Raw genomic sequence first — 72,089 nt, 5'->3', positions numbered from 1 at the left:
GAGGCTTGGAAAGCAGCTCCACAAGTCCCTCTCTTTTAGGTGTGCTATGAGAGGGCTTGTTGATTTTCTGACTCCACCTTCCCCCAGGCCAAGTTTCCCAGGGAATTTAGGTGAATCTGGCTTTCTCAGCAGATTTGCCACTCCTTTCTTCCCAGACTCTCCCCAAGCCAGCCGGTATGCTTCTCCAAACTCAAGAAAAGAGAAAAAGAAAAGGAAAAAAGCGGGGGGCGGGGGGGGGCACCAGAAAACTGAACCCACACTAGCCAGGCCCCCATACTGCACCCCCCACCAAATCCCTCCCACCCACAGAGTCAGTCCAAAACCAGAGGGCTAAGGCAATCCCAGAACTCTGGGAGCGCTGAACTTGGGAAAGAGAAGTCCAGGCCAGGAACACCACCACACAACTGACAGTTCTCAGGAAACACCACGGTCACCAGCCCCAAGGGGGAAGGCTCCCACCAACCCACAGCTTCCGACCTCTGTACTTGTAAGCTGCAATTCTACCTTTAGCAAGCACCACCTCCTCCACTCTCTCTCCAAATCAATGTCCACAAGCCCCCAAGAGAGCCCACTCCAGCAAGCCCCCAAGAGAGCCCACTCCAGCAAGACTCCAACCCCATTTGGCCACGTCTTCACAGGAGAGACCGTAAGGTGCACTCACTCAGACATCATCTTGCCCCCTACTCCTTTACTCTTCCAGCCTATATGTTTTGATTGGGGGGGTTAATCTATTCACATTTTTATATTACTGTAAATGCATTGTTTACTTCCACCCTTTTATTCTTTAGTTTTCAGGTGTCATATCAGATTTTCATCTGTCTTTTTACTCTTTTGGTTATCCTTTATGCTATTCTTTCTTCTATATTCCCCTCCAAAGCCTCTCTCTCCCCTGTCTTTTTCTTTCAGACTGTAAGGCATTTTTTACTATTTCCTGCAAAGGTGCATTCTTTTTGATGAGTACTTTTAGTTTCTGTTTGTTTGTGAATATTTTATACTCCCCTTCATAATTGAAGGACAATTTTGCTGGATAAAGAACTCTCAGCTGGCAGTTTATCTCTTCAAGTCTCCTAAATTGTATCATACCACTGTCTTCTCACCTCCATGGTTTCTGATGAGAAATCTATGCTAAGTCTTACTGGCTGTCCATTGTATGTAATGGTTTGCTTCTCCCTTGCTGCTCTCAGAATTTTCTCTTTATTTTTGACATTTACAATCTGGGCAGTATGTTCCTTGGAGTAGGTCTGTTTGGATTCTGATTGGAGTATGGTGCACTTCTTGGACATGTAAGTTCATTTCTTTCATGAAAGTTGGGAAATTTTCAGCTGTTATATCCTCAAATACTATTTCTGCCCCTTTTCCTTTCTCTTCTCCTTCAGGAACTCCCATGACACATCGTTTCTTGTTGTATGATGTTGGCTATTGAATGACAGCACAACAACATTGTGTTGTCATTCAACTCCCTGAGCCCCTGCATGATTTTTTCCATTCTTTCTTTAATTTCAGCGTTCTGTCTTCAGTATCACTTATTCTTTCTTCTATCACTTCAATTCTACTGTTGTATGCCTCTGATGTGTTTTTATCTCATCTATTGTTCTTTCATTCCCATGAGCTCTTTTATTTTTCTATTCAGAATTTCAAATTCTTTGTGCTTGCTCAATGTCTTCTTTTTATTTTAAAGATTTATTTTTTATTTTATTTCTCTCCCCTCCCCCTACCCCCACTGTCTGCTCTCCTGTGTCCATTCACTGTGTGGTCTTCTGTGTCTGCTTGCATTCTCAGTGGCACTAGGAATCTGTGTCTCTTTTCATTGCATTATCTTGCTGTGTCAGCCCTCCGTGTGTGTGGCGCCACTCTTGGGCAGGCTGCAATTTTTTCACATGGGGCAGCTCTCCTTGTAGGGTGCACTCCTTGTGTGTGGGGCTCCCCTACATGGGGGACACCCTGCATGGCATGGTATTCCTTATGCATGTCAGCTCCGTACATGGGTCAGCTCACCACACAGGCCAGGAGGCCCTGGATTTGAACCCTGTGCCTCCTGTATGGTAGGTGGATGCTCTATCAGGTGAGCCACAGCCACTTTGCAGTGTCTTCTTGATATCATTTATCTCTTTAGCCATATTGTCTCTCAAGTCATTAATTTGATTTTGGAAATTTGGACAAATCTCATTAACTAGTTCTCTCAAATCCCACGTCTCTTCTGAGACTTTGATATATTCCTTTTCTTGGGTCATTTCTTCCATTTTTTGATGTGGTTCACAATTTTTTGCTTATGTCTAGGCATCTGATTAGGATGTAGTTTACTCTAGATGCTCAATTACTCTTTCATAGGGATTCAGGGATGGGAGGTTGAGTGCTACCACTGCTCTTTTTTTTCTATCTGGTTTTGTCACTGTCTTTTTGGAGTGTCACTTTTCCACATGGGGGCCCGTGCCTCTCCATGCCATGTGTGGATGACTTTTTACTTTTTTTAACCACCATATGGTAAATGGGAGCTAAATTGCTTGAGCCACAGCTGCTTCCCATCACTGCTCTTTGATTCTTTGTTCAACTTGGATCATTAGGATTGCCTCTGTTAGTTGCTCAAACTGGGCTTTGGATCCAGTAATGGGTTACAGTCCTGCTTTCTAAGGCCTTTGGGAAAGAGGCTATAAAAGTCAGAAAAAATTCTCTCATTTATTTTTAATTTTCTCACTACCTTGTTCAGCCAGCAAATGGCACTCCTTGGCAGCCCTTGCAGTTCAATACCTGGTCAGAATGTGTTTGCTATAACACTTACTAGATCAATATGATCAAGTTCCTGTCTGGAGGCTACAAGCCTATAATTCAAACTTTCTCAGACCTCCAGTCATCTCTGGCAGTCCCCTCCCTTTTCCTGATAGGAAATAATTGCATTCCCCTCTGTGTCCTCAGCAATCAGTCCCAATTAATAGAGAAGGAGGTTGGGAGGATTGAATTTCTTTAGTCCTTTGCAGGTTCCCAAGACAAAAATGGCCCTACCCCACCCAACCTGGAAGGGCTAGTGGAACACAGCAGACCAATTTGTGGGTCAAAAGATGAGTCAACCTTAGACTGTGCCCCCCTCTTTCCCCCTGGGGAGGTACGTCCTCAACAATTTGTCTCAGCTAGGAGAGAGAGAGAGATTGAGAAGTTTGGTTTCTTCAGTCCTGTGCCATCTCCCAGGTCAAACAACTGCGCGCTTCCACCTAGCCTGGAAGGGCTGGTGGGACACAGCAGACCAAATTTATGTGTCAGAACCTGAGTCAGCCTTAGGCTGTGTCCCTCTCTCTCCCCTTTCCTGGGGCAGGGGATCCCTGGAGCCCCTTTTGTCTATAGCAGGCCCAGAAGCCTGAGAATTCTAAATTGTCTTTAGTGTGGGAGAGGGTGTTGGCAATAGCAGCCGCTGGTTTCAACTCACAGGTTTGCCTCAGCAATTTCCCTTCTTTGTCCCTTTCCTTCTGGGTGGTGTTCAGGCTTTGCCTGGTGCCCTAAACCCTAAAAGATCTTTTTCTAGGCCATTTCAGACTGTTCTCTAGCTATTTTTCTGGAGGATAAGAGAGTCCCATGTCTTTCTAGCACACCATCTTCCTAGAAGTTATTAATTTTTTTAATTCATAAAAATAAATAAGTCTCACACCTTCATCTTTATTTTTTTAATCTTTATTTTTTTTAATCTTTATAAAAAATAAAGGATCACAGAGATCTACTTGATATGAACACCAGTGTCCACTTTTTCACTTGTAAATATGACGTAAATTGCTTCCAATACTACCATTGTTTTTTAAGTTTTTTTAATAATGATAAATTAACTTTTCTGGCCTTAGTGTTTGGCACCTCCAGGATAGTATATTGTAATGTAAAACAGGCCCACTTTCTATAAATACTCCTGCATCATATCTGAGTGTTCTATCTCCTCCAGTAAGAGAAAGTAGCTGACTCTTTAACACCTTTCTCTTAAGAGAGGAAGTCAGGAAAAAATTACAGTATTCACCTTACAGAGTCAAACACATACTCTCGGCTCAAAAACTAAAAACCTAAAATTTAACAGGCATATTCTTCACCTTGATTCTCAATCTAAATAATCAGCAGTGCCATCCCACAGAGGCTCACCAAATGATCCAGTTTTGGTCATCTGAAGCCAAACAGAAGATGCATTTGGGGCTGGGTCTTAGAAGTGGAGCTACTGGTAGAGGAATTGTTTTGTACATGCTTACTTGAAGATAAAGGTATGATCTGATCCAAAAAACAATTCAGTGAGGCTAGAAAATAGGATGTAGGAGGAGAGATGGAGAGATAGTTTAGGTAATGGAGGCCTTGGAATTCAATGCCAAGGTATCTGGGCTTTAACCAATAGGCAAAATAAATAGGGAAACACTGAAGATTTTTGAAGAGTGTGTAATAGCATAAAAGAAATTATAATTTGTATTTTGTCATCCTGCCTAGCCTAGTCATAAGTTTCCCTTTTGAGCAACTACCCCAGTTGGTGCTGCCCTGGGCATAATCACAATTGCAAGGCAGGTACCTCTTCATGGTTTGGGATAAGAATCATCCCAAGCTACTTTGAACATCCTCCGCTACTGCTTCTATGAACAGACCCTTGCTGTTTGTGCCCTTTTGCACCACTTATTTACCAGCAGGACAGGTACTTCCATATGGCATGTATGGTGTAATAAGAACTGCCCTCAGCTTCTCCAAATGGCCCTTGCCACTTCTGCTTTTTGCGTCACATAGTTTGTTATTTCCATTCACCAGTATCCATGGGAAAGCCCTATCTCTTCCCACTGAGTCATAATAAAGGCAAGAGCCCTGTACCCATATAAGTTCTTTCTGTCTCTCCTTTTCCATGGACCCTCACAGGAGCCTAGGTTAGGTCAGCCCAGCAGGCTCTTTCACTGCCCTAGTTCTCCTCTGGGTCTTTGATCTAACAAAGCTGTACTTTGTTATATCAGAGAGAGATGACAGGCTATCCAGGTTTGCACCTCATCACGCAAAGAACTTTCACATAACATCCAAAACAGACAGTGGTTTTAAGAGAGGTATATGTTAAAAAGAGAATTAGCTTCATCATGAAAGATGACTTTGAGAAAGAGACTAGGGATAGGAAGATAAGCTAGAAGATTACTGCTACCACCTAAGGGAAGTATAGTGAACTAAGACAGAATCATAGGAAGTGGAGGGCAGGTGCAAGCATCCTTCCAGGTAGAATGGCCAACATTACTATCGTTAATGTTAGCGGCTACCAGGGACAACTGCTTTATGTGAAAACACATTTCCAAGTGCAAAAATGTTGGAACATACTGAACTCCAGGATTTTTGATCAAGGATGAATTGCTGCATGCATAAAATGGCAATCCAGAGATGCTTCCTGGGAGCAAGGAATGAAAAAAAACCTTTGCAGACAACTAAGAATAAAATCACTTCTTTTAGGGAAATTCCTCACATAGAAGACTATATTCTCTGTGTAATACAAGTAAAGAATACCAGAAAGAAGAGGCTGTGAAGAGATAAGATGAAAGATATAAGAGAAGTAGCTTGAAGGAATTAAGAGGTGTACCTGTTGAATGTTGGTCCCCCCCCCCAACATCTAGTTTTTGCTAGAATTCACTAACTCAACTTTACAATCAGGGTAATTGAAAACTGGGTCTCATGCTTTCCATGCCAAAATCTTTGCAACACCTGTTTGTGCTATTAAACACCTGAGAAGCTCTAAACAAGCAGCAAATGAACTCAGACAAAGATGGGCAGTCTAAATATAAACTCCCCTGAAAAGTAGCCATGCCTTTCATGAAGTTATGGACATCCTCTCAAAAAGCCCAAGTGTTGAACCCCTAGTGTTGAACACATTTGTTTGATTGCAGTGTTCTAGATTGATAGTTCTTAGACTTTAGCATGTCATGTATTAGGACAGTGTTCTTAAATTAATAGATTTTTTTAAAGGAAGTACTGATGACTGTAGGATGACCAAATACCTGAAAATAACTTGTTTCTCTCCCTGTTGGTAGGCTACAAAGGAAAGAATTGTATGTAAATTAGAAGGTAATGAAATGCAACCCTCTCTTTCTGCCAAATTCTGCTTTTGGTGGTCAAGAATATCCTGTTGAAGCAATGAAGTATGAAAACCAGCTTTAACCAGTTGGCCAGACATGCGCAAAAGAAACCCCACGCTGTCCTCACTTCAACTTGCTTAATTAACACAGTAAAATTCCCACCTAGGGGTGGAGTTATCCACCCCTTTTTTGATCATGCAATGTATGTGCAAGCGTGATTTCCTGAACATACTAATCATACAATTATATAACCAGCTATGTGTATTCATCCATATGCATAAAAGCTAATGCATAATCAAAGCAAATGCTAAGTAGTAACTTAGGTATTTAAGCAAGAATAAAACCGCAGCATCGGGAGATGGGTCTGAGGCACTTTGAACTGACCTTGGCTCCTTACCTCTGCAGAGGTAAAAAATGTGAGTTTGCCTAACTCTCGTGTTGGAGTTTTCTTCATGTCATCTCTGGTTATCCATAAAGGCCGTGCATTGAAGCCTAACAGTACAGTGGATTAAACTCAGGACCAAGTACATGGAAAGCAGGTGCTCAGCCACCGAACCACATCTGCTCCCTAATGGAAGAGTTGGTTTCTTCATTTGTTTCTTTGTTTGCTTTGTTTTTAAGAGGTATAGGGGATCAAACCCAGGACTCAAACATGTGAAGCAAGTAATCAACCATTTGAGTTACATCAATTCCCCTAAATTAAAAGATTTTTAAGTAAGTACACTTTTAAAAGATTTTCACCATCAATTCATTTTTTAAAAATCTTTAACAATAAAAATTAGAAATTCAAAAATTCTTTAATTTCAGAATGAAGAATAAATCTTTCAGTTGACTCAATTTACATTTACATAAATATTTTACTATATTATTTTTACTTTTCTCGATTCTCCATGGACTCTTTTCTTCATGGATCATAAGAACACTCAGAATTCAAAAACTTTATCAAATCACTATGTAAATCACTATGCAACTTAAGACACATGTTCAAAATCTCATTATAGTTCTGTTTCTCCATTAGTTAAAATGAATAAAATGGATTACATTTTCATTACACAGGGAGGTATATAAATGTGTTTTCTTGGAGAGAAAAATGAATTAGTATAAAAATGTGCCAAATTGAATCAGATGCATTTATTATTCATGAGGACAACCAAGAGTAAATAAACACGCTAATCAAAGGCTCCACGATTATCTAATAGTGGTAATTCATTATTTTAGAGCACACACTATTTTTACATGTATTGTCTCATTTATTTTTAAAATGGCCCAGTGAGATGGATAACATTGTCCCCATTTTATAGTGAGGAAACTCAGGAGAAATAATTTGTCTAATATCATTTATAAGTGACAACTCTAAATCTCAAATTCAGATATTTTGACCTAAAGACCAAAATATCTTCTCACTATTAAAACCTCCCCAGTAATTCAACATGACTGAAAAGATAAACCGAACTTAGTACAAAAGCATTTATAAAATATTTTTTAAATAAATGAAGTTTTTATTAGTTTTGTTTATGTACAATAACACAATCTAATTATTAAAATGCATTGTCAGAATGCACTAGCAAGTAATAAAGATAGAAAGATAAAAATTATTTTGAAAAGTAAAAAGGATAATTGTTTATATATAAATATATTCTTCAAAAGATAAAGTAGGAAAGAGAGGAGGAAACTAATATTTACTATCTACCATGCAAGAGGCACTTTTAGATGCAGTCTTCATGAAAACTCTATGAGAGAGATATGTCTATACCTTTTTACAGATGAGAAATCTAAGTCTCTGTTAGAGGCTTGCAATAATCAACAAGCTGTAGCTCAGTTTCCCCTGATATGCACTGGGGAAAGGCTAACCACATCCCCCATAAGCCTACGTGTCTAAGGGCATGGCACTTCCCCACAAGTTAAACAAAGAAACCACATAGAAATGGGAGTAAAGGGAAATGGAGACCTTCCCTATCTGCATATCAGAGGGAGATAAAGAAACCCTTTAATCCCTACAGATCAAAGAAACATCTGTTCCTGCAGCATTCCAAGAAAACATAACTCCCTAACCCACTATCCTATAGTCATTATCAGGGAAAATTTTCACCTCTAGGGCTTCCTATTGGTCCCTGCACCTCACTCAGACACTCAAACCCTCCCACAAACTATCATTTCCCAGCCTAGGAAATTTCTGTATAAATTCAAATCCCCCCCTTCCATGAGTGGGCTGAAGTCTCTCCTCAGACCACCACCATGCTGGGGGGGAGGGGGAGCTGAAGTCTGTTCTTCAGACCCCCTCCACTGGGAGAGCTTCTCAATAATTTTTTTCTCTGCCTGTAGTCATTTCAGTCTCCATGTCCTAGTAAGCACCATTTATCTCCAACAGCCTCCTAAGAAGACAGAGCAGAGAGCCATATCCAAAGATTTCATGGTTGGTAAGAGGGAGAAGAGTTAACACCCATGCCTTTTCTACATCACACTGCCCCCAGAGAGTTTAAAAAAAAATCCAAAACACAAAAACAAAAATTAAAAAACACACAAAAAAAATCCAAAACACAAAAACAAAACAAAACAAAACAAAACTCCCCTGAAGTGTTGAATAGCATGTCGCACCTTACGTGATTTACTTTGTGTGAATTTTTTCTTGCAGTCATTTTTTAGAAATGTTACACAGATGTACTCTAAAAGTTATTACAAGTCTCCATTTTTCAAAGGACATGACTTTGTTTTTCCTTAAAGCCTTGCTACTCAAAGCTTGTTAGAAATGCAGAATATTAAGCCCTCACCTAAGAATGGTTCGAAAATTCTTAGCCAAGGAAACTAGAAAGAGAAGAACAAAATTGAGCATTTAAAAAGACATGAAAACTTCTGGTGGAAAACATTCTAAAATATCTTGCTCATCATGGTTTACTCTAATCCACCCACAAACCTCCCCTTTCTCTCCCCTCCTCCCCCACCCATCAGACCTACCAGCTATAAAAGGCAGAAATATTGTGAACAATAGCCCAAAAACTGGAGCAATCTTCCAGACAGAGTTCTTTCTATTTTTTCCTATCTTTGCCTCTGTGTTTTATTCTACCATACCATAAGACTAGCTGTGTCTTGCAAAATCTCCTGCTCTCCACCCTAAGCACTGATGAGAAGTCCCCCACTCTACTGGGTCACTGTATTTCTGGCTCGAGAGCTGTTTAAGAAGAAGCATGTCTTATTTGAAGAATTGAGGTGATAACTTAATTTCCTAGTTCATGCTTTCTATCGCTGTTTATCTCTAGGGAAGCATGTATGCACTTGACCTGTGATTCAGATTCAGTTGTAATTTATTGATCTATGTCCCAGATAATGTTAAAATAACTTTTATAGAGCTTGCCTCATTGTGTCCATTTTTATACATAAGGAACTAGAGAGAAGGGTTAAGTAACAAATCTGGGTCAGTTAATGGTAGAGCCCTAGAACCAGGATAGAAACCAAGATTTTTATCAGGGTTAGTTTTCCTTCCCTTGCATTTTATTGTGTGTGTGTGTATACATAGATATTTTGGGTAATTTCTTGGTTAGTTTATGAGAGAAGTTATACACGATCACTCCCTTCTAGGAGTATGCACTTTAAAACACAAAATTTTGAGACAGCAAATATGTGAAAGTAAACACACTCCTCCAAGGCAGACGGAGACGTCCCACCACCCCTCTGCTCAGACAAGTCCCTGGGCCTCCCGTCCCTCAGTCCCTCAGCCCATCGCCAAGGCGCCCTCGCCGCGCTGCCTCGGGGGCGAGCAGGAAGGGCAGGGAGAGCCTTGAGGATCTTCTTCAGTCAGGAGGAGCAGGGCAGCTGCAGAGCGAGTCATGCATGACCACCGGAACACAGACCTGCCCAACACTCCCTTCCCCCATCATACCCCACCCCCAGAAAAGACCACAATACAAATAATCCCCCATCTGCCCTCTGGGTTTGTTAGCCACCACTGTCCCCGCTCCGAAAAGGTCAGCACTGGTTTCAGTTTGGCTCGCCAGAATAAATGGTTAATGACCAGATCTTGTGAAAAAATGTGGAAATTGTGTAAATTTAACTTTACAGATACTTATCACCATGTCTTATCACCAAGTAGACAATTGCTCAACACATTTGAAGGCGAAAATTGGGATTTTTAGTGAAAGAACAAATGCACCCTCCATTTCTCCTCCAGCCCCTGGGCATGGGTTGTGACTGAAAGTTATATTTGTACCCAAGCAATATTCAGAGTGATCATCTCTTTAAGTAAAAGGGGATCTGGGGTGGTAAATTTTGGATGGCAGAAAAGTGTCAGCTGCTACAATAGATAAGTGACAATAAAAATGCAGTGACTCTTCACATAGGAAAGCCCCTAACCCGTCTGTATTTAGAGTAACGGTAGTACGATGAGAATAGTTCCACTCTCTACTTTGCACCTTTGCAGAAGCCCGGGTGTTGACCTGCCCCCGCCCACACATGCAGACCCCTGGGTCTGCCCAGCATTCAGGGAAAACTGATGTTAATAAAAACCAAACCGCCTACTGATATTAATTAATTTGTCTTTCACCTATAAGATGAATGGGTTCCTGAGCATAATGATAGCAGTTAAAACGTACTGAGCACTAGTATTTAACATTTTAACTTATCTAATCCTCAAATATGTGATGTGAATATTATCAAGTATACTGTGATTATCATATTCTCCAAGTCACCCAGTTAATAAATGGCAAAGCCAAGAATCAAATACAAATAGTCTGGCTCTAAAGTCTATTCTTTAAGCTACCACGTTCTGCTTTCTCTCACCAGATATTGAAGGAGAAATAATACCATGAAATAAAAACACCAAGTAATAATAGGAGCAACTGTTCCCTCCAAAAATAGAGCTAATGTAGGAAACAGAAAAAAGACAAAAAAACTCTATGAGTTCCATTTCTAGAAACAGCGTTAATTATATAATCTGAAAAAAAATCTTTTTATGAAATTAAAACATGAAAAAATGATTTTAAAGAAACTCAATGGAACATATAGATTTAAATGTAATATTCATAGTTAAAACTCAATGAATACATCAAACAGTAGATTAGAAAGAGCTGAAGAAAAACTGATGGGACATCTAAAGAAATCCCGGAAACTGCTACATAGAGACAGAAAAAGAAAATGTGAAAAAGAGGTTGACAATGGGATCTAAGCCCCCCCTCTCAATTTAGAGGTGGAGTGGACATCACCATCCCAGGGTCCACAGGATAGAGGAATAATATATGGATTAGAGTGGACTTACTGGTATTCTACTATAGAACTATTGAGACTCTAGCAATGGAAGAAATTGTATTATTAATGTGAAGACAGTGGCCATGGGAGTTGCTGAGGGCTGGGAGAGGGAAGAAAAGGTATGCTATGGGGGCATTTTTGGGACTTGGAATTGTCCTGAATGATATCACAGGGACAGATGCAGGACATCATATATCCTGCCATAACCCACTGAATAGACTGGGGGAGAGTGTAAACTACAATGTAAACTATAATCCATGCAGTGTAGCAGTGCTCTAAAATGTATCCACCAAATGCAATGAAGTGCCACATTGATGAAATAGTTTGTTGATATGGGAGGAATGGGGGGCGGGGTGGGGAACCTTTTATATTTGTTAATGTAACATTTTTTGTGATCTATGTATCTTTAAAAAAAGACAATAAAAAATTTGCTTAAAAAAAAAGAGGCTGAGTCATGGAAAATAGAATGAGAATACTTAATGGTATTTTCAGAAAAGAATGGATGAAGTGTTGAATCCTAAAATTCAAAGTAGTTATGACCAAAAATTTTCCAATATTGAATTAAAAAAAAAATACTGAATCATCTGACTCAGGATACATAACAAATCTTAAGCATAAAAAGTGAAAGCAAATCCATATTTAGATACGCCATGTGAAATTGCAAAACACTAATGTCAAAGACAAGATCTTTTAAAAACAGTCATAGAGGGAAGTGGATGTAGCTCAAGTGGTTGAGTACCTGCTTCCCATATATGAGGTCCTGGGTTTGTACTGCCAAAAAAAAAAAAGCAGTCATAGAGAAAAGACAGATTACCTACAGGGAATAACATCTGGAATGATAGCAGAATTCTTAACAGCAATGATGGAAGCCAAAATAAATGGAATATCTTTAAAATGCAAATGGAAAACTGTCAGCTTAGATATATTTATCCAGAAAAAAAATGTTTTCACAAATGAGAAAATAGACTTTTTTTGCACAAACAAAAACTGAGAACTTTTTACTAACAAATCCAGACCTTCAGTAAACTTTTATTTTATAGTGATACCAGGGAATTAACCTAGGACCTTGTATAGAGGATGCTGGTACTCAACCACTGAGTCACATCCACTCCCCTCAATAAACTTTTGAACAATATACTTGAGAAAAGTGAAAAAGGAAAGTCACCCCAAACGGAAGTTCTAAGATTCAGGAAGAAATTGTTAACAACAACAAAAACAAATTGGTAAACATGCAGGTAAACTTTTATAAACAGTTATTTGTAATATCTTATTTGGAGAATGGTTTTAAAAGGTGATAAAATTTCATGCAATTGCTCTCATTTGGAAGCAAGAGTGATAGGAGTTAAAATTTTCTAAGGTCCTATAATTGTTTAGGCAGACTAATATTAATTAACTTTAGACTTTAAGCATGAATATTAAAATTTGAGTGGTAATCTCTAAAATATAGAAGTGGGATGTATAATTTCCAGTAAAAAAGAGATTTTAAAAAATAATCTAGAAATCTTTGTAAATCCAAAAGAAAATATAAGAACAAAAAATCATAAAAATGTAAATTTATATAATAAGATTGTAATATATCACATACATAAGCATACCATTAAATATTAAAATTTTCATTTTTAAGTCCAGTTATATGATATTTAATAAAATTCCTACCTAAAACCTAGGAAATCTGAAAAGTAGACATTAAAAGGATGAAATAGATATACCAGATGAACACTACCTAAGAGAAAGAAGACCCTAAAAGCAATGTTACTCCAGTAATAATGAGCATACCTAGGATCCAAATTGTGGGCCTTTATACCATTCCCCACCAAAAGGAGTGAGGGCTTTTGCAGGAATGGTTGATTCCAGATCTGAGGCAATGAAGGAACACAAGGAATCTAGGACATCTTATTGTTCCAAAAAAAGAGGAAGCAAAGATTAATGGGGACTTCTGGGACCATCCATGATTGCGTAGCCTTTATCAGACTTATCCTTCCACTATAAACAATCATTAAAGTTGGGCAGAGTAGATAAAAATAACTATTTGCAGACTTTGGACAAAAACAACACAGGAATATGATTTTTGAGAGAAAGGAAACACACAACCAAATTGCCATATTCCAAAGGCTGTCTCCCTGTAGTCATTTTTCCAAAGACAGGGAAATGGAGCTCAAGTAGAGAAAAACAGTCTCATTGGTCAGAGGAAACAGATATCAGAATGTGAGGCTGCTAAAGAGTCTGGGATTTATGGTCAAGTTATACCAGAGAGGAAGGTGCTGCAGAGAAGTTCCAAAAATCTGTGTAAAAATTACCCTCAGGTCCTTTGGCTAATGCTAAGCTGGTCAAGGGTAGGACAAGATTCTGAAGGGCCTAGCAGAGAACAGCCTCTGGAAAGCTGAGAGCTAAGCAGTAATATCAGAAGCTGCCCCGTGTTAGTGAGACATTGGAATTCAGACACAGACTGAATGGTAAGATTTTGGTGAACACTGAACATTGACGGTCCACTGGTAGTCCAGAAAAGCCATACCCTAGGACAGTTTCTCAGAAAGTTAATGCCCTAGTTGTAAAGGCAAAGTGGAAATAAATCCTCCCTAATAAGCCTAAAACCAAGACTCAAGAGGAATAAGGCAATCTGCTGGTAATTTAACTGTCTGACAAAACAAAAAGCACTAATTTTTAGATGAGTTCAGAGTCTCTATGATGTATCATCCACAATGTATATATAAGCAAAAATTTCTGGATATGCAAAGCAGAAAAAAGGGACCAAAAATCAAGAATAGTTAATAAAATCAGAACTAAAAATGATCTAGATATTGGAGGTAGCAGACAAGAACTCAAAATAATTAAAGTTAATGTGTTGAAAACAATAGAGTAAGAGAAGGAAATAAGAAAAGATAGATTATTTAAACAGAGTTTTAAAATTTATACACAATCTAGTGGTTATAAAAACTAATGGACATTGTCCTTCCAAGTGTGATAGAGTTGGACTCAGATGTGACTCCTCTACACATGCCTCTTCTGTCACTTTTATTTGAACCTATAGTTGGTGCAGGAGTTGGTAGGTGTACATCGCAGATACTTGGATCTCTGGGCTGTCCGTGTGCCAGCTGGGCCCTGAAGCTGAGCAGAGTTGCAACACCTACTCTCCATTTCACTGGACTCACCCAGGACATCTATCAAGGTGGTAAGGATGAACAGCCACCACACCAAGGAACCAAGAGAGTCTACAACTGCAAGCAAGAGAGATCCATCCACCAGCCATATGGGATCAAAGCCCCCTCCAAAGTAGAGGTGCAGTGGGCATCACCATGCCAGAATCCTCAGGACTGGAGAATAAAATATGGGCTAGAGTGGACTTACTGGCATTCTACTATAGACTTATTGTGATTCTATCAATGGAAGAAATCATATCACTGATATGGGGACAGGGCCTGTGGAGGTGCTGAAGGCAGGGAGAGGAAAAAGAGGTGTAGCATGGGGTACTTTCAGGACTTGGAATTGTCCTGAATAACATTGCAATGGCAGATACAGGACATTATATATCCTACCAAAATCTACAGGATTGATGGGAGAGAGTGTAAACTGCAATGTAAACTATAATCCATGCTGTGTGGCAATGCCCCAAAATGTGTTCATCAATTGCAAAGAATGTACCACACTAATGAAAAAAGTTGTTAATGTGGGGAAAAGGGGGAGGTGTGGGAAGTGGGGCACATGGAAATCCCTTATATTTTTTCACATTACATTTTATGTAATCTAAATATAATTTAAAAATAAATTAAAAATTTTAGGAAGAAACTAACCAACACAGGATACATAAAAAAAAAAAAACAGATCTTATGACAATGGAAGTCGCAATGCAAAAAAAATTTTTTGGCTTTGTTTTTGGGGAGGTTTTGGATTACAGAAAAGTTACAACTATGGCAGGGGAGGACCACTGGTGCAGGGTATCAATGCAGGGGGGATGTGTGAGGAAGGATGCACCTAGGGTATGCCTCTATGGAATATGAATGTGTTCATGTGGCCATGTTATCTCAGTGGGTGGAGACCCATGCAAAAATGAAAATATTAATTTCCCATCCTGGGGAGTCCTGCTACATTCTCTAATAGAGTGGCAAAAATCTCTAGAATACATAGACAGTGACTATCAAAAGAGGACAGACCAACAAGGTTAATGTTTATACTTGTGAAGCTTGTTCTTGCAAAATTGAAACAGCCTAGTAATATATATTGCCTAAGAATTACCTTCCGAAAACCTCCTTATTACTCAAATATGGGCTCTGTCTAAGCCAAACTCAGTATAAAAGCTCACTACCTCTCCCTCCCCCTCCCTGGTGTGAGACCTTACTTTCAGGCATGAGCCTCCCTGGCTCTGAGGAATTACCAAATGCCAACTAGTGATGCATTTGGGAAAAAGACCTTGCCTCCCTGTGTGGGAAATGATTCCCAGGGATGGGCCTCCCTGGCACCAAGGGATTGTTACCAAGTGCCAATTTGGAAAAAGACCTAGACCAAAAGGGGGAAATATTAGATGCAAATGAGTTTTTACAGCTTAGAGATTCCAAAGTGAGTTAGGAGGTCACTCCAGAAGTTACGTTTATGCATATCTCAGGGGGATCCCACTGACTGCCTCAGTAAATGATGCCTCAATCTGGGGTGCTTCTGAGGACTCTAGAGACATCTGGACAATATAGGCAGGGCAAACAACCCCAGGAAATCGGCACCCCATCAGTAGACCTTACCTTGGAATATATGATAACCTATCTCTCCAATGTATTAGACTTAGACTCATTCATAATTTTCCTACACATGGTTCTTCTGCCCCTTTTATTTGAACCTATAATTAGCACTATACTCATTAAATACATGTACAAGAGACTTAAATCTTCTATCTGTTCGTATGCTGGTTGAGTGTTGACTCTCAGTAGAGTTGCAGTGAAAATCTACTCTCCAGTTCATTGGACTTGCCCAGGACAACTAACAAAAGGATGATGATGAACAAAACCCATCCAAAAACAAGGCGTTTCTACACCTGCAAGCAAGACAGTTCCATCCATCTGCTCATGGGATCTAAGCCGCCTCTCAATCAGAAGCAGAGTGGGCACTGCCATCCCCAAATCCTCAAGATCAAGGAATGAACACACATAAGGAGAGATTGCAAATATGGACCAAAGTAGACTCATTATTATTCTAGTAATGCAAGAACTTACAACATCGCTATAAAGGTGGTGGTCCCCAGAGGTTCTGAGTGGAGGGAGAGGGAAGAATAGGTTTAACATGGGGTATTTGGGAGACATTGAATTGTGCTGCATGACATTTCAGTGACAGATACAGGCCTTTAGACATTTTGTCAAAGCCTATAAAATTGTGTGGGGTAAAGTGTATTCCATAATGTAAACTATAGAACATGATTAGTAACAATGCTTCAATATGTGTCCATCAATTGTAACAAACGTGCCACACAATGAAAGATATTGTTAATGGGGGAAAGTGTGAGAAGGGGAGGAGGTGGGGTATATGGGAATTCCCTATATTTTTATATAACTTTTATGTAATTTAAAACTTCTTTAAGAACAAAGGAAAAAGGTGACTATTTAAATTAAGAGACAGTAAAAATATGAGTAGTTACCAGCAATCAGGAGGGGAAGGGGAAGGATGAATAGGTGAATGCAGGGGACTTTCAGGGCCACAAAACCATTCTTTATGGTACTATGATGGTGGACACATGGCATTATGCTTTTGTCAAAACCCACAGAACTATAGAGCACAAAGAATGAAACCTAGTATAAAGTTTGGACTTTAGTTAATAATAACATATCAATGATGGTTCTTTAATTGTAACAAATGTACTACAGCAATACAAGATGTTAATAATAAGGGAAACTGGGAGAGGAAATTTTTGTATTTTCTGCTGAATTTCTCTGTAAACCTAAAACGGCTCTAAAACAGTCTATTAATTTAAAAAAAATAAAGAAAAAAGGCAAAAAGCTATAGTTTATAAAAAATTTAAAAAGGCAAAAAGCTATAGTTTCTTTATAAAAAGTATGTCTAAAAAAATAAAGTATTTTGCAGAAAACTTAAAAATAAAGAGACAATGACATGATAGACAAATGCTAACCAGAGAAAGAATGGACTGGTCAGCCACAGAGGTACACTGCCCAGATCTCCCTTTAAGAAAGAATTTGCCATTCACATACAAAGAGTACAGGTCTTCAGCTGTTAACATCTTCAGGAACCACTTCAGCTTTTGAAATTAGACCATGTTCTTCCCAGGCAGCCCCCAGTGAGTAAGCTTGGCGTGGTACATTTCTGCACATGAGACTCGCCTAATGAGCAATCTTTTCTTCAAATCCCCAATTGGTTTTACAAGACTTTGACAACAATATCTTGTCATTTGAGGCTTTCCCTTCCCTCTGCTGCTTTCTCACCCTATCACACATTTCACTGCTATAACCCCTCTCCTCCAATTAAATTTTATCAATCCTAATTTCAGTTCAGTCTCTGCTTCCCAGAGGGCCTAGTCAACACACATTACCCAGTCTCTTTTCTGATTTAGCAGGTCTAGAGTGGATTTGGGAAATCTATATAACTTTTTTATTTCTCCACATGACTCTAATGTTCAACCACATTTAACACCCTCACAGTGGGAAATTTTAATACATTTATTTCCTGTACAATATAATTTAGCATTTTAAACTATCTTGAAGTCTTCACTCTGGTGTCATTTGACATGGCTGTTTTAAAGTACAAAGTTAAATGTAAAACCACATGTGCTTTGCTTTTTTATTTTCAGTGATATTTAAGTAGGTCCAAGGACCTCAAGGAATCCTAAGCACAAGAGATATGATGAAAACTACAAGAAAGGACATTATAATGAAGTTGCTCAAAGTCAGTGGTAAGGAGAAAATCCTAAAAGTAGCCTAACTGTCAAGCTTGTCCAAATCAGGCATGAATGAAAAATTAATAAAAGATCATGAACAGAGTTATGATGTCTATTGTGCACATTGTTTGGTAATATATCTATACTGTGAAACTTAATGAATTGATGTTTGGCCAAATCAAAGTGGTATTAAAATGATTTGGTCAAAATTTCATATGCCAAGTGTCATTATATTAGCTTCACATCCCAAGAAACTAAAAATCACCTTAAGGTTAAAACCTAGAAAAGTAAAATAAGATAAAAATAGGTGTAGATATCTGAAATTAATGGCAAAATGGAAGAATGAGTGAATTTTGTTTTAGTTACTATCATGATGAAAAGTAATTATGTTTTTCCTGCCATGAAGCAAACAGAACCACAATTTATTTTTCATAATATAAAAAGATTATTTATATCCACATTCCCAATATTTTACTGCACAAAAAAAAAATGGAATGGAAGAATATGTCATTTCCATGGCCAACTCCTTAGCACACAGTCAATACATATTTGTTATTTAATATATACAGCACAATAGAATGTACATCATAAAAATACACATTTCTAAATTGCCACATCTGCAAAACTGTTAGGCATTAGGTATCAATTTATCTACAGAGGCAAAACAAGTTCAAATGTTGCTAACATCCTAACAGATGTGTTCATGCTTTCTCTTTCTCTGTTGCTCAAACAAGACAGAAAATAAAAATTCAGTTTTTATTAAATAGTACATGTCTTGTTATCTAACGTTGTATTAGCTAACTGGTTGATCTAAAAGGGTTAACTGGGAATCCTATTACTATTAAGATAACAACTGAATAAAATCCAGTTCTTCATTGTAAGTAAAGGCACACAAACACTATTGAACAGAATGTATGCTAATGGAATTTAACATATCTATCAACAACAACAAAAAATGCATAAACCCTTTGACCTGACAATTACATTAAAGAAACTATCCTACAGAGATACTCAGAAAAATACAAAGAGAAACAACCCTAAGAAACATTATATGTGGCATTGTTTATAATGGCAAAACAAACAAAACTTTTACCTAAATGTTTATCACTAGAGATATAATTAAATTATGAACAGGCATACAATAGAATCCATTCAGCCATTAAAAAGAATGAGGTAGGTCTAATTGGGCTGATAAGAAAACATCTCCAAGGCATATTATATTATTAGCCTTGTATAAATATAGAACAGTGTTTATGGTATGTTCCCATTTGTGTCTTGGCAAAGATAGGTGTATGTGTATAGACATATAAATGCACACATATACCTATAGGCCTATATATATGTCATATAGCATATGGTAATTTTCTGGAAAGATATAGAACAGTTGATTTTTCCTTCTGTAGACTTATTTCTTGAGGAAACTTGGTTTCTTTTGCTTTTTGCACTGTGCCATTTGAATATCTTACCATGAGCATGTGCCTTCTTTGTAATTATAACATCCGTTCTTCAAGCTAGTGGCAGCCAAGATTCTAAAATTCCACTTGTATAAGAATATGAATGCAAATACACTAGAGGGTCTTTGTCTTCTAGAACCTCTGAAAAATTCTAATTTCAAAGAGTCTTCCATTCTAGAACTGTGCTATTTCTTGATTCATTTGTCCTGGTGCTCGATTCCAATAACTTATCAGGTATGGAGACCCATCAGTTCATTTTGTAGCACTGGAGTTGTCTTTGCCTTATTTGTAGTATCATAGAGTGGATTATTCTTCTCTGTGTAGCTAGCATAGGGTTGCATTTCATCCTAAGAAAGAACTCAAAGTCTAAATCAACTCAAAAAAGCCACAAATTATTACAAAAACTATCTTTTTCTAGTAGGTGCCCATACCTTTAGTATCTTCCAATAGTGCTTACATCTGTATAAGAACTATTAGTAACCCCATGGGTTCTAATAATTTGTATAAGCACTATTAGCACCCCCTGTGCTTACTTGAACAAAAAAGCAAGACTTTGTTCTAATATTTTATTTTTAAAAAACAACCATTTATTCATTACTTAAGTTTGTGTGAGAAGATAAAGGTTTTGTGAAAGTAGGAATGAAGAAGAATGAGGTGATATGAGGAGCATTTCAAGGAGAGGATTAATAAGGTTTAGTAAGCTCCTGGTTATAAGAGATTAAAGATTAGGATAGGGTCTAAGTTTGGGTAATAGGGAAATGGTGATGGTATCGCCATTAAAAAGGGGAAGTCAAAAATTAGAAATGGTTCCACTGGGGGAGAATCCAATGTGGTTTCTCCAAAGATTACCATAGAAATGAGGCAAACATTGTGTTTTGTAGGTTGCACTTCATGAAATGAAAATGTGAATTTTAGAGCAGTGTATAAATAGTATTGGTAAATAATAAATGAAATAAGTACAACTGACTGTTAGCATTATAAAACAAGTTTTACTTTTCAACTAACATATTAATACTGATATAAATTATAAATTATGTATCTAGATTTTCAAACTGTGGCTTAAAAGCTTGCAAATATTCTTTTTTTATCTTACCTCAACAACTGTAGTAGTTTCTGTTTTTTTCAATTTACATTTTCTATAAAAGCAAAAATAAACTGGAGTGAATATAGGAAGCATCATGATTTAGACCAAAAAAAGGAAAGGAAAGTATACTATTAACAATTGTGGTTCATTCTGCCAGAAGCCCTAATAAATCAGAAATAAACTACCAGAAATGGGTGAGGAATGCTGCTTGTAGTTAATACACATAAACCCCAAATAAGATAATTCTGGAATTTAGAAAAAGGAATAAAATAATACATGGGAATTTGATGCAACAGAACATACGTGACACCTCCTCTCTGACACACAAAAGGATTTGTTGTAATTCTTTTCCCAGATACAAAATTAGTAGACAGCCTCTCCCCCAAGATTCTCCCATAATATAGCCTAATTCACCACGACTGCATTCCTCTAAATAATTGCTCAGGAACCTTGCAAAATTCCCTCTTCATTCAAAGTAAACCAAGTCTAACTCCTTCAGGATATTGTTCTTGGTTACTGGAGAATATATGTTAACATCTAATTTTTCCTACTCAATTCCATAATTCTGACTCATTTCTTGTACCAATAAAGTTTACAAAGAAAATATATTCATTGGTCAATACCTGCAGCCATTGATTTTCAAAACACAAATGGATCCTAGTATGGGTAAGATAATAAGAGGATACAAGATAAACTGAAGTATTTGTGTTGATGTATTGGCATCTGTAAAAATAGACACAAACTTTATGTTACAAGAATGTATCACAGTATGTTATTCATTTCTATTATTTTATTGTAAACACTTCTGTCCTGTTAATAGTTAGAAATCTTTTGTAATAAAATTGCCTTATCAATTCAGACTCCAGAGTTTCCAAAACATGTTATGTCTGGATTTTGTCACTCCTACAGATAAGGATTCATGAATGATAAATCTCTAAAGGAGACATATGAAACTTACATTCTCTGTTATAGTAATAGCAAAGTGTTTCTCACCTCTAACATTCAGAAATAAACAGGATATTATAACAAAAGTTATATTGGAAAAATAACCCTAATTCTGAGGTCACCCTTCTGCAGGGCATGAATGCATGGCAGCAACATTAGAATCTTTAGTAATGGCTGGGCCATAGTATAAGGCTCAGTCTGACAAGAGGACTGGCCAACAAAGGAATCGCCAGCTCTGGCAGGCACTGTTTTTCCTTCTGTGTTCCTTGTATTCAAATGAGTGTGGTTCAGGGCGGCAGAAAGAGGTAGAGACTGAGAACGCTGGCATCTAGTCCCTCCCACTTCCTTTATTAGCTTTGTTTTTAAATATGGAAATTCTATGTATTTTATTTGAAAAAGAAAAGATTGGTTTTACAATTAAAAAACAATAACATTCTTTTGAAAACCCACTCTTACAATATTGATTTTCATTGGAACTATATAATCAGAGCCTGAAATTTTACTTTGCAAGGATGACATTGAGGTGATTCCTATACTAGGTAGGTGTTTTGACTAGACAGCTCCTTCCAATTCTAAGATTCTAAAAATATCCATCATATTGTAATGCTGATGGCCTGATTTCACACATAACCAGACTACTGTTATTCTTCTCAGTAAACACTGCTAAATTCTTTTTTAAAAAATTCTTACAATTGTATATTAAGACATTGGAAAATGGTTTCTTATATACATGAGTTTTTTCTTCTCTTTTCCTAAAATTTACTAAATGGACAGAGAAATTTTTAAAGTGAAGAAAAAGACAATGAAGTAGACAAAAGCAAATGAGAGATTTCACCCTGATTTTAGACAAAAAAAAAAAAAAGCAAAATGGCAAACAATTTACAGAGTGTAATAGGGTAAAAACTTAATATCCACAGAGCTCCAGGAATCCCCAGAGTAGAAAACACATATAGAAGGGAAGGAATGTGGTGGGTGAAGTTTGGGGCTATCATTGGAAGCTTGTTTGAAAGTCTCCCTAGAGATTGCCAAGACTCCCACCTCACCCTGTGTACTAGGTAACTACACATTCCTTCCCATCCCAGCGGAAAACGGGACGTTTAATCTAGAGAAGATGAACTAGAGATTACAGAGTCAAGGATCCAGACATGATGGAAGCTGGAAATGAAGTGCCAGATGGAAGAGGGGTGTTAAAGACCATTTGAACAGTAGACATACAAGCACATACACACACACGCATGCATATATATGTACATACACACATATGCACTTGCATACTCCCTGCTCTCTTCCTTCTCCCAGAACAGATAGGCTCATCCCACCAAAGTCAAGAGCTGGAGAGTTATTTAATGCAGAACCTGAATAGCCCAGAGAAAAGATCTTCAATTATATAAAGAATTCCCAAATTTTAATTTTTAAAATATCATTTACCACCTTTTAACCCTACTGAAGCTAACTAACTTCCAAGATCTACCACAGAAAGTACAACATCCAATCAGCTAATTTACTACATATATAAAAGTGAACATTAAAAATAGAATACACTCTTTTCTAAAGTATCGTTCTTTACAGCAAATTTCTGTAATCTTCCTCTAGGCATATCTTTCTATTTTAGAGAAGGGAGAGAAATAAAAAAGAACATATTTGAGCAAAAAGTAGTTAAATTTCTCTACTCCCTCTTTTTTCCTTTTTAGCGTAACTCCTCTGAAAGAATTGATATTAAACACAAAACTGGAAGAGAGACTAACCTGGATGCAGTTCTAAGGTCAGAGTCTTGTTGCCCGTCACATGGGAGACAGAGCAGGTCACGGCAGACACATTGCCGCCCTCCCAGTGGCACGTGCTCAGGACAGTCACTGTGCCATTTTCCCAAGATTCTTCCTCAGGGACACAGACCCCCTCTGGGGTCCAGGAGATCTGTGCAGCTGGCTTCCCTGCATCTGCCTTGCACTCCGCAGTTCTATTCTCCCTTCGAAACAGGGTCACCTCTGGGGGCACTGCAGGATGTAAGGGGAAAATACCGCAGTCTTAGCACAAGAAAGAATGGAGACATTTGTTTCAGACCTAAATCTGGTTATCAGAAATGACTCAATATATGTGCTCCTTACCCAACACGTGGAGGTGAGAGCCACGATGGAAATTTCCATTAGGTGTTACCAACTCACACAGGTAATATCCATCATCAGTGATGGCCACTGGGTCAATCTGAAGTTCAGGCTTCTGGTCAGGTCTGGAGGCCCAGCTTGTTCTCTCATCAGTGCAGTTGTTTCCCGTGGTCTCATTTTTATCTTTCCTGTAAGCTATGGAGCAGGGAGGCTTGTCTCTGAGCATTATTTTCCACGTTATTACTACCAGGTCTGTATATGCAGTATGAGGACAAGAGAGTACAACCTTTGCGTTCACCAGTATAAGCAGTGAAGTATTACCTAGACACATAGAAAAAGAAAAGAGGAAAAAGGATTCATAAAAGACTCCATGTGTTAAAATCATCCACAGCACACTGCACGACGTTACACTAGAACATGGCTTCGCTGGTGGTCTTATTCCAGAAATATTAGACTTAGAGGAGAAATTCAACATTCACAAAATGTATATACTGTATTAAGCCCAATCCAGAGGTTAACCAATTTTCTCCTGTATTATATAGTAATAGCATAACAATAGTTATTACATGCATGGCAATTTAGAGAAAAAGTCTTTTGAAGTTAATTCAGGAGTTTTGGTTCTATAAAACAAAGTGAGAAAACAAAATTCTAACTTAAATTTTCTGGTCATAGAGACTATTAGGCTTATAAAACTCATGCTGTCCAGGAATGAAATGGAATAAGTAATGATATGCTTGTCTCCTTCTAAGTTTGATGAGACAGAAAACACCATAAAAGAATATAACGTTAAAACTAAATACCTATTCCTAAGAGTGGCACTTCAGACAAACATAAATGTACAAAAAAATACGGTATTTTCATTCAAAATAATTAAAGTAGCATTGAAGTTGTGCATTTTGGAAATTTCCTTAAGTTTGTTATCTATTTGGAGAATCATAGTCAGTGAAATGAACCAATCTTAAAGTATTCTCTAATTTCATCAGTGGCATTATCCCATAAAAATGATGATGCCTAGTGGTTAGAGATGATTAGAACGACTACTAGTTAAAAAACAGTATAGTATATAATAAACTCAAAACACTGAAAAACAAAAATTGTTTTCCTTTGGAAGCTTTCTGTAAAGAGGATTTTATTGCATAAGCATGATATCAAATATGCCTTTGGATGAGTTCCCCTTCTCTTCTACTTGGTCACATGTAAACTCCCAAACAGTGGAGCTATGAACTTTGCTCGCAGATTTTTTTTTCCATAAATTCAACGTAATTGCCAGGATTAATATAAAAGTTAACCTATTTCATCCAACTTTTAAGATAAAAATTAAGCCCTACAACCTACAAGCACCTTCCAAAACAGAGCATACTTTCCCATAAACCCACATGGTCTATGACCGATAAGGGTTTACTGTGAAGTGATTAGCTCAATAGTTTCTGTTACTGTTCATCTGTAACAGAGGAGAGGGTCAGTGATTACATCACTTTAACAGGAGCAAAAGCAAATCTGGAGAGGGGGGCAAATTTTATGCAGATTAAACTTGGATTTGCTCAATTTAGCATTTCATATCTTTTCTCTCCTCTTTCAGTGTCCATCGCCTTCTTTTGTGATACTCAAGACCACACATTTCACAGCTGAATAAAGATCACATAACTAGATAAAGGAAGGGGTAGGATTTCAAGGCCCATTTGAGAGGCAGTCACACGAATGCTCTTCCCACCTCCAAGTGACATCTCCTAGCAGAGGGAACTGCAACTTGGCAAAGGCTTGGAAACAAGTAAGAACATGGCTTGTGTGAGGAGCAGATAGGGGTTGGGAGATTCAGGGCCCCTCACGCCACAGCACTCGGGTGACCATATTCTTCAACTGGCCACAGGGCTGGCACAGATACAACCACCAGTTAATTTCAAAACTCCATCCCCTCAGTGATGGACACTAGATTACCTTCTGTGGGAAGTCTTGAACTGTTCTGCATCATCTGCTTTCCATCCACTAACAAACTAACTGCTGAATCTGGAAAAAATTCAAAGAAGATAAAACGAAACCAATTTTATATACTCAAATTGAGCAGAAGCCGTGGTTTCTCCATAAAAATATATTTAAAATGATAGAAAACCAGATAACTATAACAACAGTTAAATAAAAATCTTTACAATACAGAAATTAGACACTATGTCATCATTAGGGCAAAAACTTGTTGACACTTTGAAAATGACATTTGTAAGCAATTCATCAAGATTTCCTAGTTATGAGACCCCTTATTTTGGCAACTATTTTGTACAAAGTAATCCTAACTCCACTCATTCCCTATTGGTCCAGGAAGGTCACCTCACATGAGTGGACCAGTTACCGTCCTCTTTCCAAATGATACTCACTAACTAAAATCGTTTGTTTCAGTGATGGGTACCTCACCCAGCTGGACAAATTAGAGTCGTTTCTCAAGAATTTTAGAACTGGAACAGAGAAGAAGAGTCCATCTTTCTCCCCCATTTGTCCTACATCATGAGAGAAAAAGGCAAAATGTAGCAGAAGTAGAGAGAGGAGCAGATGTGAGGGGCCTTACCTAGTGCAAATTTCCAATCCCAGAGTTCCTGAGAGCCACCTGCATTCCTTCCCTTGAGTTCTATAATGTTTCTTTTAATCAAAATGTACCTATTGTACTTCAAATTTGGTTTCTGAAATTTGCTGTTTTTAAAACTTTTTGTTTTGTTTTTTAAAAAAGAACTACTTCTTATGATTTAAGAGCCTAATAATGTTCAATCTCTGGATTTATGATATTCCCAAAGATAAGCATTCTAATGTAATTTATTCATAAGAATATTTTATAAGACTTCTGCTTATAAAAATATACTTCTTGCTCCTGATTCTAATTTTGCACCCAGTTCTACTACATTAAAAATAAATAAGGAAATTCAATGAAGGCCTTGGAAATTAATACCAAACAAGGCATCTGAAATAATTTGGCTTTTCTAGGCAGCTAGATGTTATGCGCTTAGACTGGATGGAAGACAAAGAATGAAATTCTAATCATTGCCTTTAGCTGAAGACTGGGTTTAAGAATCATCCCAAAGACAAACAAGAAGTAAGAGCTGACCTGAGGGGCTTACTGAAATCAAGCTATGTCTCAGACATCTAAAGCTCTATCACAGTACAATTATTCTTTAGCCCTTCCAGACCTCTCCCATCCAGCCATACCCAGCATTCCAACGGTCCAAAAGTCTGCCAGATTCTTCCGTTGCTAAATTCATCACAAACCAAGACTTGGGTGTTTATAATGGAAAAAAATTAGGATGTGTGGTAAAGATGTTGTTTCAGTTTGGGAGCATCAGAATGAAAACTGAAAGTTTTACCGTGAACTACAGGTATAAGTAAAGGGGGGTAGGAGCACTGGAAGACAGAGCATAGGGGGCAGCAAATGTTTTGCATAAAAGGTCAGATAGTAAACATGTAAGACTCTGTGGTTCTACTCAACATGGTTGTTGTAGCAGGAATATAGCCACAGAAAATATTAAACAAATGAGCATGACTCTGAATAAAACATTTTTTACCAAAATTTGCAGCTGTCCAAATGTGCCCTGGAACATAGATTGCTGACTTTTGATTTAAAGTATAATGTTCTGTTGTTCTCATTTCTTTTATTTACCCCAATTTTAAAAATATATACTTCTTTTGGGTATTCTGTTTTCTTTCACTCACCTTTCTTTAAAAAAAAAAACTTCACTAGCAACTCCAATATGTCCCCAAATGAAATGTTTCCTATTTAAATGGTAGCTCTTCCTTCCCACTCTCCCGTTTCCCTTCCTTACCTCCTTCCCTGCTTCCTTCCTTCCTTCTTCCTTTCCCCACCTTAAGTTAAGTGTGGCAAGTAGTGAAGGCACCAGTGGGATTCTGATGAATAAGAAAACTGCAGTGAGCCCTGCCCTGCTCCCAGCCAGGGGAGGGTGCTGAGAAGATGGCAGCCTTGATGGACAAAGGTTACTCCAGCACCTGTAGTGTTCCCCCTTTTAAAGGTACAGCTGTTGTGAATGGAACAGTCAAAGACTGTTCCATTTAAAGGGATACTTAAAGACTTTTATTTTAGCCCTTGGATTTTACTTCATATGTCCTATAGCATTTGTTATTTTTGGTGACAAAGAAAATGATTTTCATGCTCTGAATTGTTAAGTTATTGTGCAGATCAGGGGTTGTTATCAAGCAGTCTGTGTGTATGAATTGAAATTCAAAAAAAAAAACATTTTTCTTGTGGGAAACTGTTGGTACAGGTGTGATATATTATTTATTAAATAAGACACAGTATTGTGTGGACTTAGTAAGAGGTCCATGGTTTTCACCTGACTGGCAAAGGAGTTCATGGAACAAAAAAAGTTTAAGAACCCTTGGCTTACATAAATATAACAGGGAAGATTGGTGATTCAAGCTACATTAATTGTTATCAGATATTAAGTCAATTTCCCAATACTGTAGGATTCTGTAAGAAGAAACTCATCTTGCATTAAGTCATCTCTTCATTATTGATTTGAGTGAAGACATCAAGAATACTTGGTTTCTGATTTCCCAGTGGACAGAAGCATGGAAGAGGCTTTCTGCTTAATGGAGGCTTTCCAGTGAGTGGATACCCATGGAGAAATATGCCCCTCAAACTCTCCTACGATCCAACCAAATCAACCTGCTTCCAAAGAATACTCTAAGAGTGTAAAACAGAAAATCATCCCTGCAACATCTCATACCAAAGAGAACACTGACCAGTTGGAATATATTCTCAAATGTTCAAAATTATTGTTTTTAGAAGTGCAAAAAAAATGCTTGTTCTCACAAATATTACTTTGGATATTTTAAAATATTTACTAATGCTTTTTAAACTCATTTTAACTGTAATATATATGCCTTTTAGTTTTATTATCTTTATTGGCAGCTAATTGCAATAAAATGCCTATTTCACCACATGTATCATGTTGTCAATGAAAATAAAAATGTCCTTCTTGCTCAGTGTTGCTTTTAGCTTTACACCAAAGTGTTCAACAGACACACAAGGATTCTTAATCTTTTCTGTTCCACCGAGCCCTTTGCAAGTCAGGTGAAAACCACGTACCTCTTACTAAGCCCACACTATACTATGTATTATTTAACAAATATATCACACCCATGCCAACACATCCCCACAAGGATAATGTTTTTTTGAATTTCATTTCTAGACCATGGACCCCTTCTTAACAATCCCTGATTTAAAGGGTCTGATCCAGGTTCTGTGATTTCTTTAGTTTTTTTTGTATGAAACTGAATTTTCTTTTATGTTTAGAGATATTACAGTTTTACATTGTTAGCATTAGAGGTCTAATTTAACTCTTTCATACAATATATGACTGTAAAAAATGTGAATTGTGTTTTTAATCTATACTTACAGTAACACATTACCTTATTTACTCATTGTACCAGTTTGCTATGGCTACCATAACAAAGTACCACAAACTGGGTAGCTTAAAACAAGAGAAATGTATTGTCTCAGTTCTGGAGGCTAGAAATCTGAAATCAAGGTGTAGTAGGGTCATGCTCCTTCTAAAACCTACAGGGGAGAATCCTTCCTTGCTTCTTCTAGCTTCCGGTGTTTGCTGGCAACCCTTTGTATTCCTTGACTTGTAGACTCATCACGCCAACATCTGTGTCCATCTTCACATTGCCTTCTTCCCAGGGTGTTCTCCCCCTCTGTTCTCTTAAAAGAACACTTGTCATTGGATTTAGGGCCAATGCTAATCCATAATGAACTTATTTTGAGATCCTTAACTTTATTATATCTGTAAGGACTCTTTTTCCAAATAGGTTATATACACAGGTTCTAAGTAGATATATATTTGGGGGGTGGACCACTATTCAGTTTACTACACTCACGTTTGGTCCTTACTTACTGCTTACATACTTATTTCACACATTTTATTCTGTAGTTCACCTGGCATCTAATTTTATTCCTAGATATTAAATAATTGAGTGAAATGGGAAAAGATATTTATTGAGTCCAAGTATTCATTTTTAAAATTTTTTGTAATCACTTTTCCTTGAAGTGCTCAGTGCAAAGTATACAACAAAAATAACATTTTAAAAATTAAAGAAAAAATTGACTATAATAAAAATTGGGGTAACAACAGAGTTGGATGGGGCTACAGAAAATAAATTACTTATACTTGCTAAGATTAGCGTTTAAAAAAAAATATCTGAAATAACCTTTGTTTCAAAATGTGAATAAAAAATTTTCTTTGGATATGCCATCAGTTTGTTTAGGAATCGCATTCTTGAAATCGGTATTAAGTAAATGCGGAAATAATTTCAGAAAACATTTACCAAGATTCTCAAGCATACACAATATTATTTAGACAATACAAATGCATATAAGACAATCAAGATCCTAAAATCTAGAAACAATTTGAGTATAAAGCACTCTCCCATTAAAATTACTGGTAAAAGATAAGCACTACCAGAAGTGTAGTTGTCTTTGGCTTTTTCTTCCATTAAACTGTGACTTGGTGAAACAGGATCCATTCCTGAACTTAGGCATTCTGAAAAGAGGTATAGGGCAGAGAGCAGAACATGCATTAGTAGATATGACTCCTAGTAAAAACCATCTTTCTTTCACATTTCTCAGACCAACGTTGAATTGTAGAGGCCAATGAAAACACAAATTACAACAGTCAAGCAAAAATCTCAGCAAAATTTGCCCCAAAATAAACTTTTAACCTGACTTGATCTTCCCACCTGTTTTAGTGTATCCTACTTTAGACCTAGAGGGCCCCCTACCACCCTCCTGTATTTATATTCAAATCTAAATATTTCTTTTCCCAGTCTTATATGCATTTAACCTATCTCTAATTGTGGAAAAAAGTGTTTTACTATCTTTTACAGACTTTCAGGCACAAGTGAGGAGGTAGAAGTTTAGTAGTGAGGTGCTGATTGAATGCTTTCATGGAACAAAAATGGATTTTACTAAGCATCACTGAAATCACATCATATAAATAACTGCCAATTAAGTTCACATTTTGTAAGGCAAGCTCTAAGTGGGAATTGCTAATAACCATTTTTTGAGCATGACTTATTGTCATAGTACTCTGACAGGCACAATACCCTCTTCTCTTACAGAGCTTAAAGTCCAGAAGAGGCATCTATATAACCATTTACAACTTAATTTATTTTTTTTTAAAGATTTATTTATTTATTTAATTTCCCCCCCTCCCCTGGTTGTCTGTTCTTGGTGTCTATTTGCTGTGTCTTGTTTCTTTGTCCGCTTCTGTTGTCGTCAGCGGCACGGGAAGTGTGGGCGGCGCCATTCCTGGGCACGCTGCTCTTTCTTTTCACGCTGGGCGGCTCTCCTCATGGGCACACTCCTTGCGCGTGGGGCTCCCCCACGCGGGGGACACCCCTGCGCCGCACGGCACTCCCTGCGCGCATCAGTGCTGCGCATGGGCCAGCTCCACACGGGTCAAGGAGGCCCGGGTTCCGAACCACGGACCTCCCATATGGCAGACGGACGCCCCAACCACTGGGCCAAAGTCCGTTTCCCTACAACTTAAATTTTTAAGTGCAATGATGGAAGTATGCACAATGTCCAGAATTTTCAGAATAGATGATATTTGAGCAGGATCTTAAAAAATAAAGCCTTTTCCAGGGGGATAGAAGGGAAAAAGGGATTGCTTAAGAAAGAATGCCTTTTAGAAAGCATAAAACCACGTGGGACTTTCAAAGACTTACAAACAGTTCAATATTGCCATAAAGTGAGAAAAACTGGATATGTTATTAGCATTGAGACTGGATTTTGGCAGGCTCTAGCTGTGGAAGGCACAAAACTCTTAGGAAAAGGAAAAGAAACACTTCCAGTACATTTACTATGCGTGGGTTTGACCAGAAAGAGGAATATTTTAGAGTAAGATTTTATGCACAGTGTTTTCCTGCAGAAATTTTGAATCCAATGCCCCTCTTAGTTGTCATTTTCTTTAACAAAACATTTTTTAAAAACGTAATGATTTATTGAGCACTTACACTAGGGGCATATTTTGGGTAATTTGCATATTTATTTCAATCTCTCCATAATGCATAGATACTATTATCCTCATTTTTAGAGATTAAAAAATGTTGACTCACAGTAATTAGGCAATTTGGCCATGGCCACACAGCTAATAAGCTACTCCAGTTGCCCAATTATATATTTATGCAGTAGGCCTTACTGAAGTGAGCAGAAGCCAAGGTTGGATATGAAGCAATATTCCAGGACAAATGCACTACCCAAATTAACCCAAATTTGGGCAAGCTGACAAATAGGGTCTAAGCCATATTCTTGAAGGAACACTAAGAATCAAAGATTTAAAAGAGCAGATCACTTGGCAAGGATTATAATGTCATATGGAAAACATGCATTGTAAATTCTGAATGTGCATGAGAACTGTAGGAAGGAGGATCTCAGACGATTGTCAGAGTTCATGGGCCAATTTCATTACTCACTAGATGATAACTTTCATGAGGGCAGGGATTTTCATCTCTTTAACATTCTGTATCCTCAGTGCTCAAAATAGCAGCTTTCCCAGATCTGGAGAATGTGGCTGAGTCAAAATGGGTGAAAAACAAATATCAACACAACCCTATAGCAAAATGGGCTAAAGATATGGACAGTTTACAGAAAAAGTACAAATGTCTCTTATTTATTTGGAAAGTTGCTCAACATAATTAATGCAAAATATAAAAAGAGGACTGCAAATAAAATGCAAAGTAATTATAGACTACAGTTAGCAGTACAATAATAAGAGTATTCTTTCATCAATTATCACAAAGGTGCCACACTAATGCAAAGTATTAATAATAGGGAAAATTCTGTGTGTGCATGTGTGTGTGTGTGTGTATGCAAGCACAGTTGGGGGGTTTATATGGTAACTGTTTTTTCTGCATGATTTTTCTGTAAACAACTTCTCTAATCATTTTTTAAAATGCAAATTAAAACTATGCTGAAATGTCTAAATGATTAGTAAAATCCAAAAGTTTGACAACATACTTTCTTGGGTGAGTCTGTGTAGAGACAGGCACACCCATACACCGCTGATGGGAACGTGAAATGGTATTTTACATTTTTCCTTTGGCCCAGTAATATCATTTCTAGGAATACTAACCCAAAGATACACTAGCAACCACATGTAAAGAACATGTACACAAGGATATTCATTGAAACATCATTTGTAAAAGTAAGATTCTTGGAAATAACCTAAATTGTCATTGATAGGGATTGATTGACTAAACTATCCACATAATCAAGTACTTCAAAACACTTAAAAAGAATGAGAGATAGCTCCATAAACTATTGTGGAGTAATCCCCAGGATACATTGTTAAGTGAAAGAATAAAGGTAGATGATAGTGTATTTAGCACACTACCCCTAAACCAAGCGCAGGAGGAATGTCTGTGTTTGTGTGTGTGAATGTGAGTATTTTATTTCTTTACATGCTTATAATTCTTAAATGACAGGATAAATATGGATAAGAATAGGAATAAGATGACTCTGACTATACCTCATTTTATAGATTGAATTTGGAACCCTGTAAACACTTTACATGATTATAAAACATAATCAAATTATTGTAAAATTATTTTAAGCCCTAAAAATGTAAAGCAAAATAAAACAAATGAACCCAACTGTGTGTAGAATTGGTTGCACAACCACAAGCAAGAAAGTATTCAAAGTGACTTTAAAACATAGTAATTTGCAAATGTGGCCTCTCATTAAGCCAAATTCAGTGAATAAACTCACTACCCCCCCCTGATGTGGGACATGACTCCCAGGGATGGCTCTGAGGGGTTACTACCAAGCACCAACCAGCAATGCATTTGGAAAAAGACCTTGATCCAAAGAGAGAAACATTACATAAAAATTGTTTTTACAGCTAAGAGATTTCAAATTGAGTCAGGAGGTTATTCCAGAGGTTACACTTAGGCAGATCTCACTAACTGCCACAATAAGCAAGGCCTCAAACAAAGGTGCTCCCAAGGGCTCTAAGAGCGACACTCTACAGGCAGGGCACACAACCCCATGAAATCAGCAGCGCATCAGCGGGCCTTACTTTGGAATATATGATAATCTACTTTCCTAATATAACAGAATTAGGTGCATTTATAATTGTCCTACTCATGATTCTTTTACTCCATTTATTTGAACCTATAATTATTATTATACCCATTAAATATATGTATCAGAGACTTAAATCTTCAGCCTGTTGATATGCCAATTGGGCCCTGAATCTCAGCAGAGTAACAGCCAACACCTACTCTGCAATTCTTAGGATTCTCCCAAGACAACTAACAAAAAAACAATGATGAACAAGTCCCATCCCCCGCCCCCCCCCCCCCCGCAAAAAAGAGTATCTACAACTGCAAGCAAAACAGTTCCTTCCATCTGCCCCATGATAGCTAAGCCTCTCTCAATCTGAAAGTGCGTGTACATTGTCCCAAATTCCTCAAGAGTGAGGCATGACCAAGCTTAAGGGGAGAATGCAACCACAGACCGAAGTAGATGTGTTGCTATTGTAGTTATTAGCATGTGATAACAGAAGAACTTGTAAGGTTGATATAAAGACAGTGGTTACCAGAGGTACTAAGGAGGGGGAAGGATGAATAGGTAGAACAAAGGGCATTTTGGGGGCATTGGAATAGTTCTGTATGATACTGCAATGATGGATACATATCATTATACATTTATCAAAACCTTAAAACTGTACAGAGCAAAGTGTAAACCATAATGTAAAGTATAAAACTTGGTTAGTAGCAATGCCTCAATATTGGTTCATCAATTGTAACAAATCTACCATACTAATGTAAGATGTTATTAACAGGGGAAAAATGTGAGTGGGAGAGGGGGGTTATATGGGAATCCCCTATATTTTCTATGTAACTTTTCTGTAATCTAAAACTTCTCTAAAAATAAAGTTTAGTATTACAAAATAACAGAGCAATTTGATGGTATTTCTGTAGTGAAATATAATTTAATGACAAAAATCATTGCAGGGGAGTGGGTGTAGCTCAGTGATTGAGAGCCTGCTTCCCACGTACAAGGTTCCAGGTTCAATCCCCAGTACCACCTACAAAAAAGTTGCAAAAAATCTTAAACTGTCTATAATAATCATATTATTAGTGGTAGTGTTTGGTACCATTATTCTCTAACAGTTGTGTATGTGTTACAGAATAAATCAAGTGAGTTATTACGCAGGTGTTATTCAATTTTTCGGTGTAAAAGAAAGGAGACTCAGATGTAAACAGATATGTTCAGGCAAAAACCCTGAGGAAAGCAGATGTGGCTCAACCACTTGGGTGCCTGCCTACTACTTGGGAGGTCCCAAGTTCAGGTCCTGGGTTCAGGTCCTGATGCCTCCTAAAGAAGATGAGCAGATGCCACACCCGCCACGAAGAGCAGACACCTAAATAAACAGATGCCACAAGCCAGCTGACACTGCAGCCTGCGGGGAGCGATGTGGCTCAGGCCATTGGGCACTTGCCTCCCAGATGGGAGGTCCTGAGTTGAGTTCCCAGGCCCTCCTGGAGAGGGAGAGCAAACAGAGAGCAGAGAGATAAGAGAACCATCTGGGGGGAGAGGCAGATTAAAAAAAAGAAAAAGTAAATCTTTAAAAAAAAAATCCCTGCGACCAAAATTTGAATTGAAACTATCACTATCAAATTATGATATATTTTATCTTTTATAATAGAATATATACTCCCTGGCTCTATCCACTGAGTTGCCCTATAAACAATAACTAGCCCAGTGGAAATGAGAAAACCTAGCAGCAAATAATGGTTTTTTAATATAATTTTTAATGAAAATAAACCAAGTTTCCTTGAAATAAATCCCTGATACTAACTGTAGGACAGGAAATGTACAAGATAAGCCTGAAATTCCTATTATAGCAAGAAGCACAGGAATTATGACTAAAGTCATAACAAAAAGGGTCAAAAACCAACGAGCCAGAAAGATAAATAAAAAAATAAAATAAAATAGTGAAAAAAAAAGAATCAACTGACCAAAGATTGATCAGTTTAGGCATCAATAAGGGTAACTAATACAATTAACTAAAATGCATCAATTGTGTTTAAACCTATGACTTTATAATAATAGTTTTATAAAAGGAAGAAAGGAGGGAAGTAAGGGAGGGAGGGAAGCAGGAATGGAGGAAGGATAGGAGGGAGGGAGAGAGGGAGGAAGGAAGGAAGCTCATTGATCCTCTTTAAAGGATATTGGGGAAACAACTCATCATTTTGAAAACTGATAAATAAAATAAAATTTAAACTATATCTCAGACTAACCAAATAGTAAATGGAAGAAAGATTCTCTTTATAGAACTATTCTAAAATACATATGAAGAAGAGATAACTAAAATATCACTGTGCTGCAACAACTATTAAATCAACAGATCTAGGCATTGAGCATCAGTGGTTGTTCGCGTCACAATAAAAAGGACAAGCACAAATTATGGAGGTCAGAAGATAATGGAGCAATATTTTAAGTGCTGAAAGAAAAATAAAAACCGTCAACACAGAATTTTGTATCTAGCAAAAATGACTCAGTTTAGAGAATGCCAGCTGTTACATAATGAGGACACTGCAGCAGCCCTGTGGAGAGGTCCAAATGGCAAAGAATCAAAGCTTTCTGCCAATAGTCAATGAGGACCTGAAGCGTCCAGTGAACAGCCATGAGTGAGCCCACTGGAAGCAGATCCTCCAGCCCCAGTCAAACCCTCTGATGACTGCAGCCCCAAATGCCATCTTGACTACTACTACATAAAATACACTGAATCCAAATCATCCAGTTAAGCCACTCTCAGATTCCTATCCTTAGAAAACATGTGAGCTGATAAGTTTGGGATAATTCATGACATAGCAATAGATAACTAACATAGCTATCAACCACTTTGATCTAACTGATACCTTACAGAACACTATACCCAACATCTGCAGAATACACTTTCTTTATATGTGCACATAGTATATTCTCCAAGTGTATAAGACAGCCAAAGGGGTGCTGATGCAAAGTACCAGAAATCTGTTGGATTTTATAAAGGGTGTTTATTTGGAGTAGAAGCTGACAGCCACAAGGCCCTAAAGAGTCTAACTCAAGGTACCGTAAGAGGTACTTTCTCACCCAAAGTCATATGCCACCTGTTGAAGCAAAACAGTGGGTGATATCTGAGAGGGTTCAGCCTTCCTTCTTCCTCTTAAGGCTCCATGGTCCCAGCTTCTTCCAATCTCAACTGTTGGCTGTTTAAGGCTCATATCTCAGGGCTTCTCAGCTGTTGTGTTCTCTTCAGCTGCAAATTATCAGGCCCATCTCTCTTTGTGGGGCCTCTGCCATGTCTACAGAGCTGTCTCTCTTCCTCTGTGTTCTTTTTCTCTGTGTATCTACTCCTGTCTCCTTGACAAGGGGGTAGGGACTCAACTTTGAGTCATCCTAATGATGTGGTCAAGTCAAAGCCCCAATCTTGATTTAATTGTGTAAATGTAAACCTTTTGAATTTAAGTCAGTGTAAGGGTATTATGCCCAGAGGAACAGACCAGTTTGCAAGCATAATCAATATCTCTTTTTGGAACTCATAAATAATAGCAAACTGCCACACCAAGTTAAATGCTATTTTGGCCCATAAAACAAGTCTTAAAAGAACTAAAATCATGCAGAGGATGCTTTCCAACCAAAACAGAATTGAGTTGGGAATGTTCTTTTGGCAAATGTGGAAGGGGAGGATTGCTGGTTTAGGGTGTGGATGTTGGGGACATGTGGAACAAGACACACCTGGAGCAGGCCTCTGCGGAGCGTGTGAGTGTTCAACTCGTCATAATGGGTTGTATCAGTGGGTGGAGACCCACATAATAAGCGGGAAAGTGTTGGACTCCCATCCTGGGGAGTCCTGCTATGTTCTCAAACAGAGGGGTGGGAGTCTCTCGAGAATTTAGACAGTGCCTAATAGGGGAGGACAGGACAATATGTCAAGCCGTCAATGTTGTTGCAAGGAATTATGAATAGCGTTCTTCAAAAAGTGAAGCTTGGAGGTGCCATGGGTCCCAAGGGGAGGAGGAAGGAGGAATAGAATAGATGGAACATGGGGAATTTTGGGGGTGATGGAAATGTACTACATGATTTTGCAATGATGGATACAGACCATGTTAAATTTTATCAAACTTTGTAAAAGTGATAGTCCAAAATGTAAACCATACATAAATCATTGATCATGGTTAGTGTTTCAATAATTGCACATCAATTGTAACAAATGTACCATACATATGTAAAGCGTTATTAATAGGGGAAAGGGGAAAAAGGGAGGATGTTGGGTATATGGGAATCGCCTATATTTTATACATGACTTTTCTGTAACCTAAGCGGCTTTGAAGACAAAATGAAAAAAATAAGACACCAGGGGAATAAACAGAAAAAAATGTCACTGTACACACGAGACAATAGACATACAGTGATGAAAGACATAATATCAAAATTTTTCAAATATTTTTTCTTAATTTTTTTATTATTCCAAGTTTTTAAAAGTTTTTTTATTTTAAATTTCTTAATTTTAAAACTATCATTATGATTTCATTTTCTTATTAATTGTATTTAGTTATTTTGTTGGCTTCATTTTTTAAGAAGTTTTGGATCACAGAAGGGTTACAATTATGACAGGGGAGGATCACTGGTGTGAGGTGTCAGTGACAGGGGCTACCTGGGAGGAGGTTCACCTGGGGCAGACCTATAAGGCATATAAATGTGTTCAAGTGTTGATGGAGTATTGCCACATTGAGTGAAGATTTATACAATAACTGAAAGAATATCGACTTCCCATCCTGGGGAGCTCTGCCACATTCTCTAGTGGGACAGCAAGAATCTCTCAAGTATGGGGCAGTCATTAGGAAAGGAGGATGGTTCATTGATGGACCTTTGATATTGATAACTATACTTATGAGCCTTTACTTTTGAAATTGAAACTTAGCCTAGTAAATAGGGTGCCTAAGAGTTATCTCCTGATAGCCTCCTTGTTGCTCAAATGTGGCCTCTCTCTAAGCCAAACTCAGCATATATATGCATTTCCTACCCCCCCAGAGTGGGACATGGCACCCAGGGATGAACCTCCCTGGCACCAAGGGACTACTACCAAGCACAAACTAGCAATGCAACTGGGAAAAGACCTTGACCAAAAGGGGGAAAAGGTAAAGACAAATGAGTTTATATGGCTAAGAGACTTCAAAGTGAGTCAGGAGATCATTGCAGAGGTTACGCTTCTGCATAGCTCAGCAGGATCTTGTTGACTGCCAAAGCAAATACTACCTCAAATAGTTGGGCTCCTGAGGGCTCTGGAGACATCTAGACACTATAGTTAGGGGAGAAAGCTCAGGATTTTGGTGCCCTGCCAATGGGCCCTACTTTGGAATTTATTCTCCCTGGTGTGACAGAGTTGGACTCAGTTGTCATTTCCCTACACATGGCTCTTCTGCCCCTTCTGTTTGAACCTAAAGTTAGTACTAGAGGTGATAGGTGTATGTTCAAGAAACCTAAATCTTTGGGCTTTCCATGTGCCTGCTGGGTCCTGAATCTCAACAGAGTTGAAACACCTACTCTCTAGTTCACTGGACTCACCCAGGACAACTAACAAGAAGATGATGATGGACAACAACCATCCCAAGGAAGAGAGAGTCTAAAACTGCAAGTAAGATAGTGCTATCCTTGGGAAGTGAATTTGGCTCAGCAGATAGAGCATCCACCTACCACATGGGAAGTCCAGGGTTCAAACCCAGGGCTTCCTGACCCATGTGGTGTGTTGGCCCACACACAGTGCTGATGCATGCAAGGAGTGCCATGCCACACAGGGGTGTCCCCCACATAGGGGAGCACAAGCACAAGGAGTGTGCCCCATAAGGAGAGCTGCCCTGCATGAAAAAAATTCAGCCTGCCCAGGTGTGGAGCCCCACACATGGAAAGCTGACACAGCAAGATGACACAACAAAGAAAGACACAGATTCCTGATGCCACTGACAAAAATAAAGCAGTCACAGAACACAAAGCAAATAGACACAGAGAGCAGATAACTGGGCAGGGGGGGAGGGGGGGAGCAAGAAAGAAAGAAATCTTTAAAAAAAAAGATAGTGCCATCCATTTTCCCTCATAGGATCTAAGCCCCCTCTCAATTAGAGGTGGAGTGGGCATCCCCTAATCCTCAGGAAAGGGGAATGAATGATGGACTAGAGCAGACTTCATATTATTCTACTATAGATTTATTGTGATTCTAGCAATGGAAGAATTTGTATCACTGATGTGGAGGCAGTGATCACATCACTGAGGTTCTGAGGGCAGGGAGAGGGATAAACAGGTGCAATACAGGGACATTTTTAGGACTTAGGAATTATCCTGAATTACATTGCAATGATGAGACATAGGCCATTATATATCTTGACATAACTTACAAAATGGGCGGAAGAGGGTGTAAACTACAACGTAAACTGTAATGCATGCTTAGGGGCAATGCTCCAAGATGTGTTCATCAATTGTAACAAATGCACCACACTAATGAAGGATGTTGTTGATGTGGGAAGGGTGGGAGGGGTCGGAGCAGGGCAGATGGGAATCCCCTATATTTTTTATGTAACATTTATGTAATCTAAGTATTTTTTTAAATTAAAAAGTATATTTAAAAAAACAGAATTAAATGGGAAATGAAATCAATAAGATACCCAGGAAAACTCCGAATATTTGGAAATTAAATTCATTTCTAAGTAAGTTTTTGGTCAAAGAAAAACCCCATAAGGAATTTAGAAAATATTTTGAACTGGATGATAATGATAATACAATATATCAAAACTTGTGATATGGAGCTAAATCAACTTTTTAGAGGGAAATTCATAGCTTTAAATGCTAGTTACAAAGAAGAAATGTCCAAAAGCTACCTAACAAAGCTAAACACTAAAGAGAAGGAAGAAATAACAAAGGTAAAAGCAGAAATCAAAGTAGAACTCAAAAAACTAACAAAATCGAAAGCTGGTTCTTCAAAAAGATCATCGAAATTTACAAATTCATAGCTATATTGAACAAGAAAAAAAGACACAAATCTCTAATATCAGGAATGAAAGAGGAGACATTAATATAGTTCCTATGCCCATGAAAGGAATAATAAGAGAATATAATAACAAGTTTATGCTAATAAAATTCAGTTACTTAAATGAAATGGACACATTTTTGAAAGACAGTTTTCAAAGCTCATTTAAGAGTAGATAAAAATACCTGAAAAGCCTTATATCTATTAAATAAATTGAATATTGATAAAAAGCTTTTCCACCAAATTTATTATACCACCTAATTTAGCCAAACATTTAAGGAAGAAGTAATACCAGTCCACACACAAACTCTTTCAGAGAAAAGACAAGGAGAAAATACTTCCCAGCTCATTTTATGAGGGTAGAATTAACATGACTCCAAAACCAGACAAAACATTGCCAATAAGATAAATGCCAGAACAACGGTCTTCATGAATAGAAGACATAAAAGTTTTTTAAAAAATGAGCAAATCAAATCTAACAATATATAAAAAAGATAATACAACATTATCATGTAGGTTTTAATCCAGTAATGCAGGTCAGTTTAACATTCAAAAATCATTAAGCAAAATTCACCATATTAACATAATAAATGAGAAAAACATATCATTTCAGTAGATGTAGCATTTGATAAAATTCAACTTCAGTTCATTATTTTTTTTAAAGTCTCTAGGAATAGAAGGAAACTTCCTCAGACTGTTACATGACATCTATGAAAATTCTACATCTAACATCATAATTATGAAATATTTCATTATCAGATCAGGAACAAAGCAAGAATGTCTGCTCTTAGCACTTCCATTCAACAGTGTACTAGAGGGCCTAGCAAATAAAGCTAATGGAAAGAAGGCATAAAAGTCAGAAACAAAGACTTAAAACTGTCTCTATTTACAGACAACATTATTATCAGGAATCTATAAAATAACTATTATAAATAATTGAATTTAAGAGGTCATAGGATAAAATGTTAATAATATAAAAATATTTTATAGGAAAATGAAATTTTAAAAATTAATTCCACTTATAATAGTGCAAAAACCTCACAAAATATGAATAAATTTAAAAAAAGAGCTGCAAGACCTGTTCACAGAAAAGTACAAACATTGATGAGATAAATTAAAGAAAACCTATACAAATAGAGAGAAATGCCATGTTTTTGGATGGAAAGCTTCAATACTGATAAGATCTCAAGTCTCCTCAAATTAGTCTGTAGCTTCAACATAATCTCTGTCAAAATCCAGCAGTCTTTTCTGTGGAAACTGAGAAGCTGATTCTAAAATTTATATGGAAATACAAACCACCAGAATAACCACAGCAATTTTTTAAAAAGGAATACAATTAGAGGATTTATACTATGTAATTTCAAGTTTTACCCTGAGCCACAGTAATCGAGAGTCTAGTATTGGCTAAAGAACAGGCATATGAATCAATTGAATAGAGGAGAGCAAAAAATAGATCCGCACTCATATGGTCAACTGAGGTTCAACAGAGGTATTAAAGCAATTTAATGGGTAAGAAAAGGAACATCTTTTCAACAACTGATAATAGAACAACTGGATACCCGCATGCAAAAATAAAAAAGGAACCTCAATCCTTACCTCACACCATATTAAAAAATTGAATCAGTGGCCTAAAGGTAAAAGCCAATACTATCTATAATAATATTATATAATTATATAATATTCCTTGAATATTATATAGTATTCCTAGAAAAAAACATACAGAATGCCTAAGGCATTGGCATATACAATCTTTGTGTATACAAAGATTTCTTAGGACATGCATAAATCTGAAAAATCTGATGAATTGGACATTATCAGAAATTAAAACTTTTGCTCTTTAAAAGAGAGCATGTTTAATCTGGTAATTTCATCATGATTTGATTTAAGCGTAATTTGAAAGGAGGTCCACCTCAATTCCCTTTCTAGCAAAGCAGTTCCTGCCAGGCCAGAATTCCTTTTGGAAGTTTTAGGGTGTGACCCAGTAAAGTCTACATTCTGGGAATTATAATAGTCTGGTCTATCCAGCACATGTTGTCCCTGATCAACACAGCCATAAATATTGGCCTCTTCCAATCTGGCTACTGAGATATCCCACACAAAACTTGACCTCTGTAATTATTTTGGTCAAGATAATTACACACACACACACACACACACACACATATATATATATATATATATATATATATATATGCTTGACCAAAATATATATATATACACACACAGTTAATTATTTCAACTTTATTTCAATTCCAAAGAAATAAAATAACAGACAAAAGGCAGCTTAACAAATTATAGATGCATTACTCTAAAAAATCCAGGCACATTTATCTCATTTAATCCTAAAAACAAACTCGATTGGAAGGAAAGCAGAAGCAGCAGCAAGAGTCAGTGTGGGGCTGCTTTCCCTCCTGCCTCCATGCAGGCTCTGCTCCTTTCCCTCCCTCTTTGCTGATGGTCTGGTATCTGAGGTCTTCCCATCAGGTGAAGTTCTCAAGAATTCAATTATGAGCAAACACTGATCCCCGGGACTCCTCTCTTTCTTGGTATTTCTGTATTTGTCGTTGGATTTCCAATAAAGAGTATCAGCATCTTATTAGGGAAAAAGAGTGACAAACATTCTCATTTCTGAACTAAGAAAAGATACCATTTAGAAATGGAAAAGACAAACCACAAAATAGAATTGAAAGTATTTGCAAAATACATACCTGACCATACAGGATATATAAAGGACTGTTAAAATTAGGTCATTTTAAAGAAATAAAAATTGGGCAAACACTTATTTGAACAAAGAATTCAGAGGGGAAAAAAGATATACAATAAGCACATGAAAAAATATACAACAAGCACATGAAAAGATGTTCAATATTAGTAATCATCAAGGAAATAGAAGTTAAAATCCCAAGAAATAATAGTTACGCACCCCCTAACAATGGCTAAAATTACAGACTAAGTACACCAAGTATTGGCAAGCATGTGAAACGACAGGAATTCCTATACATGGCTACTGGGAATTTAAATAGTGTAACTTCACTGGAAAACATGTAGCAGTAGTCTCAAAAATCAAGCATGGAAATACAACCTGGGCATCTCAATCCTAGTGAAAATAAAAGAGAAATAAAAACATATGTCCACACAAAAGACTCATGCATGAATGTTCACAGCAACTTTATTCACAACAGCCATGACCTGGAAACATCCCGAGTGTCCATCAGCAGGTAAATGGATAAATTATCCACACAAGGAGTTATCATCATCAGTGAAAAGCAACACATAGCAACACTGATGAATCTCAAAATCATTCCACTGAGGGAAACAAGACTGACACCAAAAGCACACTGTACATGAAACCCTTTATATAAAATGCTCACTGACCAATTGGACATAAAATAGATCCATGGCTGTTTGAAGCCAGGGCCAAAGGCAAGACTGGACTGAAAAGATACATGAGGAATATTTTGAGGGCAATAGGAATGTTTTGTATCTTGTTTTTGCTAGTGATTTACAGATGTATACAACTGTCACAACTCATTACGTTTATATTTTAAATGGTGCAGCCAACTGTCCATCAATTATCCCTCAATGAAGCTGAGTATTGTTACTTTAAAAGTATCCAAATTATTGGGTTTTTTTCTCTTTTTTTCCCTCTTTTTTTTCTTTTTTTATACTTTTTTTTAAAGTTAATAGATCACAAAGAATGTTACATTAGAAAACATAAAAAAAAACATAAAATACATAAGAGGTTCACATATACCCCACTCCCCACCGCCCCCACCCCATCATTTTTGTAAATTGTACTTTTTTTTGAAGATACATCACACAAAAAAATGTTACATTAAAAAATATAAGAGGTTCCCGTATACCTCCACCCGCCCCATACCTCCACCACCCCCCCACTCCTCCCACACCAACAACCTCCTCCATCGTTGTGGCACACTCATTGCACTCGGTGAACACATTTTGGGGCACTGCGGCAGCACATGGATAATAGTTTACCCTTAGTTCACACTCTCCCCCAGTGCATTCAGTAGGTTATGGCAGGATATATAAAGGTTTTAACACACATTAGAACATATGTCTGCACAAATAAATACAAAACAAAATACAAAATAAAAATCCATGACTCTGAAAAATGCTAAAAAAATAAAAACACTTCCTTCTAAGGCAAAGTCATCAGCAGACTAATACTGTTTTATGATTTTACTACTATTGAAACCTGTTAGTCACACTGAGCAGCAAAAAGTTTCCTTTCCCAAATCCTTATTGTCATATGCCTGAGCAAGCATATACCACCCACAAAACAGACACTGACTAGGCATGACTGTGCAAACTCATGTTCCAAAAAGCCTTCCTCCAGTAAGAGAAAAAGGGCTCTCCAAAACAGCATGTGGTTTTCTCGTCATATTAAATAGTTTTTATCTATTGTAAAATGTTATGCTCTGCTGTGTTCTACTAACTGAAAAACTTAGATAGGCATGTCTGATGTTTCCTCCACAAGCAGTAAACACCCCTGATTCAGTAAACAAAGCATGGATTATGCCATACTTAACTAGTTAATATAGTTACTAAGATTTATTCATTATTTCTAAGTATGGGATGGGAAACAAAGAAATTAAAGATTCTCTGCCCTTTTATTCATTTTTAAGGTCTTTTGGGAGAAAATAAATAAAGCAATAAAGTAAATAAATAATAAAACAAATTTTGAACTAAAAGAACCCTTAATTTGGAGCAAGACTCTAAACTGAAAATTTTTGTTATGCTCTAATATGACAATCACATAGCTGTAAAAGAGAATAGCTGAAAGAGTTTTATTTCGACATTCTGTTTACATTTTTTTACAGGATTTGGAGCATCTATGCTAACACTGAACTAACTAGAAGTCATTCTTATTACTTATGATATTTACAACGCATCATCATAATTGGCATTTAACACTTAATGAATTTACTACTTATAAAAATATAGGAAGTAAACAGAATATGTTATTTGAAATCTGCAAAAATAATCCTGATATTTTGCATAAGGAAAACCAAATATTAGAATTATTTCACTCTTTCTTTGGTCTGTCAAGCTTTCAAACTTCAAAACTCTGCAAGTTTTAACAAGCATAAAGACACACCATTATGAATTAAGCTATGGCTAGAAAATAAGAGTTTTACTTCTTACAGTTTCTTCTTTCCTGAAAACATTTAGATAATTAAATGAATTTATATGCTCTATTTTTCCCCACTGCAAAACATGTGCTATCATTCTTATTTGCTTAACATGTAAGGAATAGCTCATGAAAGTTTTCAAAGCACATTACAAACTGAGGTATTAAGCCCAGTTAGAATTAAGCAGTTCATTTCACTTAAAGATTCAAGGTTTCATTGAAAACAAATGCAAATTTGTGACTGAGCTCTTAACCACAGAAAGACCAGGAAATTCAAATTACATAGCCAGAGCAAACTTTATTTAGCTACACTAAGCACATGACCTTTATCTAATCAGCAATATGGGAAAGTCGGTATGCTACAGAAACCTTTCACTCTGAATCTCCTGGCTCAAGAAAGCTTAAAATTTCAACCTTAATATTTTAGTTAGTGAATGTATTACATTGTATAAAAACGTATATTGTGGATATAGGTTAGACATAAAAGTACTATTTCTTGTTTGGGGAGTTAAAATGGATTCAAGTAAAATGTTGTAAAATTCAATTGTCTCTTTTTCTAGAGATTCCGTAAATGAGATGAACTGTCATCTGAATGGGTTAATTATATTTCTACCTCTAATGCAGTATTTTTCCTGGCATAATCTGGGGACTAGTAGAAGTCCATGGCAGGCAGACAGAAAATCCATGAAGTTTGCAATTTTTGGGAGAGGGGGCTTAAATTATAATTTATTTCTGATGTAGAATAAAAACCAGTATCACCCTGTAGGTATAATTGAAAAGTATCACTAATTTTCCCCCAAATTCTGTTATTTCTATAACAGGAATGGTTAAAATAAGTAACCTGTACCATCTTTTTCTCTACTAAATCTATTTGCACACTAATGCATTAATTTTATGACAAAATTTGAAATAAAGGAAATGTTTTCTTTTCTCTTCACAAATAATGATCAGTCTCTCACTCTCACTAGTAGTTTTCATTCAGCTGGCACCTGGGTGGCCATCTGTCACATGCATCAGGGCTTTGGGCTGGTGAAGGGAGGATGGAAACTATAGTAATATTCATTTATCTAATTATAATATCTAGGCACTCAGTAAATATATATATATTTTTTAAAGATTTACTTTTTATTTATTTCTCTCCCCTTCCCCCCAAGTCCCCAGCCCCAGTTGTCTGTTCTCTGTGTTGATTTGCTGCGTGTTCTTCTTTTGTCCGCTTTTATTGTTGTCAGCGGCACAAGAATCTGTGTCTCTTTTTGTTGCATCATCTTGCTGCATCAGTTCTCTGTGTGTGCTGTACCATTCTTGGGCAGGCTGCACTTTCTTTCGTGCTGGGTGGCTCTCCTTATGGGGCACACTCCTTGCGTGTGGGGCTCCCCTATGCGGGGGGCACCCCTGCGTGGCATGGCACTCCTTGCATGCATCAGCACTGCACGTGGGCCAGCTCCACACGGGTCAAGGAGGCCCAGGGTTTGAACCGCGGACCTCCCATGTGGTAGACGGACGCCCTATCAACTGGGCCAAGTCCGCTTCCCATACAGCCAAGTTTTAATGACACAGTAGCAGTCTTCTTGCTTGCAGGTCCCTGAAGGTGTGAGGTTCTCTGTTTGCAAAGCCTGACCTACCAGCTGGAAACCAGCTCTGGCCAAAGGCCACCCAGGGAACTTTTTCACCAAGTGGGCTATAGCCACACTCTACCCAGTGAGGCCCGACTCTCCACCTTGGGAAAGGGCAGCCCCTTCCAAGTTTGTTCTTTCCTTAGTATATGAATTCAGTTTGCTCTTTTACTCCTAATGTATTGTTTCTTTATATTCCCTCTTCACAGCAAATTCTGCAATCACTTGAAAGTTCTTTATATTAAAATAATCCTTGTTTGAATTGCTGATATATGGTTTCTTTCTCCTGACTAGACCCTGACTAATACAAGAATTCACTGTTATATTTCTATTTTATTTTCTTTGAAGTTTCTCATAATTAAAAGTTAAATAAGCCAAGCTTTTGATCATCCATGAAATATATTATATAATACAAAGGACTTTTCTCTTTTGTCTGCTTATTGTAAGGAAGAACCCAAGATATGCAACCACAGTCATTAATATCTTGTATGTTTTTTACTACTACATCAAGAAATTTATAGAAATTGTCACATAAGAATATGCATATTATTTCCAAGTATGTTAATAACCCAAGTTTTCCAAGACATTGTTTTTACACAAAACAATGTGATTGGCTACCTTTTCATAAGCTATAAAAGGTTTCAATTTACAAATCAAACTTTTTAAGAAATATTTTTATTACAGATTCATAATCAGCACAGTCTTTCAATGACTGTACAAGATCATCTAGTAGGTACTCTCCTTGCATAAAAGTTTCAAGGTCATGCAGGGTCTTGTTTATTCTGTGATCTGTGACCTGGTTCTGCGGGAAATTATATGTCCTTATTTTCTCTGATCTTCCTTTAGTTCCAACCTGAATCCTTTTAGCATTGTATCTTTTATTTGTTTCTTCTTCTAGGTGCATGCTGTAAAGTTTTGCACGTAACTTTTTCATAGCCATCTCTCTATTTCTCAGTTGAGATCTCTCTTGTTGGCATTCAGAGACAATACCTGTTGGCAGATGAACTATGCGGACGGCACTATCTGTGGTATTCACATGCTGCCCACCAGCTCCACTGGCTCTCTTAGTATGAATTCTCAAATCTTTAGGATTAATCACTAGATTAATTTCAGCAGGCTGGGGTAATATTGCTACAGTCATGGTGCTTGTATGGATGCGGCCTTGCTTCTCCGTCTTCGGCACCCTTTGTACTCTGTGCACACCTCCTTCAAATTTCATATGCTTATAGGCTTCTGAACCCCCAATGCTGGCAGATGCATGTCTAAGGCCACCTATTTCACTTGGAATATATTCCAGGGTCTCAAAATGCCACCTTTTAAATGCGGCATATTGCTGATACGTATCAAATCTCTCTGAAGTAAACAACATGGCTTCCTGACCCCCAACTCCTGCAGTTACCTCCAGGACCAAACCATTTTCATCTCTTTCTTCTGAGGGAACCAAAAGAAAGAAAATCTGATGCTTCAACTGAGTTGTTTCTGTTTGACACAGAGTTATTTCATCCCTGCAAGTTTCCTTAAGTCTTCGTTCTCACCGTGCAGCAGGCACTCGGTCTCCCGCAGCTGCTGCTCCTTCGCGCCCAGCAGTGAGGCCGCCGCCAGCAGTTCGCGTCCCCGGCCCTGCAGCCGGCCCCGCCCCTGCCTGGCGCTCGAGGGAGGCGCGCAGGGGCCCTCCGCGGGCACACATGGTCTCCAGGGCGGCTTCCGGAGCTGGCGGCCCAGCGGCCCGGGCCAGGGACCCCGCGGGCCCACAGATGCCGCGCGACGCCCCAGAGGAGCCGGGGCACATCGCGAGGCCGAGCGAGGACGCCTGACGCGACTCAGGAAGTGTTTATCACCGAGCTTTCAATCTAATAGGGACAGTGGACATTAATCAAATAATCAATTACACAATTAAGTGAAATCGAAATAGCAATGAAAGTATGGAAAAGATACCTTGGGAATTCAACCAGCTGCGATATGTGTTAGGCAGCCCTTGCGGTGGCCCCCGATGAGTCCCATCTGATATTCATGCCTTGGTGAATCCCGACCCCTCCAGTGGGGCTTGGGCTTCCTGACTGACTTCTAAGGGAAGGAACTACAAATGTTTGCCATTTCAGTGATATGAAATGCAATATGGTTTTAAAATGAATACTTTTTCCTTCATGTATCTCACAACTTAATATTTGAAATATCATGTCTTTGCTTTCAAAAAAGGAAAGAAACAAATACCAAACAAGAGCTTTTTTTTTTTATTTTTTTAAAGATTTTTTTTTTCTCTCCCCTTCCCTCCTCCCCAGTTGTCTGCTCTCTGTGTCCATTCCCTGTATATTCTTCTGTGTCCGCTTGCATTCTTGTCAGTGGCACCGGGAATCTGTGTCTCTTTTTGTGGCATCATCTTGCTGCATCAGCTCTCCATGTGTGCGACGCCACTCCTGGGCAGGCTGCACTTTTTTTGCATGGGGCAGTTCTCCTTATGGGGTGCACTCCTTGCACATGGGGCTCTCCTATGCAGGGGACACTCCTGTGTGACACGGCACTCCTTGCACGCATCAGCACTGCACGTGGCCAGCACACCTCCCAGGTCAGGAGGCCTGGCTTTGAACCCTGGACTTCCCATGTGGTAGGCAGACACTCTATATCAGTTGAGCCAAATCCTCTTCCCAGATCTTTAAAATTTTAATTCATGTTTGTTATTTTTGCATCAGAATTTTCCAAAATTGGCAGGAGGAAAAATTATTGCAAACATTTGAAATTTTAGGATAAAAGTACTCATATTAATGAATTAAAACTACAAACTTTAACAGAGTTAAATAGCATTATATTGAGTAGATGAAAAGTTATGAAAGACTGCACAAAATATGATTCTTTTTATATATGATGCAAAAAAAAAGATAAAATTAAATTATATTGTTCAGGTATAGATGATAAAATGTAACAAACAACAGGGACTGGCCATCCCCCAAAAGGAATAATTATCCCAAAAGATAATGATTACCATTAGAGTGTAAGTTGAGGGGTATAATTGGGGAGGAACTGGCAAAATTTATCTAGTAACTTAAATAAGAATTCACTGCATAATTATTCTTTAAAATATATAAATATTATACAATCTGCAATATGTACTACATGTGTTACAATAAAAGAAAATTAAAATAATAAACACAAGAAATGCAAATTATTACTTTTATTTTTTACTTTTTTAATATAATAATCTGAACAATTTATCCTGGCATGTAGCATATGTTTCATGTTCTTACACTTTAATTTATGAAACTGTTTACATTTTTAAAGACATCACTTTAGTAGTAGATGGCACCTAATTAGGTGTTCAGTAAACAAATTATTGGATGGAAAATCAAAGTTTTAGCAAAGACTAAAATTTTAAAAAAACACCAAATTAGAGTAAAGAAAATTGACTAATATTTTCTCTCTTCCACTTATTACTCCTATAACCTTGCACAGGTTACTCACTGAACTTTGGTTGCTTCATGGAAATTTGGTATCTGATTAAAGTGGTCATTCAAACTGCTAATGAAAAGGATGATTTATTTTTTGTATCATTAATAGATGGTATTGGGAGAACTAGCTAGCCATTTGGAAACAAGCAAACATTCCTATCTCCCATCTCACACCAAAATAAAATAAAATGGATCCAAAATTTAAACATAAAAAATAAAAGTACTACAAAAAAACCTGGCCAATTTTTTAAATCTTAAATGAGAGGCAGGATGCTAACATCTCAGTTTGTTTGGGAATGATGGGTTGGACAGTTGTGGGCAAACTAGGACAGTTGGTCACCTTAAGTGAAGAAAATGTTTCTAATCCTAACACCAAACACATAGAAATGAGAAAAGAGAATCCTAAGAAATTTGACTATATAAAGAATCTAAAACTGCTGTAGGACCAAATAAATAAAATAAACAAAACCTGCATCAATGTCAATAGTCAAGCAAAAACCTGGGTGTGTCTGTAAGATTCATCATAAATAAAAGTGAATTTCCTCAAAATACCAAAAACATATAAACAAATAAAAAAGAGATGGACAAGCAGTTGAAAATGGGCAAAAGATAAAGACAAACAAAGGATTAACCTATCAAAGGTGACACAGCTAATGACTATAATTGTACACTTTAGATACAGAATAGAAATAAAAATAGAATACCCAAATGGTTTATGAAAGGAAAACATAAGAAAAGTTTAAGAAGAATAACAAGTTCCAAAACTCCAAAATCAGGAATGAATTTAATGAATGGATAAAGTACAAAGAATTATGTTATGCAATAAATTTGATTATAATGTCCAATGCATAATAATCACAAAGTCAGTATCAGCTAGTTAGGACACAGGGCTAATAAAAGCCATATTGCATCTGGGCCTAATTATTTTTGTGGGGGTTTTTTTTTTGAGGCAGTTATCATCACATAGTATAAAACTAGTTAATGAAGACAGACTTGTTTCCTGACTCAAGGGAGAATTTGTGCAAATGCGTTGCAATGATCATAAAAGCCAAAATGTTCAATGGCTAAATGTATGTGGTATATATTCACATATTCAAAGATACATGTACTAGGATATCAATTCCAGCATTGGTTTTAATTCCAAAACACTAAAAACAACTAAAAATTCTTTTTGTAGGAGAAATAAATTATAAGATAATATATATGAAAGTGCTTTGAAAACGGCAAAACAATAATTAGGTTACCACTTTTTGAATGTTTATAAAATACTATAAGTAAATACTATAAATAAAATTGCTAAGTACTTTCTATATATCATTTTACTTAATCCTCACAGAAACTCTAGCCACTAGGTCACAGATTTTAGGTAAAATCTCCCAACTGTAAAGTATTACAGCTAGATGTTTTTCAAAAATTACATGAGCCAACTAAAAGTATCTGCAACCCTGATCTAGCTCATAGTCAGCTAAACTGTAACCTCTAATATGGAAATTAGAAAAGAAGCCAAAACCAGAGTCTTGAAAACATTTATAAATTTGGAATCTGTAAGAGAAAGTGGCGTTAGCAAAAATGATGAAAGAAGGAGCAGAGAAGTAGAAGGTAAATGCAGTGCTGTAAAGCCAAGAGATGGGAAGATTTCAAAACAGAAATAATCAAGGTCAAATGATGTGGGGAAAGTCCTAACATAAAAACTGAGAGGCTTAAATTGATGATCTTTAAATGCTGTGAGAGCATAGTTTTAGCACAGAGGTAGGAGCAGAAATCAGATCGAAAGGGGCCACACGGAGGCCATCAGTCAACAAATGTAGACTACTCTTTCAAGAACTTTTGATTTGAAAGAATGGGAGAAATGAGATCTTGGCTTTATCCTTTCATGTCAAACTTGAAAGAGAGAAATGACTGTTTAAGAATAGAGGCAAACACAGCATGTTTGTAGATAGAAAGAGGGAAAGTTAGAAGTTAGAAGAACGAAGGAGGCTCACTAGCAAAGCAAGATCTCAGAAGGACAAGGAGGAGAGGAGACAAAAAGCCAAGTGGAGGCTTGCTTTTGAAAAGACTAATGCCGGTTTTCTGAGAGAGGAACAAAAACGGCAAGAGTGGTTATAGACACAGCAGACATTTTGAGGAAGTTCAGTTTGACAAGCACTGGTTGAGCACCCACTCAATGGTAAGTAGCTGTGCCGAGATCTGGGATGAATGAGGTGAAATCCCTGCCCTCGTGAGTACCACTTTGGGGGGGAGTTAAAGAAGTTCAAATTGTGTGATCAGTAAATTAGAAGGGAAGCCATCTGCTGTGTGGGAGGGACAGCAGGGGGACAGTTTGGGTGACCCCCAAAATTAAGAACAGCCTAGTAGAGTGTTCCTACCCCTGGCTAACCATCAGAATCACTTGTCAAGATTTGTGAACGTCTAGATGTCCAGACATTATACCCCAGAAATTCTAATTCATTAGGCTTTAGATGGCACTACAGTATCTCTAATAGTTTAAGCACAACAGGTGACTCTGCCAGTCAACTAGCTTTAAATTACTGGTTTAAAACAACCCTTGAGGAACATTCTGAAGGAAGTGAATTAAGGTGAGATAGAATGACTTTGGAAGAATAAAAATAACTAGATTCCAAATATGCCTACATTTACCATTTGGACATTTTTGGCAACACTGATAATACCAAAATATTAATGGTATAACAGATATTCTCATATTTGTAATAGATAAACCTTTGGGGAAAAGTAGCATTCCATGGTAAAGTAACAAGGAAAAAGAAATCACCAAACAATATAAAGCTATATACATACACAAACAGGTTGGGGAAAAAACTGTAACTAAATCACTGAATTTTCTCAGATAATATGCTTTGAATATACACAGGCTACCCCACATGGCATTGGGGGGGGGGGGGGAGGGAATTAGATGCTGCTTTCCTAGCATCCTCTCTCCTTTCTTTGCTGTCAGACTTCTTGAATGAAAAGTGTCTGACTGCAGCCTCAGTTGTCTCCTCACCACTCTATCGTTAATACCTGACAGTCTTGCAACTCCCACACACTTCTACTCAAACGTCAGTTTTGAAGGTCACCAGCACCAGTCATTGCAAACTTTTGGCCTTTCTTCAATGACTGTGCTGCTGCGGTGCTTGGCATTTAATACTATAACCACTTCTTTCTCCTAGAATCCCTTCCTTGGCCTCTACCACTATACCCTATGTTTTTCCATCTCTGTCTCCTTCCCTGTTTTCTCAGTTTCCTCTCTTAGGCACCTTAAGGTAGGAATTCTCCAAGACTCACCCGCTCTTCTTTCTCTTGATGCCATCCCTTGTCATTCTTCCCCAACCTCAGAACTTCAGCTGGGCCTCTGCACTTGGATTTCTCCCTTGCTTTCTCAACTCCAATCAGAGTTGAGCCCCCTCTGTCCTGCATACAGGCTGTTTGACCTTCCTAGCATGTTTCTCCCCCATTTCTCCTTGCCTAGTATTTTCTACTCATCTTCATCTTAAACACCACTTCCTCAGGGAAGCCTTCCCTGACCCTAAGACCAGATTAGACTTATCAATTGCAAACTTCCATGTCCCCTTATGTTAATCCATACACACTTTATATTATTTAATTATTTGCAATAATTTACTCAATATCTATGTTGCTTACCAGATTCTAAGTTCCAAGAGAGCAGGAATCTATGTCTGTCTTGTTCAGGAATCCCCAGTATAAAGTACAGTTCCTGACATGGCAGGTACTGCCTTATTTATTGACTGACAGAATAACTGACCCACATTTTAGCTTTGACTTATTTTTCCTAAACAAAAATCTCAAACCTTTAACTTCTATTTCTTTCCACTTAACTGTTGTTGACATTTCAAATGTAACACATCTTAAAAGTCTATTTTCACCCCACACACTCTTGCCATATCTATTTTCCCCTCATTTTTGTACATAGAGGTATTCAAACTCTGCTGAGCCACTGAAAAGTTGGGTCATATCTTTAATGATTCTTTTAACACTCCTTGATTTTATTCAACCCATCTATAAAAGAAAATATCTGACTTAAAGGTCTCTAAAGTCCCTACTGTTCAAAACGTCTATCCTTCTAAATAGTGTTTTACAGCCCTTTCATTTTACAAATGAGGAAATTATTGGCTAAAGATAATAAGCAATTTATTAAAGATGACACAGCTAGTGGTTATAATTATATTCCATGATAAACCTCTAGACCCAACCTAGAGATATATTAGTATTTAGAAATTGGGGTAGGGAGAGAGAGATTTTATTGAGAAAAGAGAAGAGCGTCAAGTCAAAACATTCAATGCATGGATGAAATTTAGAAAGAAAGGAGGCATATAATAATATCATACATTCAATTTCCATTTTCAAGACAATATAACCAATCAAGTCAGTATCAGTTGTAAAAATACAATGATATTAAAATGACATTGATTTGAGAAAAGTTCTTCTTCTGTTATAGTAAGTAAGCTCCTGCCAGATCAATCTTCCCATAGATGATAACTATAAATTCTGAATAAAATATTAAAACAACTCTAAGGATCCTGGAGAATGGAAAAAGCAGGAGGAAGATCTTTGAGGGGTGTCAATACTTGGAAGAAGGAAATGACTCAGAGGGAGTTCCCATTTTTTCCCCATTTTTACAGCTTTTAGTCTCTGGGAAGGTTTAGTTGGCACAATGCTAGGCAGCTAAAACTGATAGAAAACCCACAATTTTTCTGGTCTGATGGACCAAAGGACAGAGTTCAGGGCAACCTTTGCTGCTGGAAAGTGTGAGCATGCAGAAAGAACATCCCGAAGTCTGTGTATAAAGTCTGCTCACATCTCTGACTGACTGACCCGCACATGACAGGACACACTGAAAGCAAAGTAGCTAAAGGTAAATGAATTGAGATTTGAAATGCTGCTCAAGAGACAGTTTGTCATTTGTGTTCAACCAAATTAAATTATTTTTAAAAGAAAACATTCAATACTCTTTTTGAACAGAATCCAGAGTCTCTACAATATAACATTCACAGTCAAAATAAATTACTCAACATACCAAAAAACCAGGAAAATATGACACATTCTTAGGGGAAAAGACAATCGTGGGAGACCAACTTCAAGTGACCCAGATTTTGGAATTAACAGACAAGATCTTAAAGCAGATATTAAAACTATACTCAGTAGGAAGCAGAAAAATATGCTAATAATGAACAAAAAGAAATTTCTCAGCAGAGAAACAGACCAAATTTTAAAATTAATAATAAGTGGAAATTAGAACTAAAAAATATAATATCTAAAATAAAAATTCATTGGACTGGCTTAGGAGGAAAATGGAGATGAGAGCAGAAACAGTTAGTAAACCTAGAAATAGTTCAATAGAAAGTATCCAATCTGAATAGCAGACAGAAAAAAAGATTGAAAGGAAAAAACAAAGAACATTGAAAGTGCCCCAGGGACCTGTGATGAATTAGCAAAAGTTCTAACATATGTTTATTGGAGTTCTGGGAACAAGGGAGAGAGTTGGCAGATAAAATATTTGAAGGAACAAAATTTTCCAAATTTGGTGAAAAACATAAATTTACAGATTCAAGAAAGAAACTCAGAAATCTTGAAGCAGGGTAAATATGAAAATAACCATATATTGGCACAGTATATGTGCTGAAAACTACAATTAAAAGGAAATTTCAAAGAAGCCAGGCAGAAAAAAATGAGATTATTTTCAAGGGAACAGCCATTCTAGTGCCCAAAATTCTGACTTCTCATCAGAAATAGTGAATAAACATTTTTAAAAGTGCTGACAGGAAAAAAAAAAAAAAGTCAACCCAGAATTCTACATTCAGCACAAGTACACTACAAGAATGAAAGTGACTTTTTGAGATAAAAGCAAACTAAGAACTGTGCTGCAGCAGACCTCCGCTACTAAAAATGATAAAAGAAAAATTGTAGACTGAAGAGAAATAATAGGCAGAACTCAGACATTCAGGAAGGAAGGGATATCTATAGTCCCACTCAAAATCTCCTTCCACAAGTGATTTTTTTGCTCTAGTAATAGATGTACTACTGTCAGTAGACAGCCTTCAGCCTTTAGCAGCTGCAGGGATCAGTTGTGCAAAGTCAGATCCACATCCAGCGAGTGAGTGGTAGAAAGGTAGAAAGGCCCAGCCATTCTGAATTCCATGCAGGGCCTCTCTGGAGACATTCCAGCAACAAGGTTCTCCATGGTGTCAGATCACAGGTTGTCTTAGTTTCATAGAACTGCTAATAACAAAGAACCACAACCTGAATGGCTTAAAACAACAGAAATGTATTGTCTCCTAGTTCTGGAGGCTCAAAGTCTGAAATCAATGCAGCAGCAGAGCCATGCTCCATCTGAAACCTGTGAGGGAGAATCCTTCCTTGCCTTTTCTAACTTCAGGCGTATGCTGGCAACCCTTGTCGTTTCTTGGCTTGATGACACATCACTGTAATCACTGCCTCCTTCTTAACATGGTCTTCTCCTAGGGGCCTATTTGCCGTCCTCTCTCCCCTTCCTACAAGGATTAGCACCCCCTCCCCACTCCAGTTTGGCCTATTTAGCTAATCACATTTTCAAAGACCCTGTTTGCAAATAAGGCCACAGGACTGGGTGGTAGGAAAGAGCACACAGGTGAGCTTTTCCCTTTGCTCCTCTCAAGTTATTTTTTCCAAATCCTCCCTAGTAAACATTCTATACCACTTACTCTAAGTCTACTTTCTGGAGAACCTACAACAGCCTCAGCAACTCAAAGAAGCTGAGATTTTAATTTTTAAAAGAAAATTATTGGCTTCTAAAAGCTTCCATTTCTGCTTCAATTCTGAGACTTTTGTATATTCCTTTCCTTAAATACAGGAATTTGTTCTTAGAATGTTTCTTAGGCTCTCTGGATATATAAGGCATATTGATTTTAGCTAGAAAAGCTTTGAAATTCTTTGCTCTGTGTTAGTGCAAGTACAGTGTCATTTCTTCCTTGGGGGGAAAAATGAGCTGATTATGACTTCTTATATTGAATTTTGTTATAAATATATTAACTATCAAAATACTCAGGGGACCTGAATCTCTGGACTGACCATGTGATAGCCAGGCCCTGAGCCTTGACAGACTTCAACTCCTACACTCTGGTTTATTGGACTTACCCCTCTCAGCTAACATGGAGGTGAAGAAGGTCAACCACAACACCAGGGAGCCAAGAGTGCCTACAACTGAAAGCAGGAGGATTGCATCCAGCATCCACGTGGAATCTAAGCCCCCTCTTGATATAGATGTGGAGTGGACACAACCATTCCTAGGTCCACAGGATGGAGGAATAGAGTATGGATTACAGTAGACTTACTGATATTCTATTCATGAACTATTGTGATTAGTAATTGAAGAAAATGTGGCATTGGTGTGGAGAAAATGGCCATGGTGGCTGCTGGGGGTAGGGAATGGGAGGAAGAGATGAGATGTGGGGGCGTTTTCGGGACTTGGAGTTGTCCTAGGTGGTGCTGCAGGGACAGTTACTGGACATTGTACATCATCCCATGACCTACTGGGTGGAATGTCGTAGAATGTGGACTATGATGTGGACCATTGACCATGAGGTACAGCGGTGCTCAGAGATGTATTCACCAAAGGCAATGAATGTCTCATGATGATGGAGGAGATTGTTGTTATGGGGGGAGGAGTGGGGTAAGGGGGTGGGGGATATATGGGGACCTCATATTTTTTTATGTAATATTAAAAAATAAAAAAAGAAAATAGGCTCTGATGAGGGAAGTAACTTATGCTTTATGGCCTGGTATCTGTAAGCTCTCACCCCAAATAAATACCCTTTATAAACGCCCCCCCAAAAAAATTATAGTTGTAGATCCGATACGTAGGGGCTGTTAGCCTCACACAGTCCAAAGCTATTTCATAACCACAAGTTTGCTCCCTAATCCCAGTCAGGAGTCACTGTATGTGTGTCAGTGATAATAAGGGGGAAGAGACAAAAATGTGGTGGTAGCTAGTTCATTCCAATCACTGTACAGAATAACTTTCCAGATAACATAAAATCAAATGACAGGGAAGTGGCTGCGGCTCAGTCTGTTGGGCTCCTGTCCACCATATGAGAGGTCCTGGGTTCGCATCCCAGGCCTCCTTGTGAAGGCAGGCTCGCCCACACACTGCAGAGAGCCACTGGCCCACAAGTACCACCCGGCCTACAAGCACCACGGAGAGCCAACTCAACAAGGTGACGCAACCAAAAAAGGGAGACAAGCAAACGGACACAGCGAATGGACACAGAGAGCAGACAGCAAGCAAGCTGCAAGGGGGGAGGGGCAGAATAAAATAAATAAAATATGGACACAGAAGAACATACAGCAAATGGACACAGAGAGCAGACAGCAAGCAAAAAAACCTACAAGGGGGGATTAAAAAAATTAAATGACAACTGGGTTTATTTTTTAACCAGCACCAACAACTGAACTATTGATTAATCTACTGTGAACTCTCTGATTTGTTACCATCTATCTTCTTATTGCTATACTTAACTGATAAGCTTCCCTATATCTAATTGATCTTACTCCTCAATTTCAAAAGAGTTTTCTCTCCTCCTCTTTGAGGTTAAGCAGTCCATTTATACCCCAGATTGCCTCCCTGCCCATCTCTTTGGAATCATGCCTTCTGTTATAGAAAGGGAAGAGATAATTATGACTCCTAGGACACAAATCCAAAAGTCTTGTGGGATCATTATTTCATGAATCCCAGATTGTGCTATAATTCCAAGTGTCTCTAGGGATCTTCTACCCAAATGTCCTACCTCTCTATATGGAATTTGACATCTTCTTCTGCATGTCTCTTAGCAGCACCATTTGATCTAAAATGGAAACCCTTGACTCCTACGTCAAAGTAAATGTTTTACCAAGTGTCACTGCCAGTCCTAAAATACTGCTTTATTATATTATTTTCCTATTCACAAAACAGAATGATAGCTATCCATTGTCTCCAATGCTATGTCCAGGTTCCCCTGCTTATCTGTCAAGGACCCTTGAAATCCAGCCTCATTTCCCACCATCACACAACAACGATGCTCCATCAATCCAGGGATCTTCCTCTCCCTGAACCACTTTGCCTTTTCTCCATGCTCCACACCCTTCCCGGAAGTTGTTTCTCTGCCTTTCCCCACCTATCTCTCAAAGCCCAGCTCAAAGCTCATCTCCTCCAGGAGGCCTTCAACAATTCCAACCCACTGTAGTTTCCCCCTCTTCTCAAATTTTTACTAAGGTCATAGCTTTACTTATTTTAAGTGATCTCTCATTATTTCATCTTAGTTTTATCTCCCTAATTTTGATTGTTAGTAATTTTAAGGCACTACACACCCCTCTCCTCCCCACTCACACACTGCACACATTCAGTGTTCTCAATAGGTACTTTTCAACAAGTTAGTAATTGCTTAAGCATGGAGGTTTAGAGGAAAACACAACTAGAATTTAGTATAATATGTGAAACCAGAAACTATCACAAACTATAAAAAGAAAATAGGACTGTAATTAATGAGGGCAAACTCCTTCCTTTTTTGCAATTACTTTCAATCTTTTTCTCTATCTTTTGGAGAGCTGCTGAAAATACCAAAAAAACCCTGCCTCGAGTTGCATCTCCTCTTCTTGCTATGGTCTGCCCCCTAGTGGAAGATGTCATCACAATTAAAATTAGCCCAAAGAAGAAAAAGGAAGTTCCATTTTCAGTAACCCATAAGGTCAATATCAGTTTCCCAAGTAACTGTTTTAAAGGACAGAATCATTTCAATTAGAACAGAGGAACAAAATCTGAACACAAGAAAAGAAAAAAAAAAACCCTAGATGACAGCAGAATTTACAGAAGGAAGAAGAAGGGACGTGGCGGGTGACAGTGATGGGAAGGGAACAGGCACAGGGTTGGAGGACTTTGCTCTGTGGTGGGTAGTCTAGGTTGTTCTTTTTCCCCTCAGGTATTTTTATAATAAACCTGTTGACCAACAACCATGTTGTTTGAAGTTGTAAATAAGTGAGTGAGTGAAAACTAAATAGAAATTTTTTAAGGAGCTGTTTTACATTGAAGTTATTAGCTCTCTTGCTCTTTTGTGAGTTTAACTTGTACAAAGTGTGTTATTTATTAGTAACAAAGTAGCATTAGTAGTAAAGACAAATTCATTGCCCCAAGTGGTTTGTTTATCATTATTCTGGATTATCTCATGGTGACTTTATCATGCCCAAATCACTACACATCAAGTAATTTGCTTTATCCTAAACATTTTGGGGTTTTTTTTGCGGGGGTGAAGGTTTAAAGACTTATTTTATTTCTCTCCGCTTCCCCCCACCCATCGTCTGCTCTCTATGTCCACTTGCTGTGTGTTGTTCTCTGTCTGCTTGCACCCTCAGTGGCACCGGGAAACTGCATCTCTTTTTTGTTATGTCATGTAGTTGCGTCAGCTCTCCATGTGTGCGGCGCCGCTCCTGGGCTGGCTGCGCTTTTTTCAAGTGGGGCGGTTCTCCTCGCGGGGCGCACTCCTTGCATGTGGGGCTCCCCTCCATGGGGGACACCCCTGCGTGGCACGGCACTCCTTGCGCACATCAGCACTGCGCATGGGCCAGCCCACCACAGGGGTCAGGAGGCCCTGGGCTTGAACCCTGGACCCTCCCATATGATAGGCAGACGCTCTATCAGTTGAGCCACATCCGCTTCCCCTAACATTTTGTTAACTTTAAAATGATAAAATGATAGAAGAACAGATTTCAGAGATTTGATATACATAACATCTTCTAGTTATATTCAGAAGTAGCTTTAAAATTCAAACCTTTAAACCCTTTAAAATTTAAAATTTTACTTTATGTTGTATAGTGTTAGCTCCTGCATTTAGGTCTTTGATTCATTTGAGCTAATTTCTGTATATGGTGCAAAGTAAGGGTCCAGCTCCATTCTTTTGCATGTGAATATTCCAGTTTTCCCAGCACCATTTGTTGAAGAGACTCCTCTTTTCCTATTAAATGGTCTTTGCACCTTTGTTGAAAAGCAATTGACCATAGACATGAGGGTTTATTTCTGGTTTTCAATTCTATTCCTTTGGCCTATATGTCTATCTCTATGTCATACCACACTTTTTATTTTTATAGCTTTGTATTAAGTTTTCAAATCGGAAAGTATGTTTTAATTTTGATTTTTTTCCCCTTTTATCCAAAAGTAATAGAGCATTTGACATAAACAGCTCCTCTTCTAACTGGTTTTTCCTTCCAAGTCAGATCCTACTTGATTTCTGAAAGAACTTTCTACAAGATCTCAACTATTGGAAGAGTCAGATTACTTCATTTTTTTTTAGCGAGCTATTCATTTAAGTATATAATTAAGTAATGGTTTAACATTATCTCAGCAGTGTCATGAATAGTAATGCTTTTTATGTCATGAAAAGCATAGTGGCTAAAGAGTAAAGAATACTGTTCAAATGTTTAGAAAAACTTACTGATGGATGTTATTACTGGGTGTGAGTCTGCATTTACCAGTAGTGTAACCTTGGGCAAATCGTTTTACCTCTCTAAGCCTGTTTCTACCTTTGTAAAATGAAAAAGTATCTTCCATGCCCAGTTGCTGTGCTGATCAAAGGCAAAAAATATGTGAAAGTTCTCCATGGAAAGGAACAGTAATAGAATATGGTCATTTTACATGTACTTACTAGTAAGAGTAAATGGGGGAAACAGATTTCTTTTCTGGAAAACAGACAATATTTTAAACAATAATTCATATGAACCAAAATATATTTTCTTCTTCCAACTATCAAATTATAAAATTTAAGCCAACGACACTGTTTCCTTGCAGCTGCTCCTGTCTACTAAAAGTGAAACTTGAAAACTCCCTCCTACATCAACTCCTACCAACCTATTTAGTGAAACCAGGACACCCCTCCCACAAACAGCCCCAAGTTCTATACTCCCACAGGAACCTAGATGGTGAAGAGTTGTTCTCTAATCCAGAGTCTCTTACAGCCCACGCACCTTAAAGATAAATACAGACAGATATCACAGACGCGCTATCATAACTTAAGTATATCACAGAAAAAAATCACCTAGTCATAGAAGGTGATAAAGGGCAATAAATTTTCATAGTTTATAAAATTAACAATATGGAACCAAATGGGTTAGGATTGTTATTTTAAAATAAAAGCAAGGGAGAAGATAAATAGAACCCAGATGCCTTGGATTGCTACTAGTATTTTATTTAATTTACCTTGCCTCATTCAAAAAGGGGGTGTGGGGAGATGAGGAAGTGAGCAGTGAGGCGAATGAAACAGACTGGTATACTATAATAGGATACGGAGCATAATAAATAAGGAAATGGTGAAAGGAGAAAATTAAGATAATAGAGTAAATTAAACCTGAGCATGAACCCCCTATATATGATTACAATCGACCTGCACTCCTCTTAAGAGACGTAAAGTAAGCACAGGAATAGCCGAGGCCAAGTTTCTCACCAGTCATTCTCCTATCAGGCTTCCAAAGAGAATTCAAACTTACCAGTCACTAAGACAGTCAAAATTGGGAGAAACCAGAGGTCAGAAGTCCTCCAAGTGTAGACCATTTCTGTTTTCTTTTCTTCTGCTGTTCACACAGTGCTTTCCCTCCACACAGGTGCAGAAGGGGCTGTGGACATGGTGAGGCTCTCTCTGGTCAGCTCCCACTTCTCCGTGCTGGATTCTCTTAGCCCATCAACGGCAAGGCACTCCTTTCCTCCTCGCTCCTTCCTTCAAACCTCTGTGTTTCAGCCCGATTAGTAACTTGGAACAGAAGAAGCTCTTCTCTGGAACTTGACACAGCAATAGATTTCCTGTACGAAGCTCTGAAGCAAAGACGGAGGAAGCAGATTGATTGAGTTATCTTTCAGCTCATTGGTTCTTTTCTCACTTCTGCTGCACAGAGATAAACTTTACAGTAGGGCACTCAGTGTCCCCAAGATAAACTGATTTGTCTAAACCTGCATTAAAAAGGGAGGCAAGATATTTACCTGTTTTCAAACAATGCCTTTAAATTTCCTAGTCACCATAACTTTTAGAAACTTCCTCCAGGTTGAAAAGGTGAACAGCCTTAGTAATAAAGTTTAGAATAAAATGTTTTCTTTAGAAAATTCTTGGATGAAATTACCCTCTACAATGAGAATCACCACACACTCCTAGAAGCATCCTTAGTGTATTCTTTTCCTCTTGTTTCTGTAGCTAATCACCACTAATATAGTGGCTTAACACAAAACAAACATTATATCCTACAGTTCTTGAGGTCCGAAGTCTCAAATGGGTTTTACTGGACTAAAATCAAAGTGTCAGCAAGGCTGACTTAGTCCTTTTGGAGACTCTAGAGGAGGATCTGCTCTTCACCAATTCCAGCTTCTAGCCCAGCTGAAGTTCCTTAACTTAATCACTTCTGCAAAGTCCCTTTTCTCATGAAACATATTCACAGATTTGGGGAATTAAGACTCGTCATTTGGGAGAGGGGGCATTATTCTGTCTACCACCATAAGTATTCAGTACTTATTGCCATTCATCCTTATCATTCCAGAGATAGACTGATGGTTTTAACCAAATTACAAACATAAGTCGCCAGATATAAGGAATCCAGATTTACCAGAAAAACTCTACCTTAATGTTACTAGATAATATGCATTCAGGTTATGACTGGGAGGAAGAAAAAAAAACCAATGCGCTAAGAATTTCCTCACCAGACAAAACTCACCAGGTAGAAGAAAACACTGCAGACAGAAAAAGATTAAACATCCATTTTTTTTCCCATCTAAATTAGCAGTTCCATCACCTTGCTTGCCATTTTTTTCAAAGTTTATCTTTCTCCTTCCCAAGCTTCCTCCCAATGGATCTATTTGATTAAAATAGTGAGATCAGGTCTTTGAGGGCTTAGAAAACTTGTAGTTATGCAACTATAGGAGAACTATAGCAAAAACTACATATCTTCTGTCTAATATTATACCCAGGTGTTGGAAAAATTAGTGAGAAAATGATTCTGGTTTCCATCACAAAACTGTTAAGGTACCTAGTGGTTAAGACCTCGGTTTGATCTCTGCTGTGAAATTACTGGCCTAGTGATGCTGGGCAGGTTTCCTAATTAAATGTGTAATCTAGTTTTTCCACTTCTATTATATGTAAGCATATTCTTATATCATTAAAAATTCTTGACCATTTTTTCAAAGCCTACTTCATACTGTGTTAAACGGCCTGCCTAAGTTTTCAAAGTAACATGATGACAGCTGACACAGGTAGGAGTAAAACTCAAGTTTCTTGTTTGCTATCCCTGTGTTCTTTCTACTCAACTCCTATGATCTGACATTTCAGGCAATTTTGAAATTTCAGAAAAACAGACCAAGGTTATCTTGATTAATGTTGTGGTAGCAAAAAAAGAGAAAAGGTTTAGTTCCTGCAGGTTAGAGTTGTTTTCAGCCACAGTTATGTAGCCCTCAAACTTACACTGTCAATTTATTCAAAAATTGATTTATCTGCCTATAAACATTTGTTGAACTAAACTTCTTCCAGGCAGGCGTATTTGTTTGTCTATGGTGTCAGATTCAGACTTAGCCACATCCTGAAGTCAGTTAAGAAGATTTTCCAGTCATGCATTTGGGACTACTCCCCACTCCCTAGATATGCACAGATCTTGAATACTTACTGCTTCCTGCCTCTGTGTTGCCTGGATCCCTGGTTGCCGGTACTTTCACCTGCTCTTTTACTTCCTGGATTTGAGTTCGACTGTGTAGAACTCCAGTACCTGCCTGTCCTTTCTAACTTAACTGAATTTTTTTGGATGTGTATCCTTGCAAAAAATGGACCAATAGTTACTTACATTGCTGTTTTTACTTTCAGGTGACCGCTCTGGCTTAGACAGTCAGCCTTACTTATTCCTATACACACATGCACACTCTGCAAGACACACACAGACACACTAATCCACACTTAGTCATCCCTCAATCTACCCTGTTCTACTGCTATTAAATACCAACATAGAGGTGAAATAGCAGTGCCCAATAATGTGAAGACTTTCAAGGAACTCATAGTAGTGTATGGGGTCCTTATTCTGTTCTTATACATGGAAATCCGTGTCCCCCCTCTAATTAAAGATCTATGATTCTCCAGTAACCTTATCATCCAGTTGCACTGCTGGGGTAATCAATGTGTCCACTCTTTATCCAAAACAGTCCACACTTTATATTACCTCTTACTTGCCTTATTACACAATGGTTAGAGAATTGAATCTAATGGGTCCTACAGCAGAGACACTAATTTAAAATAACATTTGCATGAAATGACTGCTCTCGTGGTCATATCATATTTTCCCCCTATTTTCTGATTTGCCTCTCTGCAATCTTCCTTGACTCTATAGAATCATCTGAAGCCCTGGGTCTTCCCCCAGGCACAATCGTTAAACATACTGATCAGTATCTTGAAAGAGTCTCATAAAATCTATATTTCTATTTTTTACATCTTACCATCACATTGTTTTTATCATGAAATTTTTCAGTTTCAATATAGAGTCGATGCTATGTCATCAACATAATTCTCCTTAAAAAGTTAGAAAAAATATATATCCTATATTACATGAGAGTGAATCATTGTTTTTAATATAATTTACAGATTATGTGAAAAGAAAATTTCAGAAATAGATACTTGAAAATAAAATGTGAAGTCAATATCAAATGAATGAGCAAAAAAATTAGTAACCACATTTTATATTTTGCTAAATGTAAACTCTAGACTTTGCTGGTTATACCAATAGTAGTTAACATATGTCAAGCCCTTAGCTCACTATCCAGGCTGTGTTCTAAAGACTTTATAAATTCCACCTCATTTAATCCTCTTCACAATCCTATGAAGTAAATACCAATATTATCCCCATTTTATAGTTGAGGAATCTGAAGCTAGAGAGATTAAGCATATTATCCAGTCATATGGCTGATAAGTGATAGAGACACTTATCTCCAAATAAATCTTACTCCAAAGTCTATCTCTTAGCTACATGGTTAATTAATCCTTACTTAAATACCCACATTTCAATTTTCTGTATTGCCTCCAATACATATCCCACACTCCTAACCTCTCCTAAGTCTATTCCTCTATTCACTCACACTTTTTTCCAGTTCAGTACCCTTACCATCTTATAGTTTGAATAAATTGAATGAATGAATGAATAAATGAATCAACTAACCAACCAACACCGTGACCTGTCTCTAAGCATTTATTTACATTAAGGTCACTGTCTACTTCCCCTCGGAGATAATTTGGTGAAACCAATGCTAATGTTTTCATAAACTTATTTAGCAAATTTGATATCAGCACTTTGAGCTCTTTATCACAAAATATGCTAACATGCCTTAAAATTGAACATTTAATGCACATCTCTTGGATACTAAACATTTAAAAATGGTTACCTGATAGGTAATATAGATTTTATAACCTAAAGAACTATTATAGGAAATAATAATGAATCTTCTAAGATGCCAGGATGGTTTTTAGAAACAATTAGTGTAAAGAGAGAGAGGGAGGGTGGGAGGGAGGGATGGATAGATGGGTGGATGGATGGATGGATGATAGACGGTATATTCTATGCCTTGTTCCATGGAAATTTCAAGTGGATAGTCATGGACTAGATACCCCAGGAAGCAAACTGTGACATGGAGTTTAGTATGAATGATAGTTATTAACGTATAACCTCAGATCACCACTTGTGGAAGGGATGGGACAGAAGCAGGTATGGAGGTATGGGCAGAGAGAGAATTCAGACCACACCAGCCCCAGCTAACCCCATAGGGAGTTCTGGAGCTTGAATGGCCCTTTAGAATTGCCCTCTATTGGGTTGAAATAATTAGGTCTTTATAGTCCTGCATCTATCAGTCATTGAATCTGGTCAGCCCTAGGAAGGAACAAGACCTCCGGTGAGGCAGTCCATGAAGGAGCTGATCTCTGAGTTGCTGAAAGCACTCTCAGTACTGGAGCAACAATTCCTTTACTGAAGGAGATCGGGCAGAACCTCAGCGTCTGTTAAGTGAATAGACATTGGAAAATAATTTACTCTAATTCTGATCTCAAGTAGAGCAGTATTCCAGTCAACTGTTTGTCTTTAATTCCCAAGGAACCAAATTAGGTGATAAATATTGTTAAAAATTTAAACTTGGAGAAGCTCTGCATTAAGATGTTTCCTATGTTAAGGTAGTTATATTATTTCCATGTAAGAGTGACAAATGTAAAGTCCATAAGAAATGAGTTGAAAAGAATGACAAGTTCAATCATATACCTTGACTAAAAACCAACATCAAGGCAAAACATTCTTATGAGTCAGGTATCGTGTAATCTGCAAAAAAAAGTGCTAATTACTAGAGTCAAAAAAATCAGAAAATTTAAATATATATATATTCCAGGCTGAGCAAAATGGGATTATCTTAAATGTTTCACAGTATTAAATTAATAAATAAATGATTTCTATTTATCTTTTTAGTAAAAGAACATGAAATGTGAAGATTGTTTTCAGTAATAGAAGCTGATACTTGCATGAAAATTTATTCAAATTTCATTAGCTCTTTCTCTGGGGAATGACAAATGTTCTATTGAACCATCACGTTTTTATTTTATCAGTGGCTTAAAAATTTTGTATCCAAATCATATTTTTGGTCAAGCTGTCTATCTTTTACAAGATGATGTAATATTTGTAATAAATAACTATAAATTATTTAAGGTTGGCTGAATTCTAATTACTTATATTTAGATTTTTAAGAATGTCATAATTTTATTTTCTAGTTTTGAGCATTGCTGTTAAGACTATGTCCTCTAACAGAACTTCCTGGGACCAAATTTCAGTTCTACCATTTAGTTTTTGTTTACTGCAGGTTTTTTTCCTGTTCTAGAATGTCTAGTTGATTTTCATTTTCAAATCTACTAGGTCATTTTTATAGTTTCAGTTCTCTGCCTAGTATGGATTGAATTGTGTCTCCCAAAAAGACATGTTCAAGTCCTAACCCTCAGTCCTGCGACCTTATTCAGAAATAGGGTCTTTAAAGATGTCTTTAGGGAAGCAGACTTGGCCCAATGGATAGGGCATCCGCCTACCACATGGGAGGTCTGCAGTTCAAACCCCGGGCCTCCTTGACCTGTGTGGAGTTGGCCCATTCACAGTGCTGATGCGCACAAGGAGTGCCCTGCCACGCGGGAGTGTCCCCCACAAAGGGGAGCCCCACGTGCAAGGAGCGCGCCCTGTAAGGAGAGCCGCCCAGCGTGAAAGAAAGTGCAGCCTGCCCAAGAATGGCACCACACACACGGAGAGCTGACACAACAACAAGATGATGCAACAAAAAGAAACACAGATTCCTGGTTCCGCTGATAAGGATAGAAGCAGTCACAGAAGAACACACAGGGAATGGACACAGACAGCAGACAACTTGGGGGGGAAGGAGAGAGAAAAAAATAAAATTTAATTTAATTTAATTTTAAAAAAGATGTCTTTAATTAAGGTGAGGCCAAACTAGCTTAGGGTGGGTGCAAATCCAATAGGATTGGTGTCCTTTTAGGAACGGGGGGCAGGGAGCGGGGAGATACAGGCAAGGACAAGGCAGGTAGAGTCAGAAGGAAAGTCACATGGAGATGGAGACAAAGATACATCTACAACTCAAGAAACACCAAGGGCTGCCGACAAACTCCAAAAGCTAGAAGGGGCAAGGAAGGATTCTCTCCTACAGGTTTCAGATGGAAGCAGGCCTTGCCAACTCCTTGATTCCAGACTTCCAGCCTTCAGAATGAGGTAGTAAATACCTGTTCTTTCAGCCATCCAGTTACTTTGTTACAACCAAAACTTTTTATTTTGTCTTTTATCTCCTTGAACATAAAAAGAATATTTTAAAATCTGTATCCGATAATTCCAATATTTGGAGTGACTTGGGAAACTCTCCATTACCTATTGTTTCTGCTGCTTCTTCCTCCCTGCAAGTGTCTGGCATTGTGTTTTGTTGATTAAATTATAGATAATTTGAGATTTTATTATATCTTCCTCCAGAGATTTTCATAGCCTTTTGCCAGGCATCTGTGAACATTAGCAATCTTGGATCACCTTAGTGATCTCAATTTTAGGGATTGAGATTTTCTGGGTCTCCCAGATGACTGGAAGCTAAGTTGCAGTCTAGGTCAGGAGTGATTTTATTGTTCTTAGGACAAGGATGCACTTCCAGGGATGTACAAGGATTCCCACTCTCATACTCTTTGCAGGCCCTGGACTTTTAAACTATCTCCCTCCCACCCATCCTGTCCCAAAAGGCTGTAAAAGCACAGCTTAACCTTTCAGGTGGCTCTTCTAGACCAGCAAATATCACCAGGACAAAAGTTCTTCCACACACCAGGCTCAACAATCAACTTTTTGTCATTTTTTCAATCTTGGTCATTCCGTTGCTAACTCTCTGATGCCTTCAAGTAAATGCTTTTATTACTAGCATGCCTAGCTTTCTAGTTGTCTTCAGTGGGAAGATTGGTCTAAAATTACTAGTCTGCCATTACCTAATGTAGAAGTCCCATTCTTTGATTCTTTAGTTTTCCTCATGTCTCAGTCCATCAAAAAGTCTTTCTGATTCCTTCTTTAAAATATTTCTTGAAACTGAACATTTCACACAACCTCCATTGCACTGGATTTTTTTTTTAAGTGGATAAAGTTATGAATTCAAAAGCACACCTTTTAAAAATAAATTACTTTGTCATTTTAACTTCTGGGCAGCTGCAAAAAGATAAACAGATACCAGAAGCTGAAGAATCCTTTTGTCTGATGGTAGTTCCATTTTATCACAACTCCCTTCAATTAGTTCTTTAAAATCTTTATTTTTATCACTCATAGCATTATGTTAATGAAACATAAAGTTCAGAAATTCCATGCATGAAATTCAAGAATGTTAAAAGTCAGAAGTCCTGCATTAAGATTTTTTTCCCCCTAGCGGACTTGGCCCAGTGGTTAGGGCGTCCGTCTACCACATGGGAGGTCCGCAGTTCAAACCCCAGGCCCCCTTGACCCATGTGGAGCTGACCCATGCGCAGTGCTGATGCGCGCAAGGAGTGCCCTGCCACTCAGCGGTCTCCCCCACATAGGGGAGCCCCATGCGCAAGGAGCGCCCCCATAAGGAGAGCCACCCAGCACGAAAGAAAGTGCAGCCTGCCTAAGAATGGCACTGCACACACGGAGAGCTGACACAACAAGATGATGCAACAAAAAGAAACACAGATTCCTGTGCCACTGACAACAACAGAAGTGGACAAAGAAGATGACACAGCAAATAGACACAGAGAGCAGACAACTGGAGCCGGGCTGGGTAAGGGGAGAGAAATAAATAAAATAAATCTTTAAAAAAAAAAAAAGATTTTTTTCCCTCGAGATAATTTACTTTTTTTTTTTAAGGTTTATTTTCATACTAGTGATCATTCTTGTATGCTTTAATTCCTTTTACTTATTTAAAATGTTACCAATAGTTTTGGACTGACTGATTTGAAAGCGTATCTAGGGGAATTTTCTAAAGAATATTATTATGATTTTTTTACCTTGGGAAAAGGAGAAGCAAGGATAATGAAACTGTTGAAAATGTTTAGATGTCGAATGCTCTGCATCAAGAAAAGGAAGTGGATAAGATTTTTTTTAAATTTAGTGTTTCTACATTTTGCTTGGCTGAGTATGATAAAGCAACTAAACCTCTAACAAGTGGTGCCCTATATCTAATAAACTTGTCCTAAGAGTGAATAAACTTATGAGTGAGTTTCTGCTGGTAATGTAGCAACCTTGGAAGAATGAACCAAGGTTAAGCTATCTCTACAAGTTGATCTACGAATAGCAGTTCTTCAAAATGAGAACCCCAGAACCAATGGCAGAGGGACAACAGGCAGCCAAGCCTCAGGTTTCAGAAGGGGAATCACTGAAAAACAGATGTGTCTCAAGCAGCTGAGCTCCCACCTACCATATGGAGGATCCAGGGTTCAATGCCCAGGGCCTCCTGGTGAAGGTAAGCTGGCCCATGCAGTGAGCTGGCCCACACAGAGTGCTGCCCCACACAGGAGTGCCAGCCAACATGGAGAAGCTGGAGCAGCAATATGATGCAA

General features: G+C 37.8%; 1 protein-coding gene and 1 pseudogene across 1 annotated transcript; both read right to left on the bottom strand.

Annotated features, from left to right (window-relative positions):
* Window positions 1-18,545: 18,545 nt before the first annotated feature.
* CD200R1 (CD200 receptor 1) lies at window positions 18,546-63,811 on the bottom strand. The gene is made up of 8 exons (XM_058295847.1): window positions 63,499-63,811; window positions 30,185-30,265; window positions 25,665-25,733; window positions 23,733-24,050; window positions 23,373-23,621; window positions 21,306-21,405; window positions 20,692-20,734; window positions 18,546-19,945 (listed from the first exon to the last, which is right to left on the bottom strand). Exons 1-8 carry the CDS (start codon window positions 63,560-63,562, stop codon window positions 19,829-19,831), a joined length of 1,041 nt encoding a protein of 346 aa, XP_058151830.1. The 5' UTR covers window positions 63,563-63,811; the 3' UTR covers window positions 18,546-19,828.
* On the bottom strand, window positions 48,190-63,462 carry LOC139438789 (peptide chain release factor 1-like, mitochondrial pseudogene; annotated as a pseudogene).
* Window positions 63,812-72,089: the final 8,278 nt, after the last annotated feature.

Source organism: Dasypus novemcinctus, chromosome 4 (assembly GCF_030445035.2).
Source record: "Dasypus novemcinctus isolate mDasNov1 chromosome 4, mDasNov1.1.hap2, whole genome shotgun sequence".
NCBI classification, from domain to species: domain Eukaryota; kingdom Metazoa; phylum Chordata; class Mammalia; order Cingulata; family Dasypodidae; genus Dasypus; species Dasypus novemcinctus.
The sequence above is the reverse complement of the archived record's forward strand: the minus strand, read 5'-3'. Positions and strand labels throughout refer to the sequence as shown.

Excerpts from the sequence above, each read along its gene's own strand:
- CD200R1 (XM_058295847.1), bottom strand. The coding sequence starts at position 63,562 with ATGGTCTACACTTGGAGGACTTCTGACCTCTGGTTTCTCCCAATTTTG. Across the intron at positions 30,266-63,498 it reads TTTGACTGTCTTAGTGACTG|AATGCCTAAGTTCAGGAATG; the intron begins GTAAGTTTGAAT and ends ACCTCTTTTCAG. Across the intron at positions 21,406-23,372 it reads GACCTTAGAACTGCATCCAG|ATGCCAATACATCAACACAA; the intron begins GTTAGTCTCTCT and ends CTATTTTTACAG.